We start from the raw sequence: 72089 nt of genomic DNA on the forward strand, positions 1-72089 counted from the left end.
ACAAATTTGCACAGAAAAGATTTCCAGATTCATAAATAACACTGTCCACATCTCTGAATTTTCTCATTCTAACTGGAATAGGAGGTGGCTTTATGAAAATGGATTTGTTTTGCATCAATGCTAGCATAATTGCTCACCCTTTTTAAGAATTGTAGAGGCATGTTGATAGGAACAGGAAAGCAATGTTTTGGAGGATTTGATCATAGAGTTAGGTGGCTGCAAGTGGCAGTGAAAATTAGTTCTGTAAGCCATGGGCATCTTGCACAATTAAGCTTACTTACAAACAGACTAGAAGTAGATGAGGTTTCCCTTTGCTGATTGTCTTAATACGGGCAAGAAATATTAATAGAAATAACAGTAGAATCATCTTGAGTTCCCTATCCCTTTTCTTGTTTTGATTTGTTTTAAAGTTTTTTTTGGTCTCAACTTTTGCTGACAACAGGCATTTGAAGTTGCTTCCGAGTTGAGTTAAAACAGTGCTTGACATCTCTATACAGAATATAGAACCTGACAAGCATAAAATCATTGCCAGAGGTCCTTATTTATGTGAAATGCAGGACCAGCAAACGTGCTGGGATGTAAAGCGGTCTGTTTTTGAAGAAGTGATACAAAACTTTCTAAAGGTTCATGGTCTATATTATCCTCCCTTGGCACAGACCCAGGTATTTCTACTAAGGTCAGTGGAACTATACACAGTCTTCACTTGCTTGAAGATCTGGTCACCCCGAGTACTGCGATTCACCTGCCTGTTTTGTGCTCACTCTGTTGCCACAGAATTGAACAATTTAGAGGTGTAAGCAGTCTTCCCTCCCTGTCCCCCCAGTAAGGGTTGGAAATACTACTGCCTGCTTTTCACTGCTGAGAAATTGAGACTCTTTTCTCCTTGCCCAGCGTGGTGCAGGAGGTTTGTACTGGAGCAGACTGTGGTTCTCCATGTCTTGAGCTGTCACGCCAAGTCCCTGCTCTAGGCACTGTGTGTGGTACTTAGTGCTGGCCTGAAACCCACTGAAGTACACAGAACAAGTCTTGATTATCTTCTGCTCAGCATCGATTTATTCTTTGCCTTTTAAACTTTCCCTTTCAGGGTCCACAAATTGGTTTTCCATTGCTTTATAAATTCACCTTAAAAAGATCTGGATGTGAAAGAGAACAATAGGCAGATTCTTACGTGGTGGTGTTTTTGTGCCATCCATCCTGGAAGTATGTTCATTGTGATTTGCACATAATGAACAAAAAGTGAGGTGATGATTTGTGCAGATGAAAAACATATTAAAAGTTTCTCATTCTATTACCATTGCTGGAGAATAATTTTATCTTCTGGGTATTAAATACCGTGAAGCTAGGTTATAAAATAATCTCCATATATCCTGATGAAATCTCGAGGGGCTTTGTGTCTAGGTAAGCATACAAATAGTAATTGGAGAGCAGGGATAAAAAATAAAGTTGATAATATTTTTTTTGCTGGATTTGAAATTTTTTCGAGTTAGTTATGCAAATATTCTAAAGTTAATGATGCTTTCCGTGACAGCAATAGTAACATTTCTAAATCTGACCATTAAGTCCTTGGTTTTGTTCCATTCACTCGTCCATTCACTGTTAGAATTTCTTCTAACAACCAAGCGTAGACTCAGTCATGACCCTCTGCCCACTGTATGTATATTAATTCTATTTTAAAATGTCATGCAATCTTTGTTTTATCATAGAGATGTAATAGTTACTTGGATGAAAAATCACAACCTCCCAGGGAATTCTCCAGGGAATTAAAATACTGAGGATGCAGTAGATTTATTTTTTTTCCCAAACTCATTTATGTATATGAGTTAGCTTAATTTTTATCACCAAATGCAGGCTGTGCAGAATTCTAACCAGACGAAGCACAATTCTCTATCAATTTCTGCATGGATGCAGTGCTGCATATTCTAATAATAGCAAGCATTTTGAAATGTAAGATAGTAAATTCCTGGATGAAAGAGAGAGTTTGGCTTGTTATTGTCAGCCCGAATTCCAGCCATTCTGCTGAGAAGTTAATAATAAATAAGAGACCAAGGGGCATGTATCACATTATGGTTTTGATCCTACAGTTGCTCCCTGGAGATTTTTGCTTGTCTGAGGATGGCAAGATCAGGATCTTACTTTGAATATAAAGTATTCAAAATAGCAGCAGGTTGAGGAGACAAGGCAGGTTTGAGAATACGTGTGCTTTGATGCTTGATTTCATGTGTAGATTCCATAGATCCTCAGCTACTAAGAAAAAACACCTCTGAAAGGGAATGGAGTGAAGATTGGGATTCAGATGAACACAGAAGCATGTATGTGTTCATATAAATAAATAAACACGTGTGCAAAATGGTAACTCTTAAAGGAACTAATGAGACCCCCCTGTACAGGCTGAGACTTCAGAGGAAGCTATTCTTCCCGTTAAAATTTCATGAGCTAAATAGGTGCAGAATAGCAGAAAGGAAGAACTGAGAAGCCATGGCACCCTAGCAGTGGTATTCCTGCTGCTGCTTTTCCTTCTGAGCCATGCACTGTCCTCTTTTAGTCTCGTTGCCTCTATTTGATACCTGGATTGGGAGCTTTTATGGCAGGAACTGTCTTCTAAACAGCTGTGTACAAAATGCAGCACAATGTAGCCCCTTTCTTTGCTTTCAGAAGATGTCCTGAGGCCACCTGTCTGATAAATTCAGATGCTTCTGCAGAATAAAATGCTATTTATAAATGCTGAAGTTTAAATCAAATCCTAGAACACCTGAATGTGGGTGGCCTGTGTGCGGTGAATGATATACCCCTGCAGCACAGAGTTTGGTGCAGGATGCAGCGTTTTTCTCAGCCCCCCAGTAAAGTGAATGATCAGATACTGGCAGTCCAGCGACATCGCTGTGTTGCTGTCGTTGCTTTAACTTCACTCACTGCAGTCACACCTCTGATTTAATTGTACACACACCCAATCAAAGAGTTTCTAGAGTACTTATAATCTATAAAAAAAAAATAGAAAAAGAATGTGAACAAGGAATTTTTAGTGTGGATTTGGTTTTGTGAGATTTCTGGTGGATAGAACGAAGAGAAAAAGCAAGCTATGCTTCTCTTCCTATTTTAATAATTTTGTGGCGTACACAGTCCATGAGCAGCATCACTTCACAGAACCATTGCACTGTCAGTCTTTTCACTTCTGGGCAATTAACACTGAGAAGACACCGTCTAACACATGCCTCGTCACACAGAACAAAGCTCCAGATATGATTATTTCATCAGAAAAAAATTAATGCTGCCCTGTTTTACAACCTGGATTTTAACATAGCCTGACATCCTGTTCTTGTATTTCTCTGCTAAGTACACATCTAGTTACTGCTGTTCTGTCCCTGCTGCAACAAGCTGACAAGAAAGAGCATATTCGCAGGGAAACTGGGGAAGGAGCTGAGATGCTTCTTTTGAAGTGGATATATTTGGATACATTGTGGTGGTGTGTCAGATCTTTTACCCACAATTTAAATTTGAATAGTTCTTCTGGGTTTTGGGGTTTTCAAGTTTTTAGTTCCTTTTGACACCTCAAGAAGGATAGGAGGGTAGAATGCAGACCAGATCTCACAACAAAATGATGACAAACAATCCCAACCTCCCGAACCCTTCAGATTTCTGCTAAGATAATGGAGGTTTTAAAAAAAAAAATATTTTTTTTCCTTTTTAACTTCTAATTTCCTTTTTTCTTTTTTGAAGCACCACTTCCATCTCTGTTTAGTGTACCTCTGGTATAATTCAGTGTTTGCTGGTTGATAACGATTCTCCACAACCTCGTATTTTAGTGGAGGACCTTCCGCACGAGAGTGTGTGCGCAGGCCAGGAGCAATCCCTCTTAGGTGACAGAAGGAATAATCCCATCTTTCACCACTGCTGCCATCACTGCATTCCCTTTCATACTGATGTTCTTGCAGCCTCTTCTGTGCTTGTGTGGTGACCTTTTAACATCAGTGCTGATATACTTTCGCTACTAATTCCTGGCAAGGACATTTTCAAGAGTAGTGGTATAACAAAACGAAGGGCTGTTGCGATGCCATGTTATGTTTAAGAAGCTGTAAATGCTGAGATAGGATTTAAAGAGTTCTGTGTATGTCATACAGTTGCATACGTGTGCTGTAAAGGAGGAAAGGCCAGTACTACGTACTTTTGCTTTTTAATTTGAGTTCCTATCTGATCAAAATTGGCCAGAGACTCCACTCTGAAACACCGAAGCTGCCTATTTGGACTGCACAGTGGAGTAAGTTTATCTCCACAAACTGCAGCGCACCTGTCAGCACAAGCCTATTTTTCATTTAAGTTAGCCTGTGATTATTGATGCAGCTCTTCTTTCCTGCTGCTGTCATATGTTATCTTCACTCTGAATAACGTCTAATATAGATCGTAATCTTTTAGGACTTGTATAAAAAGCTTCTTTTTCTTCAGTGATGGATGCAGTGTATTTTCTTGCTTGTTAAACGGGCTGAATTTCATATCAGCATTTTCAAAGAGGACCTGGAGTCTTGGGCTGAGAGAGGTTTCCAGTCCATGCTGAAGCTCTAGTCCCTGATGGTGTGTTTACCCTCAGGCCCAGGAGCAAACCCAAGTGCTGGACTGGTTCAATTAGTGCTAAGAGAGAGCTGCCACAGGGCAGGCTGGCCGTGAGGAGCGGGGTGAGAGCCTGCCCATGCCATTTGCCTTAAGCCAGGGGTTGGTCTTTATTTGATGATAGTCTGAGCTCCTGAGAAACATTTGCAAACCCTGCAAAAGTTTGTTAGTGTATAACATTTCCTATGAACTTCTTAATAACTTACCATTTGGTTTTCAGGTGTGTCTTGGATTCCTTTTGTATTTGGTGAGCAGCAGGCCCTGAACCTGCCTCTTGCACCCTTTGAGAACAGCGTTTCCTGGGGAACAATCTGGCTGTAGCCAGCAAATCTGAAAGACCTGTCGAAAATTACACTTTTCCCACACAGGTGAGATGAAACAACATCATCTTAGCAGACCATGTAGGGAAAGAATAGCTGAAGAAAAGCTTCAAATAACTTTAACATGTTTTAAACAAAGGTACTGTTTATGTGCGTCCTCTAAATATTATATACCAGAATTCTTCTGATTGAATTTATTTCTGCACTTTCATTCTGAGTCAGTTAAAATGGATTTATGTGAATCAGGCTCCATTGTATTTACGAGGAGAGAATTGGTTGCTGGGAGTGGATCTATCTTTCTGAACTGATTCTTTGAACTAGTTAAGGGAGAAGAGGATAATGTAGTGAGTAAAAATGGAAAGTGAGAGAGAATTTCCAACTACAAGCGGCTGCTTTGTTTGTATAGCACACAGTCTTTATCACAGTGTAATAAATGATGTTGCACTGTCTGTATTCTCTCTGTGGAATGGACAAGGGTTTTTCATTTCATGCTTCATTCACAGCCAGCTACAATGATTTCACAGAGTCAGCACCTACGCTTAGCACAAAGGGAAGAACAACAATATATTTATGGCCTATAGGAGATGCATCACAAATACTTCCATTTCTACTACACAGCAGAACACAAAGAACAGGATCACATTGCTCTGAAAGAGAAATACAGAGAGGAGAGGCCTTGTGAATGCAGCCATATGTTGGAAATTTTTGCAGAAGCAGCCAAGTTTCGTTCAGGACATGCATTGCCTTTTGCAGACTCACATGGAAATGGCGCTGGTGGCTTTAATAGGGACATTATGATTTTGGAGGAAAAGAAAAAGATGTTCGTTTTAGAGAAGGGAAGCCAGTTCCTCCACAATACAAGAGGATGAATATTCTTGTCATGGAATATTGTTATGATAGACTAAGCATCCACCTTCTTTTTTTGTCTCTAAGGAGATGTTTTCGAAGCTAACCCTTCTCAATCCTCCTGTTTTCTCATTCTTATGACCTGCAATTAGTATCCACCCTCCAGTTTCCAAGAGCAATTGAGTTTCTTTCTAGACAACATCAGTGGTATTCAAAGAATTAAATTAAAAGGTTTCTGAATATTTCAAAGATGAGACGCTTATATTTTTCTCATCATTGCAACCCATCCCACTGAATTAGGAAGTGGAATTCAAGCTCCAACCCCAGGTAACTTTTTCTTCTCTTATCAGAACTGATACCCTTTTGCAGGGTAAGGTGCTTTCTTTTACTTCTCCTGGAATGTGAATAGCTTTTGGTGGAATATGAACAATTATCTGGAAAGATCTGTTAGTGAATTAACCAAGGAAAGGCAAAGAACTGAGTGTCTTCTGTCTCATACAAATAAATGAGCTACATCTGAAGATTTAAGCAATCAGATTTGCATAATGAGCGTGTTTATGCCACAGTATAGTCACCTGGTTTACAAATTCAGTGAGCATTTCACCACTATTATCTGCTGTCATAGTAGAAAAATGAAACATTTGGTCAAAAATAGTTTGTAAGGCAATGTGAATGTACTTTACTTTGTGCTTTTTAACATCTGATCTTCAAGAAGTTTTTCTTATTTGAGGAGTGAACTCACATGGCCAAACTGGTGGCTGAAAATGTAGGATTAGTGCATCTAACTTTTGGTGATTTGGGCAGGGGATTGTTTGTCCGAATTCACCTCCAGATTACTTAAACTGAGCAGCTCGTCGTCTTTTGTATCTTCTAACATTTCTATTTCACTTTCTATTTTCTGTTATAAGCTTTTCTACTTTTTTTTTTTTTCCCCAGCATTGTCTAGTGCAGTAGTGTTTTGATTTCAGCACAGTCCCTTTGGCCTCATTTTAGGCAAGATTTTCAAGAGGACAAAGAAAAGTTTATATGCCTGTGTATCTGAAAATCCTGCAAATACTACTGTGGTATTTGCCAACAGGTCCAAATACAGTGATTTCATTAATTACTGTATAGATGTTTTTCCCTCGTAGGCCTAATTAATTTCTCTCTGACCTCTAGAAAAATCAGTGCACAAAATGTGAACTACATCTCTCATCTTCTTTCTATAATTTTCTCACTTACTGAGTTGGGAGGTTTAGCATTACTTCTTTCTTTCCATTTTGCTCAAAAAATCCGTAGGTACTGCAAAGCTGCATCCTGTTAGCTCTGTGGTGTATTCTATGTTTTTTTCATATACAGTGGTTCATGTTTTTCCCCCCTCAAACTTGACATTGGGGTCTCTGTAGAAACCGAGCTTAAGTGATGAGGCAAAAGTTTTGGCTGTTTGAATTTGCAAATAATGCATTTGCTTTACTTGAGATTTGAGCAAGAAAGGCAAATTCCTGGCAAGGAACGCTTTCATGAAGAGGCGAGTATTTCCAGAAATGACAGTTTACTTAGGGTGCATCCATTTCTTTGCTTGCCCAAATTCACATCTCTTTTTAAAAGAGGTCTGATTGTCTTCCTTCTGTCTGAAACTTACTTAGTCTCTCAGTCTTGACATCCAATGCTATTTGTCACTTTAGAGAAACTGTGGCTGCAGCCTCAGCAGGCGTGAAACTGCAAGCATGGATCTGCCCTGCACAGTATGGTTACCTCATCTGCTCGCACAAGCCGTATGTGTCTTCTCATTTTTAACATTTAGAAGCACTGTGGAATTTTTTTAGAGCACTAGTTTTATATGCTGCACTGTCATACTCCACGGAGTGGGAATTGTGGCGGTTTAGCTACATGTTAGGACCACTTCCGAGATCATCTCCTCCTACGCAGCAGGCCTCGCTTTTTGGGCTGCCTTCCTTTTACCTTCTGCAGAATTGTACATCACAGGCACAACTACTTGTGAGAAACTGCTACTAAGTCTACACCGATAGCAGCACAGGGTGTGAGAACCGTCCTGCGTGGCAGCAAAAAGGAGAACCTGTTACTGCACTGTGTGCTGTTTCTTAGGCTTTGTTCGCCAAGTATCAGGGAGTGGGTTGTTCATAATCTTTCTTGCTTCCCTCTGTGGAAACAGGACTTCGCTTGCAATGCATACAATGGATTTGTTTTTAATTAAGGCAGCTGGATATGACTTACAATTATTCCTCAACGCCTTGAAGATTTTAAGCACCGAGTCTTTTTCAGACTCCCTGGGAAACGGACGGAGCTGCGCGTGCAGAGGTGTTAGCGGCGCACTCTGGTATTTGTGTGGCAGGTACAGCTGGGTAGAGGTTTTTGTGGTTATTCAAAATATTTTCTGAAAAATTTAAAAAGGGTCATGAAGAAACTACTTGCAAATTCAGATCACATTTATTAATTTTGGCTCAGGTACGTGTATTTCTCTACACAGCAAATGAAGAGGAGAATTTTATCCCTTTTACCCAGTAGGTGAGGCATCTGTTACCTCCAAGGCACGAGGCTTGGGTTTGAATCCATCCTCACTGCAGGAGTTTTGAACACAGGAGCTCTTAGAGCAGGCTCTCGTGTCATCTGTACCTCTGCCTGAAGATGTTCCATCATTTTTTAAAAATACATATTTTAGCAGTACGGCTGAAATGCGTCCAGCTGTATCAGAGGACACGATGCCAAGATTTGTCTTGTTAGCCTGTTGTTGACCTCCAGCCATGCGAACAGAGGTTATGCTCTTACAAGAAACAGTAAGGTACAGGATTTGCTAGCCAAATATTTTCTTGCTAAAGGTAGCAGTTTTTCAATTATAAGACTGCACACACATATATTTTTATGACCAGATTCTCAGACAAGTAATGCATCTTTAATTTGTTGGAAATTAATAAAGCTGTAGGAGCAACTGAGAGTAAATAGTGGCTTCTGTTGGTTAGTGCCTGAAATGAAAAGTCAAATAACTTCATTTCTTGTCCAGGTGTTGGATCCCTTTCTGTTTTCAATATTTAACTTCTTATTCCTTTGGTTTTTTTTAGAAAAAGAAACCAAAGCAAACAAAACCCCACAACCTAAAAACCCAGAGAGAGACAGAAAAAGAAAAAAACACATCAAGCAAAAATTAAAGTAACTTAGTTATGCAAGTGGTTGAATTTTTCCGCTAGATACTTGCCCTTGCTTTCGGTCACGTTTGAAACAAATTTTGGCATTCGTCTTTTTCCTCCTCCTTATTCTTTCTTTCTGCACTGCACTGTCCAGAGGATTTGCTAAAAATATTTTTCCAATTCAAGTGCTCAGTACCAGGGGGTCAGGTTACTTGATTTTTTCACATACCTGTTGTTTCTCTGGCTGGAAGTAGAAATGTCAGTGAAAAAGCCAGCCATGCTGCCTTTTACAAGCTCCTTGTCTAACTGTGCAAAATAATGAAGACCGCACAAAGAGCCTGCTCCTAGAGGAATACATCTTAATATTAACATTTAGTATCTAACGTACAATCTATAACACAGAATACGTGTAGTGTAAGGGACCAAAGTTGTCTGATTCATTCCAAATTTAGGAAGTTATAATCTTCAGGCTCTTAATGAAGGACAAATCTAGCATCCACATTCTTAGTATCTCACGTACAATCTATAATACAGAATGCCTGCAGTCTGGTTGACTGATTTATTCCAAATTTATGATGTTATAATTTTCAGACTCTAAATAAAGGGCAAATTTAGCATCCAAATTCCTTTTTCTATCTCCCTTTTGTAGACTCTAGGTGACAGTGTCAGATTTTATGAAGTGCAGCTTTCTTCGAGGCTAGAATAAACATACCTGGTTTTGTAGTGATTTATACAGTGGTTTTATTTTCTTCCACAGATCTTTGGATGGGTCTCCCCCTTTTTTTTTTTTTTCTTAACGTGAAGCCAGTACTTACATTAATGATATATTTTCTTGTACAGTGGCTTATAATAAAATAAAATGTTGCTAAAAAGTAAGAATATAAATAATACTGTAGTGCACAGAGGTATTGTATGATTTGGTTCTTACCAGGTATCAAACACCATGACACAAGTTTTAATTTATTGGAGTCACTTCCTATGATAGACAAGCCCTTGAATTAAAAAACAATCCAAAAAAGAGTCCTTCTTCCATAGAATAATTTTTTCCAGGTCTGAAAGGAGACTGCCTTTTCTGAAGGTAAGGTAGAAGCGTACACATTGTTTCACGACCACCAATACCCAGAAGTCATAAGCTGTTGAAAATGTGCACCCTATATGGGGAAAAATGTCTCTCTGAATTCACACCCCTAAATGTGTACCCATTTTTATAATGTCATACAAAAGAATTGCCTAAACTGGATGAATCATTGCTTGGTGTTTCGTCTGTCTGAAGGCAAAAGGACAGCTAAATCAGTGGAGCAGGCAATCCAGCGGTAGCATTTACCTTTTGTTTGCCCCCCCCCCCTCCCCAAATCACAGATTTGCTGTCTTGAATTTGGACTGGCACTAATCCAGATGAAGAAGGGATTTTTGATTTTGATGAACTCAAACCTGTGTGAAAGTTGCTTGGAAGGTCCGTGGCAGGACTGGAGCGAGAGGCCATATCTCACAGACCTTTATTTGGTGGGTTGTGTTCTGTGCTCTTGATGTGTCGCAGTGAAACTTCTGCCCCACCCTTTTGAATGAGCTGCATCTGCTGCATCTGTTCCTGCTTTTTTAAACCTTGATGTGTGATGTTCTTGTGAAGTGACTGTGCCTCCCTGTGTTTGGATAATGTCTAATGCCGGAGCCTGACCTGCCTTTGGTCATGCCATTATGTTAGAGATACTAAATAATGTGAAAGTGGTACATGTCATGTATTGTTTCCTAAACTGATGTTGACCTTTTGAGGCTACGAAAGATTCTCAAGACGACTTTTTACACCAGCCTTCCGAACTATGTATTGAGTCATCTGTCCCACCCTTTTGACTCTCCAGCTTTTAGGTTGGTAGTTCCTTTTCATACAACTTTTGAGGTTAAATCACCCAGTTGAACTCAAAGAAGCTTAGGCTTGGCCACCAGCCAAAAAGCTCTCAGTGAAGCATCCCAGAAGGATAATGTTTTCAACCTTTCAAATCTCAAATGGTTCACTGTGGTTCTAATTACAGTCTCCCATCAGAATAACCTCCCAGAGTGAGAAGAGAAAAAACCCCACAAAAAGCATGATTTCTCTATACAAAGAAAGACAATTGATTGCAACATATAAAGCTACCAATTATAGAAGATTTGCTTGTTGGGTATTTTAACTGTTACTGTAGAATAAAATTCAGGTTTCCAGGCACTATCACAGTCATCTAGTGTGACTGAACAAATGGGATGCTTTAAAAAACACGCAGTAAGTCACTGAGCCTCCATGAGCCCCAACCGTAAGCATTTAATTGCCATTGACAGTTCTGGCCAATTAAGTCTCTGCAATAATGATCACATCAGCAAAAATTACTGGATCTTTTATGTTCAGATAACCACAGCTCCTAATTGGAATATGGTTTCAATGAAATCTTTTTTTCTCCATTACCAAAACTAACATTAGGGATCAGAGGGATCAGTGTTTTGATCAGTGGGTTGTGAACTTTGCTAGGGGTGAGAGAAGCAATCGGGATTATCGCAAGGCAGTGAAAACGTTAGTATAGCTTGAAGTGAACAAAACATTGCTGCTCCTCTGCTGTTACCCCTCAAGATCAGTCATGTCCTGGGTGTATTTGCACCATATAGTGTGGACATAATGAGGCAGAGTTGAGCCTGAGCTACTGTGCTCCTTCTTTCAAAAGGAATTATTAACCTGATGTTACCCTGGTGTGGTATATGGATTCTGGTCAGAAAAATATTCTCTTTGCAATGTAAACTGCGCTCACTCAGTTACCAGGGCTGTACTACGTAGACAAACCTTCTATTAATATCTTAAGCACGTACATGCTTCAGTGCATTTACATATAGATTCGTGTTTATGTAAACATGACGATTAAATTACAGTATTATTCTTATTTCATGTACTTTAACCTATGTAAGGAAATCATAGCACTATGGTACTCAAAATAAGGCATCTTTTACAAGAAAGTACTAACAAAAACTCTTTACTTCACCAGCCTTAGGGTCTACCTCTATTGTCTTGCCAGTACCTATCAAGTATTTTTCAATCATTAGCTAGAGAAAGGCCTTGTTGAAAGTCTGAGCTCAACCCACCAGTCTGTCCACTCTTCCTCTCGAGTACTGCAATTTGAGAAGTCCTCTGTGCCTCCCTGTATTTCACCTGCCCGCTGAGCGTGGGACTTGAGCGTCTGATCTTCTAAATCATCTAGTGCAAGTAACAAGGCAGCCCAGGGGTAGAAAACAAGCTGGAATATTCCAGTCAATCTGCAAGTTGTGAGGACATGGGGGTCTTTGTTAAGAAAGCAGAGTCCCCAGTTCCACCGGCCAAACGCGTCTCCGTGGGTGAGAGCACCGGCCTGATGACTTGTTCACCCTGCTGGGGACTGCCACGTCCTCTTGTGTTACAGGATTACATGATGCTTGTTGTTATGGGCAATATTGTGTTTTTTCGCTTTTATGCATCCCTGTTAAGTTTTTATTCTTTGAATTTCAATTTTAAGCTCTTTTTCTTTAGAATTCATATCTCATTCTTTTTAAAGTGATATAGGCTAATTTAATCAAGCCGTCTCTAGAATAATAGGAAAGTTATGCTAATTTTTGGAGATTAAATTGTATATCTCTTTTTTGCTCGTGAAATAATGTGCTCTTACTTTATGAGAAACTTACTCTCTTTTTTATGGAGAGTTGGAATTGTTTCTTTAATACATTACAAGCTCATCAGGAAAGATCACACAGAATGAATCCTGCGAGCAAAGGTAATCGACACTGCACCAGCGTTAGCACTGCAGCCTTTTATGCCTTTCAGGAGAAGCCTGTGTGGGAATGTATTTTAATAGGGAGAATTAAGGCAAGCCTAATATTTGGATTCAGAAGAAGGAAATACTGCTATGGCTGTTTAAGAATGCTCATTATTTAAAGGTCCCAAAGTTGTTCCTGGTGACGCTACAGATGCTGTTATTCGTAGGCTCTGGGCTGCAGCACTAGATGGAAACTTGTGTGTCCCATGTTTGCCGTTGTTTTCTGAATAGTCTTCGTCCCTCATTTCACTGCTTTTATCACCAGATAAAAATGGGGATAATGATACTGGTCTGAGTTTAGTGCTTTGAAATCAGTTGTTAACACAAAACCTAGTGGTGTGGTGCTATTGTGGTTTGCCAAGGCCACGGAGTTCCTTGGAGATTCGTGTGTGCAGTTTTTTCCCTCTGTGGGATTTCTCTTTGTGTCAGGAGGTTTTTCATAGCAAGACTTGACACCCTAGCAAGTGCCAGATGCAGAACACTGCTTCATAGCATTAGCTGCAGCATTGTACTCATTCTGCATGGTAAAAATGACTGTGTAAGGGCAAGGCACTGGAGAATAGTACCCACTAACAGCACCTTAATATAACTTGCTGCTCTTTAGGCCCACGGGCACTGTGGTTTCAGCTTTATTTTGCTATACGACATTAAGACCGCATCTCTAATTGCATAGCATAGAAGCCACGGTCTCCTGTCAAACAAGGTGATGTTGATGGTTCTCCTCTGGTCTTGTATTATTTATTCTGTAACTATAAAGAGAGAGCTTGTCACTATGATGCTTGTAGGGCTGTAGTAACACTTGTACCTTTTAATAAACAAACATTCATAGGAGTGCTCAGGAGGACATTAAGTTAGATTCCTGTGATAAACAATATGAAGAAGCCCTTAATAACACTTGACTTGCAGCAGAATTTGTGTAAAGCCAAATGATTTTCTTTGCCTGGGGTGGAACACTGAGAGAAGATTGTGAGACCAAGGACATGCATTTTTATGGTTTCCAGTTAACTTCTTTCTGTGAAGTGCTTTTTAGGTCTTTGGTAAAAATTAAACTGAAGATGAGAGTAGCCTGCAAGGCCAGATTTGCTGAAGAAACATGAAGTTTGAAGTATGCGCACGTGCTTGGAGTCAGAATTTGGACCTAAATGTGGAAGCATCCAGTGGGGTGTGGAGTGCTGAACTGGGGAACGGGCCATAGGAGTCCTGGTCATACCTCTGGTGGAGATCTGGTGTGTTATTGGTTCAAAGACAGTTCTCTCCCAGTAGCCTTTTTTTTTTTATTTTTTTTTTTCTCTTTTACCCTATTTTGTTTGTCTGCAGACTATGAAAATCCACAGGGATGGGAATTCTTTCACTGACTGAGTGTCTATCCTTACCCTGTGTGTTATCTGAAAGCAGTATGAAAATGGAAACAACAGACATTAGTTCAAGTCTTAATTTCATTTCTGATGGAAACTTAAATCTGTTTAGTTTTTTTGCTTCTAGGAGGAGGCCGAGTAGATGATAATAGTTTTCCTTTAGTGATCACTGTCACTTTCTGTAGTTTTCACAACATGGTTTTGACTTACATTTCTTGTTTTGCTCTGCTGCCTACCCGGGGTCAGCTCATGGTGTCTTTTCTCTCATTGCTACCCCCATATTTTTCCAGGAATAGAGCAGTTTCCCTCATGCAAGGGAAGAAAGGCTGATGGTCAGCCAGTGTTACTGCCTCTGTTTTCCCTGACCTCTTTTCCCTGCTGCACAAATCAAATAGAGATCATCCTTTACGTTGCACAATCTCAAATCATACTCAGCAGTGCAGGGGCCAGGTAATGGAATCAGAATTTCTACCTGTGGGTCACGAGATCAAACCGGGCTCACGGTGGTAATGATCAGAGCTTGCTGCGATTGAATGGCCCTTTCACTGTCCTGTGAGAAAAGAAGGTGTTGGTTCAGCCAGCTCCAAGCCTTGTTTTTTTTTTAGGAAGTACCCAGCATTTCAGTCTCGGGTGTCTCTTCTGCTTCAGTTAACTAAATGGGAGCTGAATTAGCTTTAAGGTTCATCAGCTTTGTATCTTCCATGGGAATTGAACTTGCTAATGAAAGAAATAAAAATACAGTGTAAATTCAGAATTCAGATACTTGATTCCTGGAAGTCAAGCACAGTATTACAATGCACATTAGGGCCGTAATTTTGTATATGTGGTAATTTCTATACATGCTCTTGAGTTTATCGTGGGATTTTTTAAAATGGGTGTGCATTTATGCGTGCTTTAAATCCATTTTGCAATGCTAGAGTGTGATATTAAGGAGCATTGGCACAAAGTATAATCTTGCCCATTTTCCTTTTTTAAAATTTTCACCTTTTGCAAATTTGTCCATATATGTTAAATAATTATGGATCAGAAGATGTCTATAATAGATGACACACTTTTGTTAATAAATATCTTAGTCTGTTTTAGCCCTTAATTAGTTGAGTTGGCCTACTCCAGTCAAATCATCTTCGCACATAAGGAAATACGTTAAGAAAGTTTGACAGTCCAAATTGCTGTAGAGTTGCGTTGCTACATGGATACTTTTAAACAACCACTTGTAACAGAGGAGCCTCATACACAAGAGATTCATCAACTCACTACATGCACCTGTGACTACTTTACCTGGCACAGGTTGAAAAATAGGGAGAAAAAAATCAGACTGTTTGTCTGATCATATTTTAGATTAAAAATAGAGCAGGTGCAAAATTAAAAGTATTCTGAGGTTTAGGACTCATTGGAATGCAAACAGATCACTTCAAAGCTTTATACCATGAGTAGGGAGACGTCAACAAACATGAGTAGTTCCAATAACTTGAAATCAGATGTTTCTCGGAAGGGTGGCTCACGTTGCTGTTTACATCTTCTGGCACTGTCACAGCAGTGTAAAAGGGCACTATGCAATGGGAAATCATCCCCCAAGATATTAGGAATTTTTGGCCGTACCAAAGTGATTCCTATAGTATTAAGTCTTCAGTTGGGTCAAGCAAAACACTCAATTTAGAAGGTTGTCAAGATGTTTTTGGGCACTGAGTTTTGTGTTTTGTTTCTGAGAGTAGTGTTAACTAATTTTTGAATGAAAACCAGTAATTTCATGCCATGGAAAGTGGAATCATTGATGGCATTTTGTTGATGACTGTGACTGCTCAGTTTTCTCTTGAAAGCCAGTTTTGTCTGTAAATATTTGCCAGCACAAATCCAAGTTCAGGTTCCTATATGGCTCTTAAAGACAGACTTAGAAGACCAAATATATCAATGCTAAGCTAAGTTTTTTGAATACAGTATGTAATCTCTTACCCTTACATCTACCTTACTGTTTACAGTGGAAGGCCCATCTATTTTTCCATCCAGTTGCTCATGAATAAATAATATGACATGCTGTCTCCTCAACAGCTGCTTTTCTTTCCTTCATTCTGCCAGTGATGCAGAAAGTCACCACACATTTGCATATGAAATACCAACTCCAAATCACATTTGTGTATCCTGGACCAATGCACAGGAGAATAATGAACCACCAAGCAGTGCTCTTAGATCTCTGTGGGCCAGGTAGCTTATGTGAATGTGCCTCAGGTGGTGGCCTATGGGAATTGTTGTTCTCTTATTCAGAGTTAGTGTAAATTTAAGCATCCAGCACGCCTCTGCCTTTTGGAACTATCCATTTGAGCATAAGTAGCATTTTATAGCGTGCCTATCATAATGGAAACAGTTGGGGTCTAAACTGCTGGAAGATCATCACGCTTAAAACTGAGCACGTCTTGTGAATTGGAGGCATTGTACAGAATAAAGAGGGCTGAGCAATAAATTTGTATATCGTAATTGTCTGTCTGTGTTACAGAAAGAATGCCTTTCAAATGTGTCTTTTCCAAATTCCTCTTATTGTTGTTTCTTCAGGGCATAAAGATCTTTCATCAAAGAAAGAGGGGGAAAATAACAACAGCAAAACTATCTCTTTGTAATGGTAGAAAATAGTTACATAAAATATGGGAGTCTGCAAAATGAAAAAAAAAAAAAAAAAAACAACCCACCACGAAACAAACCCCAAAACGCCCAAGAGAAACTCTAGAATAAAAAAAAAAAAAAAAAAAAAAAAAAAAAGAAAAAAGAGAAAAATCTTCAGCCTCCCAGGACATAAGCACCAAGCTTTCAGAGTGCAGAAGGATAGTATGTGCGTCTCTCCTGCACCAGGGTGTCTCAGAGGCCGTCCTGTGTGTGCCACAGCTGTGCGGTGACTCTAGTGCCCATCGCTCCTCTCAGCTGTGTTGGGAAGACCCAAGTCTGTGAGCCAGAAAGGGTCTGAATTTCTCTCCTGGGTCTGGGCAAGAGAAAAAGGGTTTCTGCAGCTTGTGGGACCCAGCGTGAATCACATCTGCCTTGCAGTGTAGAGACTAAATAACTTCTCCAGCAGTGCAACTGCAATACAGATTTGTACAAGTTTTAAAAAATAAAAATTAGGGCTTTAAATATTAGAAGTGTACATAATATGTAACAATCCATTAGAGAAACATAGGAAGCACTGGGATAAATTTTAAGAAACATAAGCAAAACCAAAAGCAGTCCTGTTGGACAGCTGTGATAAATAAGGTAGAATATGGTTATAACGGTGGCAAGAGCTTGCAAGAGAGAAGGCTCTAGCAACCAAATGGTGTGTATATTTAAGTTCTTATACCTCAATATGTGTATTTTTACATGAGAAGACAGTTAAGATTGTTAGTACAGCATAGAGGTTTTACACCTGCAGGAAAAGTTAAGTTTGTAAGACCTATAGTGGGCATAAATGATGAAGGTTAAACCCAGAGCAACGGACTCAAACAGTGAATGAAAACTGTATCTATTTGCTTACGGCATGTTGGTGCATCCGCATGGATCTGGGTCTGTGCCTGGTTCTGAAATTCAAGATGGTAGAGTCACAGCTAAGGCATCCCACACTTACGTACTGTAGAAATTCTTAATTTTGCCATTTTAATTTATAGTTTAATTTAGATGTGAAAATTAGAGTGATTTGTTGTGGTCGTTCTTCTGACTGGATGTAATCCAGCACCCAAAGTCTTCTGAGTGGGGTAGGGTGTTAAGTGGCTTGATAGAATCAATGCATTCTTTTGATTGCCATAATTTGTAAATCGATTAACTAAATCAAAAGATAAAAAGCTCAATTGGCAACAAGGGCAAGTTGGGGTTTTTGCTGGTGGGTTTTTTTCGACCTTCTAGGTAGAGACATACCTTTGCAAATATGTAGGAACCAGGGGCAAATCCTGAAACATCAGCTCTGTCAGTGGAAAGCACAATTAATTGTGGACAAGACAGCAATAACTGGAAAATCAGTTTGCATTAAACAGTATGTTTTGGGAGAGTCCTAAGCAAATAGCTCATTTGAAAAGTACAAATAAAATCCTTAACCAGGTATCTACAAGCAAAAGAAGGCATCTCACTTATGGAAGAACATATTAAAATTTTCTGAAGAAAGTGTGAAACTAAGACTCAAGGCAGGAGATCAGAACTATCCTTACTCTCTGAGGGAACTTTTGTGCAATTCCACCTTGAAATAAATATCAGCATTTTCCAAAGTGCCAGTTGCTTTGGCTGTCTGTAGAGTGCTGTACTCTGCAAAATCCTGGCCATGTATCCCAGTGGCAGCTGCTAAGTGCGAACCACTTAGGAATGTCTAGTCCCCACCAACTGGGAAAAGGTGATCATAAAACTAACAGATGTAGAACATGACAAAAAATGTTTAAAAGAAACAAGCAAGTAGGAATTCTAATGCTGGAGTATTACTGAAGTGACAATATGTGGACAGGATTCCATGATAATGAGGAGTTTATTGAAAATAATCTGTTAATTTACTTCCTGCAGACTGTTGAAATTTTCCATGTTGCATGTGGTCAGTTGTGACGTAGTAGATAATGTAGTCTGGGGAGAAGATTTCTTCCCAATAATAAGTTTTTGAATCAGAAAAGTGAGGTCTGAGCCTGGTTTTTTTTTTTTTTTTTTTTTCCTTCTTTTAGGACCCCTTAAAAATCTCAAGTCTTCTGCTTTAATAATCTCTCTTATTGTATTTCATAGTTAAATGCTGCTTCTGTGTTTGCTTCTGTTTTCCTTCCTTTTTGCCTCTCTTGTTTTGCTTCATCTTCCCCTGTAGAGTTTCTTTTGCTTTGCTTGTGTGGAAGTAGAGTTCCATGAGACCCCAGTGCTTTGTGGAGCTAATTTGGGCAACTTTATAAGCACATCCATGTTGAATGAAGCATTTTACAAGATCAGTTTAAACCCAGACAATAGCAGGCTAAAAAGTGCATATTTTCCTTCAGTTGCTAATTCATCTGTTACTAATTAAAGGGAGGACCAGATCAAATATTTGGTTTCCTTTCAAAGTGTGATTTACACCTGTTGCTAAGAGCAATTAAACTTTTAATTCAATAAAATATACTCCATTTTATTTATGCAGAGATTTGATGCTTATATATTAGTTTAAGTCCATCCAGATGAACGAAGCCCAAATGGTAAGGGGGTATCCAATTACTTTTGTCTCAGCCAACAAACATGCTGCTCTAATTAAAAGTCTGCATGGAATATTTATAACCAAGGAGAAGAAGAAAAACTCTCAACAGTATGTCTGCCAAAACCAATGAGTGCAGAGTGGAAATCCTCCGAGTAAGGGAATCAAACTTTTCTGTACTGTTTGTCTTTGTTTTCCCAGCTCTGAGGGGCCTAAATGACAGTTTGGGTAAAATATATATATATAGTGTTATTATAAAATAAACTGTTGAGTTCACTGCAGAAGTTGCTAGATGAACTTGTGTCGCTGCATTATGAGGGAGGTCAGAAGATGGTTAAAATGTTGCTTACTGGTCTTAAAAAGTGCAGGAAGGCCTAATAGATCCAGGTGTGAGTCCGTGCAGAGGACCTGGTGGTGCTGAGGGCTGACTACAGAGGAGCAGCTGATCCCAGAGCTAGAATAAAGTTTCCTTTTCCTCAGTAATCTCAAAATGCCTCTTAGAGTGCTTTTCATCAGTGGATTTTGAAGGACTTGGCATCATTGCTCCCATGCTACAGATTTGTGGGGACAGGGAAGAATGAACTGCCGTACATAAGGGTCACCTACAGCGAGTGCCAGAGCCAGCAAGAAACACGAGCCTCTGGATCGCTGCTCTCTTGTCATCCCTGCCTTGCATTTCCTGTACTTGGGTTGTTTCTGAGGTTTTATGCACCCTGCTGGCATTCACAAATATCCTTCATAATGGCCCTTTTTTGTGAGGTTTTGAGTTCAGCATGCTAAGCAGCACTGGAGTGAGCAGTTACTCAGCCCTGCGCTGCGCACAGCAGCATATGGATTAATAATACTCCTCAAAGTGGTGTCTGTAAAAGCTGTGGGTGATGAGCAGCTTTTAAGGAGAGTCCCTGTTGTCTCTCTATATGGGAAAATGAAGCACTGTCTGGTTCCAAGAAATGGAAAACAAAAATTTTATATACAGTGACATATTTTTTTTCCACATAATTTTTTTCCACAAGTGTTGTTCCTAATTATATATTATACAAATCTAATTCTTACAGTGATTATTTGATGCTTTTCCTCTCCTACCTTCTTCCTAGAGTACTGACCATAACATTGTACAGCCTCTTGTGGGGAGAAAGAAAAAGCCCAGTTGGGTGGTATGTGCCCTACAAGGCGTCTTTCTGTTGAATGGAAAAGAGCAGTTGGGAGCAGATAGGAATAATCTGCTTCATTTGTATCATCTTTAGCTGAATGAAGTTCACCTCATAATTCCTGTGAGGTCTCTTCATTTTGCCTTTCCATAATTTCATCGCTTGAAAGAGTGGCCCTGAACACTGCTATTTATAGCACAGTGCAGGTTGGGGGAGAGAAGAAAAGAAGGGGTCTCGCCCCCTCTTGCCCTCGTTTAGCATATTGCTTGAATAGGTGGGTTGGGAGCACACTAACAACTTAAAATGAAGTGTTTGCGTTCTCCAGCCAGCGGTACCTTCAGCAGAGCTGCTCCTATAATCCAAAAGAGAACAACAGCAGGAACTCAGGTGCTCACGTGCCATTGGGGCTTTCTTATAAATCCCTGCTATGGAAATGTCGAACCTATCTATAGAAGACTTAGTCTCTCTGTTATCTGTGTAATGCTATTGAAAGGGCTTTTATTTTACTAATCCATGTGTAGCTATTTAAAAACTCATTTTTACAGAATGAATTTTATACAGAACTTTGTTGATTTTTATCTTTGCAAGAAGTTCTTGTCAGTCCGATACAGCTTTTTTTTTTTTTTTTTTTTTCTTTTTTCTTCCCCCGGTCTTTTGGTTTAGAGAGACTTGTTAATTGTAGCAAATTCAAACCTTCTGACCTGAGAGAAGTTTGTTTATTATTAAATACATGTATACATAATACATGATATGTTCAAATACATGTATTTAAGCCAGGGTTTATAGCAGCATCTGCCACACATTGCACAGTTCTCCTGCAGTAAGTACAGCCTTCTGATATTTTTAGCACCTCAGCTAATGCATCCACTCTGCCGTCCACCAGTATAATTACAGCAATCATCATCTTGTATCCCCCTCCCCCCCCAAAAAAGGGGAAATAACCAAACTTTCCTTACTTGCAGGGACTTTTGAATTGCTGCATTTGCTCTTGCTTTGAGTAGGAGGGAGCAGAGTGGCCTGTGGCGAGTGGCCCTCCACCAGTGGAGTGAATCGGGGCTCTTGCAGAGCCAAGCTGGTGTACAGGGGTTCTCTTTTAAAGGTTTAGGATCGTTTGCAACAGATTTGCTACTCTACCTGATATGGAGGAAGGCGAGTTGTAAGCTTAATTCCTTAAAGGTTGGAAGAATAACAACATTGTTAGGTATATCAGTATTTTTTTTCCTGTTGCGTCAGGTTTGCAGAATTTTTTTTTTGATCCTGCATATGATTTTTAGTATGTTGCTCTGGAAAAAAAATATCACCCCAGAACTGAATATTACATGAAATGTCTGACCATCTTTTTCCTTAATAATTCCTAACAATTGGATTTTTCTTTAATTATTGTGGGGACTTAATAACGTGCTGTAATTTTCACTGTGGATGTGCCTGCAGTATGTTTCTCAGAGTAACACTGATGTTGCTGTCAATGCTTCATTTTCTGATTTATTGAGCATTCCTCTCTGAGGTTTCTTTCTGTCCTGCCAGAGACCTATTGCAGCAAAATGCTTTGCCTTTTAACATAGACTTTAAAAAAGAATAAAAAGAAAGAAAAGGACATGAGGGAAACAGTCTTGTTCTTCAGTGTGAAAATTACGGTTTTATTACTGAGGAGAGTAGCTTGGCAGAAGAAATTTCACTTTGGAAAAAACTAAACTAAAAGCTTTAAAACATTTTTTTCATAGTAATTTGAAGAAGCTAAGTTTTCTGAACTGGATACAAATAGTCATTAAGCTGGAATTTGGATCTGCATCATGAAATGCACATAATAGAATCTGTACGTGTGACAGAACTTTCTCCATCGCTAATGAAAGTTCATTATGGATCTTTGCATATTCTCCTCAATGAGGCCAACTCATTCTGCCCCAGTAGATCAATTAACTTCTCTTCGCCATCTGTTCGGCCAGCCATTAGTTCTGTCAACATTGCATCTTCTGGTGGCTTTCAACACCATCAGGGCTTTAGGAAGCTGGAGAGGAGGCAGGTGTCCGTGGTGCGCTGGGCTGCGCTTGCTGTAGATGGTGTTAGCAGATGGAAAGATCTTGAAAAGAGAACTTACTGGTGGTGGACAGTGGTTCTATCTGTAGCTTATTCTTCATTCAATTAAATAAATGTTTGATTTGGTGCTCATCATGGTTTCCAGATTCATGTAAGCGAATCTGTCAGTTCAGTTGTAACCCTAGCAGAAGCCTGGTTCTGGTTTTGTGAAAAAGTGATCGAATCTCTCCCTGACCTTCAGTGAGATTTGATTCAGCCCATAGGAGACCAGGGACTATGGGCCTGCTGAATTCTGGAAGGACTTTGAACAGTGTACTGTGCTCAGAAGCTCCCACTCAGAATGTTGTGTCTTTGTTAGGATGGCACAAAAAGTTGAAGACTGCTGAGAACAAGGACACCTGATAGCTACTGAGTCTTTTTGAAAGTCTGTCTGCTGAGAGCTCTGCCCCGAGACACCCCATGTACTTACATAGCTATGAAGGTATTTCTCACCTCCTGATGTTCCTGTAGAATGGAACATAGAAATACAGCTACAAAGGGTATACTGTAGATTATACGTGCCAGTGTTAAAAGATACTTGCAAATCCTTGGGTAGAAAAAGGGAGTTTCAGTAAATGGGATGTTTTTTGGGTACAGTGCCTCTGTAGAACACCACCTCTTCGGGGCTGTGCAAGGCTCAACATTTCTTTTTCTTTTTGAAGAGTACTAGTGTTTCTTTTTACTTCTGAAATATGTTCTTAGTGGCTATCCTGCATTCAAAACCAGTATTGTTCAGTGCTCAGAACTCCCGGTCATCCATGTAGTAACAAAGTGGTATAAGCACAAAGAGGAGAATACAAAGAAACTTAAAGAAATCTATTTACCATTCAAGAGGATTTTGCCATACAGAAAAGCAAAGAGGAGAGTTTTATTTTTAAATCATGAAAAAACTGTTGGGTGTCTCTTAAAACATGGAATCATACTTGCTACATTATCTGCCATGCCAAGTAGTTGAGCTTCAATTTTACGCACCCTGCAGATATTTTGCCTTCTATCATTATATATGAAATGCAAATGCTGAAGCTGTGGTCTGCAGGGTTTCTTCCTTACTTGTGGCGTTTGTTAGAAGGCAGGTACAGTGGGTGAAGCAGGGGATTGTGCACAGGGACAGGACTACCCTCTGACCAAAGTATCCGAACGCTACCGCGGAAGAGCAGATGATGTCCCTGGCACTGACCTAGGGGTTCCCAGTGAGGTCAACTGAAAGTGCCACAGATAACCTCTGCAAATAAAGATAATGCTGGCATAGCTGTTCATATAGCAGTGAGGTAATTTATGGAACTAATCCAACTAAAAAATATCCTATTTATTCACTTCTTTGAGGTGTTTTTAATCTGGATTCATTACCCAAACCATTTCGCCATGCAAACAAACAAACACGCTGTTGCATGGGAAAGGATGTTGTAAGAGTACGAGGGGAGTAGTCAGGACAGAATTGGAGATATTTTTGAAAATAGTCTTGTCTAATCAGATTGTAATGACTGGTAGTGACCACCTTCTTGCCACACAACCCATGAATTCCCGTAAGATTTTTTTTTAATGAGGAAACTCTGTGTACGTAACACTAGAAGGGGGAGAAAAGAAAGAAAATAGATTGCTTCCTGTTTTCTTTCTCTGTGATGTGAATGACAGGAACCCATATTAGGAAGTAAATGGTCTGGAAAATTATAATTAAGAGAAAACAAGCATTTTGTTATGAAAACACAGAGCTCAAATGCAGCTTTTAAGAAAGGAGGCAAAATATTCATGCCTACCAATGAAACATCAGAAATTGTTTTCTTCAGAAGTATTTGGGTTTTTTAGGACAACTCAGAATTCCAGGAAGAAATCTCACATACTTCACTCCTCAACTATTCTATTGTTGTGTTCTTTTCTTTTGAAAAATCTCGATTTAATCTGGGCCTTTTAGATGTAAGCAAGCATCCAAGTGACTCTGGTAACGATTGGCTGTTACAGTATCTCTTTCTGGAGTTTAGAGGTTTGGGGTCTTTTTTGAAAACTTGCAAGTGTTTCATCCAGTGCAAAATGAGATTGCCTTAGATAACTGATGGAAATTTTCCTTAGATACCTAAAGTTTCCTTTGTTATTTTGGTTTAAGATTCCTTATTCTGTGGATGGAAATTCTGGAGTTGTTTACAGAATCGGGTGCTCTGTACAGGTCTGACAGCGTAGTGAGACACCTACTAAGACAAAGCCATTCCATATATTCCAAACTATTCCATATTTTCTTAAGTGAATACATGGTATGTGTCCCTGGCTTTTGACAGATTTGAAGATAAAATTCTCGTATCTGACAGAAACACTTACAGGTATAGTGCTACTCCCACTCGTCAGTTGTTTTCAGTCCTAAAAGCCACACGCAGTATGAACGGGTCTGAAATGGGCTCTGCACAGTGAACGTGCCAGAAAGTCCCACTGATGTTCTAGTGTCAGAAGTTTGTTTGTGAGGGGGCAACCAGAAATAGGATAGATCCTGTGTTACCTCTAGATGTCATGCGTTTTGAAAAACCTGGGAGATTTGTGGAGTATTTCATGCATCATAAATAATATTCACAGCTTTATACTTTTCAGTTTCTACTATGTTGAATAGTCATAGGAGAAAAATATTACTAGTAAGCTTTTAAGTTACTCAGACTCTTATCTAAAACCCTTCTAAATCTGCACCCCACAGAGTCCAGATCTTGTCCAACTCTCCTTAGTTTGGATAAGGATTAACAGGCACTTAAGCCTGGCCGTAGGTCCCAGCTCAGATGTGGAGATCTCTTGGTACCTTTGTATCTGCTGAAAGAGCCGGGTGCTGAGTTTACTATTACCCAAGGTCTCTCCATGCTTCTGTCGTAATGCCATTAATAAAGAATTATTAATAACAGAAAATCAAAAGAGCCTAGAGCAAATATCTTCCTTGAAGAAGAACTTGAACAAATAAACCAGCAGAATTACATCTTTTTTTTAACACGTGTTAATGGTACCTAACTCATTCCTGCTCAGTGGTATTGCAGTATTACAGACCTCTGGCTTTCAGAGTTTTTCTTTCATCCCTGCAGAAATGAATCAATATTAACAACATTATGGTTTAAAATAATAATAATCTTTACTAAGTTCCCGTTTCCTTTGAGATAGATTACGTTTCTACACAAATGGCTACTCTGGGCCCTTTCTTGCTTGCCATTTCACTCTCCGCACCTGTGTACTCAGTAAATCCTTCGTTATATCAGATTTTACCTTATTTGTCAGTGTTGGAGCCAGCTGTTTGTGTCTCTGTGGTTAATGTCTTGTTGATGCTTCCCTCAGAATTTCCCACTTTCTAAGACTTAGAAATCAGCTTTAAACAAAGAAAAAACAACAGAACACCAAAAACCTCCAACTGAAAATTCAGGCTGTAGTCAGAAACAGAAGTGCTTTAAAGATCTGTTAAGCTCTGTAATAGACTCTCAAGGGAAGAGATGGGAGCTCTTTTTCTTGAAATCTTTAAACGTAGCTCAAGTGCTGTGTTAGGTGCTGCATGGAATAATCCGCCATTGGCAGAGGGATTGCTTTGGGTTTTATTTATATAGTAACAGGAGTGAGCAGCAAGAAAACAAGAAGTGCCACCAAAGAACAAGTTAACAAGCATTTTATGTGAGTGTAAATCAAATGTTTGGTATGTAGAGGTGACGGTGAATTATTAATTAAAAATAGGATGTGGTGACATAGTTAAAGCTTGTCACCTCTGTCTTCTGGGAGGCAACATCTGAAGATAGACACATAACTTAAAAAGCTAGAATATAATATAATGTGTTTGAGGACAAGGAGGTAAGATACACCTGTAGCTTGGGATTCTCTGTCAAGAAAATTTCACAGAGGCTACCTGTGCGTAAATACTGTGCTGTTTTTAATTCCTAAAGTGATCGCTGCTTCTTTCAGAAATAGTTTTTGCGTTCGCTGCTTCGTGTCTGAAAGGCGAGTGCATCTTTAACCTGAAGTGCAAGATCCTGAATTACAGAAATGGTTGGAAACTAATCGGGATGAGAAGTGCCACAGTGGTGGGAGCTCTGCAGCGTCCCAGCACTTCGCTGTCGAGCAGTGGCAGCGTGCAGGCACGATCTGTGGTCCTTGCAGAGGAGGTTTCACTGAGCTTCTCTAACCGGGCCTGCGGGAAGGAGCTGTAGGAGCACTCAGATTTCAGAGCAGCTGCGCAAACACCATCTCCTTGTCCTTCTGCCTGAGAAAGGCGGCTGCTGCTGTAGCTTGCTGTAGGGTAAAGGATTTACATTTAAATGATTTCTGTATTCACCTGCTCTCTGCTTTTCTTCAAACTTTTGTTTTAAATCTGAAAATTTGTGTATTTTTCTGTGAGAAAACATGCCTGGCCTTTCAAAAGTGCAATGAAGCAAACTCTGTTGGGAAAAAAAAAAACAAGGCATGTGCTGCTACTTGATAAGAAATCAATGTTAAGATTAGGGGAAAGGACGTTATTTATTTTGCTTAATACAAAATGAGGAGTTGGGTTTTCAATGTCTTAAACATCTGACTTTAAATTTGTGGCAGTAGCTAATGCCACTGGAGCCCTTGAGGATGCTGTTCCCCAGAAGATAAATAGCTGGAGTGGGCTGCGAGAGGGGCCTCTACTCCTCATTCTCTCTCACACATTTCTTCAGTGATTGTAGGCAAGTCACTTCTCTCGTGTGCTCCTGGACCCCTTCCTCAGCATCACGTCATGAGGGGAATGATGTGTAGACTCTCTCACAAAATCATTTGAAGTGTGTGGATGAAAAGAATTAGATACAGGCTTTTGGTGTTAGGATAAATGTTTAATAGTTGAGTAAATGCCAATCTGATAAGTTGTTTAGTGAATTTAAATTTGATTGTTGACATTAATCCTTGAAGGAGGATTAGACTGCAGTGAACAGAAGATACTTCACTTCTGAATGACAATGCTCCCTTCCTTTTATGTTCATTAACTTGACTGTTTTAATTAATAAATCTTAAATTGCCTGAATGTCCATCTATAGATGAGTGCAAGATCTCTGTGGAGGGATGTCTGGGTACTTCTTCAGACTGGCCCTTTGTTTTCCAGAGCTTACTTAAATGAGTGCAAAAACAATGCACAACAGAAAAACAGGCTCTTGTAAAACCAAAATTAACATCAAAAAGATACTTCTGATTCTAGTTCCCTCAGTTTGATCAGGGGAATGAATAGGTTATTAAGACTCAATATCCTTATATCATCTCCTGCCATCAGTACAGAGAGGAAATAAGTATCCAAATCACTAAATTGCTTCAAAGCTGCTTGGCAACTGCAAATTACAAAATTGATCATCTGACTCATTTATTATTATTGCTTTCAAAGAAGAGAAGAAGGAAGAAAACCGGTTCAGGATTATCACAAGGAGTAAATCCTGTTGCAGGCTGTACTGCAGTATCGTCAGAGCTTCGTCAGAAAAATGACAGAGTGCAAAACTTGCAATAGTTATATTAATAATAATAAAAACCAGCTGTACTTCCTGTTGGCTTTGTCCTTTTCACTCCCTTTCATCCCCAAAGCAAGCCTAAATATGAATAAAGCTTGGTTGGTTTTATCCATGAGTATGCAAACTATATGCAAACAGATTATGTTGACTGTATATTTTTGTCTATTTCCTTCTTTCTTACTGGTTTTTGTAAACTGGGACTGTAATAGAGGAAAACAAGTTGCATGTAGGGAGAGTTTGTGGGTCATGCATATAAAACACTCTCTAAAGGACTGCAGGGAGAGAACCTTCTGTGGATAATTAAAAGTGGCTTCAAAAAACCCCTTTTTGTTCTATATCCATTAGCATATCTTATCCTGGGCAGAGACAATCTGCTAAATTTTAACAATCTATTTTTCCATTTAATATTCAGTGACTCGTAGCAGGTTAACGAGAGCGAAGTGAGGTTACGGTTTTTTCAAGCAGCAGTCACGGTAGGCTTTTCTGCATCTCTGTAGTACGGAATAATATACACTCAACTTTTTCTGTGGCCTGTATCCCTGCTCTACATGCCCGTAGCCAGCACCGCTGTTGTATAAATCGGGGAACCCGTGCATGGGGTTGTGTATTGTGGTTTTAAGTGTTGGGGGGCTGTGGCTGTGCAGCTTCGCTTCGTCTGCACGTGTAGCTGCCTGCACGCACGGGAGGCACAGTGTGCTGCTCGGAGTATCAGTTCTCCAGTTGGAGCTAACATGCATCTCTCCATCTCTTTTTCTGCAGTGTTTTCCCTGTCATTTTCCCCTTTGCTATTTCCTTCTGGTTATAGTGTTTGCTCTTTATTATCCTAAATTAATGATAGTCTCCACACTTCCATTTTGTGACTTGTGTATACTTGCTGCTAGATGAAGTTCTTCTATTAAAGACTGAATTTGGCAACTGCAGCACTTAAAACAGTATGTCCTTAATCTGTGTTTCAGGAAGCAGATTAAAAAGAGTTAAACCCTGAAATCTATTTTCTTTCACAATCATTTGTTTTTGTAGAAAAGAGGTGGCTTTCTGGAAATGCTATTACATGCTTCAAGAAAGGTCACAAGAAAATTTTGACCTGATTTTAGTATATAACAAATCTTAAATAAAAAAGGCAGTTTTGAGTCAGCTCATGCAAGTCTTTGTAGTTTCATAGGACTGTCTTAGGGTACATTTTTATTTGCCTAAAGGAGTAGTTGGGTGTCATGGCTTCTCTTGAGTAGTTGTACTGGTAAGAAATGTTGCTTGGAATGGCTCTCTATTGCTAAACAAATTCTTGGCATAATCTCAGTGTCTTTCGTTGCCATGTTTTATTTTATTTTTGCAAAAATATGTTTTCTTTTCAAGTGAAGATTTTTTTTCCCCCTTATGCTGGAACAAAAAGAAAAGGGAATTGGTAACAAACTTTTCTAAACCTGGAGTGTTTCTGTTTGGAGACTCTGGCAGTCAGCTTATGCCGGTTTCACTTTGTCCCAAGGTGGGGAAGGCTCCCTGGCTGCAGTGCCTCTGGTGGTGCAGTTCTTCCCACTGTGGAAAAGATGAGATTAACTGCCTTGGGGGTTTATAGCTCAGCCTGGGACTGTGGCCTTACATAGAAGGCGGTAGGAACAGAAATCCCTTGACTACAGCTGCCAGCAGGCTTCGTGTCAGGAGTTCCAAACAGAGTAATATATTTGTCTTCCCCTTGAAAAGTGAAACAGTTTTCCATTGTCTGACCAACTTCTATCACTGCCCGTGTTACTTCTGAATGTATTTTCTTTCCAGATCAGTTTGGCTTTTATGAGTACCACAGTTGTCTCTGTTCAGCTACTTATCCATCTTGGTATCTGTGTCTCTTGGATTTGAAAATGGTTTTCATTAAGCATTCTTTTCCTATTAGTATTAGCTCTAATTTAACTTGTTTTTCATTTTAGATCCAATCTGTTTTCTGCCCTGACTATTAAAATCAAGGCAATGATCTGTTGTTAGACTCCTGTGGGTGCTGCAGTGAAGAGACAGGGTGAAGGTCCATGCAGTGGTATGGATGACCCAACCGATGTGGAGACAATTAGATTTTTTAATTAATCTAATTGTCCCGTAAAAGTCCCATAAGAATAGACTTATGGCGCCCAGAAAAGAAGTTGTGTCTTTCTTTGTTGTAAAGTTAGTCCTTTCTGTTTATAAGGGGATCAAGAGACTTTTGACTTAAACACAGGCAACTCAAAAGTGCATTTTAAAGTTCCTCAGATGAGAAACTAAAAAAGGGTGAGAGCAGAGATAGCTTTTTTAAGAGTGATTATCTTCCAGTGTATTGACAAATTCTGATTAATGGTTACACTGCCTAAACTGCCAGTGTAACACGGTGATACAGATAATATTTCTCAAGTCATTTATTATATTTGCAGTTACTGTTAGCAACAGCAGCTTTTTCTGTACATGTTTTATTACTTGTAAGAGTATCGTAGCGCTGCATTGTTGTAAAAGGTTATTGTGGTTGTGGATGTTAGAATGCTAAATTCCCTAAATTATGGTGTTTTAAGAACATCAAGTAGTAAATTAGCTCTACATAGACTACTTTGCTTAAATTTCCTCATTTAGATGTGTGAAATTTCTTCTCGGTGCTCCAGAGAATGTTATATGTGGTTCAGAGAGGAAGCTGCTCTTGCCAATAAGGGACTAGGCTGAGATGTAGGAGTACCACATACGTGTCCTCTCTCTGCCACAGACTTTGTGAGGGTCCTTAGGTGAATCATTTATCTTCAGATTATTCCCATTCTCCAAATTCTACTTGAAAGGATGGAAAAAGGAAGGAAAATCTCAAAATGTCACTCTTTGTTTTCTACAGATTGCAAAGTGGGACATGGAGAGACAGGCTTTATCAAGACAGCACAAAATGGGAGATAAACTTTTGCTTCTTACATCTCCTTTCCGTAACCAGAGGATCAGCTGTCCTTTCTGAATTGCGCCAAATGTTTTATTCATTATGCAGGTGTCTCAAATCTTAGTATGGTGCTAGCTTTCCATTTTTAAGAGCTCTTGAAATCACTTGTTAGAGGTATGAAATTACTCAGGGTATCTTGTCCTTTCTGTATTAAACACTGCAGCACAAAGGAGGAGCACTGCATCCCAGCTCCGTCTGCCACCTCATCATCTGCCTTGCTGCTGCTTGTCCCAGACAGCTGTTTCTCTGGTGAAGTCAACGTTAAATACTCTGTGCTTATAGACACATCTTTTGGTGCAGCAGGTAGGCACCATCTACAGGCTATTAAACATTTTTCAAAAGAAACTATTTGTCCAGGCAGAGCTTTTTTGTTTCTGATTGTGTGGGGTTTTTTTTTCCCCCGTTTCTTTCCCACTTTCTTCTTCTTTACTGAGAAACTTTTTGCTTCTTAGTCATGAACAAGAGATAATGGGACAACCAGTATTTTCTGTAATCAGTAAATAATGTAGAGCTCGAAGGGAGGAAATAGGAAAGCTACTGAGAGAAGTAAATGAAAATAGAATTACATTGCTTTACAAATGCAGATACACCGAAAGCAGTTTTAGACATAAGAGGCAATACTTTCTGTCATTTGTATTTAGGTCTTAGGATGGGTTGATGCTTTTTGCTTTGCTTCAGTATTTACTCTTTATTAAGATCTCTCTCTGTCATGGATTTCACTGTTTTATATGTTTGCTAAACATATCTGTACAATGCAAAGAGCTTTTTATTAGAGTTTTTAAAATGAGCCATCCTTTCCCAGCGATGAGAAGAGGCAGAATACAGAATGGATGAGAAACACAATTAAAATGCACAGATTGTGCATCCTTGAAACTACGTTAAGCTGACATACCCTGCCTGTGCAGTATACTTTGCGTGAGGAGCAGAATGTAAAGATTTTCTGCAGTTTTTTTTCAGGTGCTTATCTAGACTCCTTCACTGGTGGCGTATGCTGCCTCCTTATGGGCTTTGGTTATCAACAAACCACTTAAGGAAAATTGTGTCATCTCCCATTTTGCAGAGGTGTAAAAATGAGGGACAAAGCAGTGATGCAGCTTGCCTGGAAATGACCGACAGAGGTGGTATCCCGAGCTGCCAACTAAAGATGTCGGTGCAGCATGCAGGTTAAATGATTGCTTGATATGGAGCATAGAAGTGGGAAACAGCCACCCAAAAGACCTGTTCCTTTACCTCAAAACCTGCGTGTTCCTGTTTTAAGACACAAAGCTCACCTTGCGTCTTGGGAGAAGAGATTTAGCCTTCAGAGAAGTGTCGGCAAAGGAAAGCTTCTACAACCTTGGCTGTACTTACCCCTCTGCTATTGCTTCCAAGAGGAACACAACAAAGAGCCAGAATTTGCCACTTGTGGAGAGGGGTTTAAATAGTCAACTCCCATTTATGTTTTCTCAGAAATAGCTCTGAACAGAAACACTACCAGGGAAATGGAATTTGCTCTAGGCTTATCTTTTTATTGTGACTTATAGGGATTCTGCCAGGTAAATGTTTGTGGACTCACACAGGTCTGAAGATTGCTGCTATCATCTTGATGACAAAAATATGGGACTTTTATTCGTGCCTTCTGGGAGGCACAAGGTTAAGAAAATGACTTAAATTTTTTCTTCATTTCCCAGAGTGTCTTTCGAAGTGAGAAATACACACATCAGTCCTAGAAACACTGATCAGAGCCCTGCCCTATCTCACCCCTCCACATGTAACGACTAGAAAACCTGACAGCCAAGCTAAAAGGGGAGGGAAGAAAAACTAGTGGGGTGAGCGAAGGACACTTTTAGCTCCTCAGAATTCAACCCGTGCTACAGGAATGGTTAGGGAACTCAGTTAACCTCTATTTTATACCCAGTTCTGTTCCTTGTCTGCCGGATCACCACCTCTTGGATGTTTTTGACCATCACTTCTATTATTCTACATTTTGAAGTATGTGGAGATTGAGGACCCATCCATTTGTAGCAGTCCAGCTCTGAGTTTGTTATAAGGAGTTAGATTTCTTTCTGATGGATACATTATTAATAATTCAGGGCTAGGGAAGATGATTCCTCTTTGGTCCCCAACTGGGAAAACATAGGTCATGTAGGAGAGCAACAGTCCTGGCAAATTCTATAACAGTCATGGCAAAAGTCACCATTCTCTGTTGGTAAAAGTGTAATACGGATCACCCCTCCTAAATATCTGCTAAATTTTGTATTTTTTCTTGTATGTGAATCTCAGACTGCTTCTTGGGATTTTAAAGGTCATGTAATAACGTCAGAGCATCTATAGAATAGTTGCAACCTAGCTAGATTTCGTAACAATTTTTATTTGTGTAGCTGGGCTTTTCATCTTTTAATCTTGCTCAAGAATAAGTGACAAAATCAGTCAGAATAATTCTCCATGTACTATTAATACTTGTCACTAGTTGGCAGTGACAATTCACTTTGAGCTGCCAGTGAATGGGAGAAAGGACACTGTTCTGACACATAACAAATAATCGTTTTGAGGGGGAAAAAAAAAAAAGAAAAAAGGCAAACCTGCTTTTCTTTTGCCTCTGTGTTTAAAGCTAAAAGAACTAAAGAGCAATTAAGGGATTTTTAGGTCCAGAAAGACGTAATGCAGTACATTGGCAATGAAGGGATAAGACTTCATTCCTTAGCAGATGTACGCTGAAGATATGCTCTTCCTCAGCATGCAATTAGAAAAAAGATGACCTACCCCGCATGGATCATAGCACAGGTCACGTCTATTCAGAAAGCTTTTTTCCCTTTCGGAGTCTCTTATTGTACACAGTACTTCAATGTAAAAGAACAGCTTAATTTACTTAGGTTTTTCCATATCTCAAAAGTAACAAACAGCAACAGGCAATCCTGGGCCCAGAGCTGAGAATGCAGCCAGTGGTCCACCAGCTCTCGGATGAGGAATTCTAATGAGATCTGCAGATGGTTCTTGGGTAGCAGCTGACAGCATCGATAAAGCATTTTGTTAAGTAGAAGGCATCATCAGTTTGTGTTCTGCTCATGTCTGGGTGGGTCTAGGTTTAACTGAGGCTAGCAATAGGAACATGGGGGCATTTAGTCTTTTTAGAGGACTTCTTAAAAAAAAATGCATTTTATGTACCTTATGAAGACTTACGTTGTTCCGTAAATTGCGGAGTTTAATCGTTGGGAATTTTTAAACCTTTTTAATGGAATATAACATTGAAAAATCTTGGAACAATGGAAGTACACGTTGGCTATTGCCTATCAAATTGTTTAGTATTCTGGATGCAATAAAGACCAAAAAGTGGTAATTTTAATGAAATTACAGAGAGTGGGAAGTGTTTTTGGTTTTTTTGGTCTTCATTATGTTGAAGTTTATCTTGGAGCTGGAGGCAGAGGAGTTGCATAATGAAAAAATAAAAAACACTTGGGAAGAGGGTAATTACAGTTGTTAAGCAGTTGGCTAGTCTCTGCGCTTCTACTGTGAAGCTTTTGTCTTTGCAGTGTCTACCTGTCTCACTGGTAATTAGCTGTTTAAGGTCTGAACCCAGGTCTCCCATTTGAAATCAGTGGAAATACTTTCCTTGAATCTTGCTATAAATGTGTTTGATCCTGTAAAGGCCTTTGATTTATGGGGCTGCTGTTGGTTTCAGTGAGCATTCTGCGACCTCAGAACTTCCAAGACAAGTCTCAAACTGTGGCAGATAGCTTGCATGTTAATTCAGTCGTGTGTTTTGATTTGTTAATTTTTTTTTTTTTAGTGAATAATTGGAGTGTTACTGTGCTTATGTTAAAAGTAAGTACTGGAGCTCAAAAACGTAAAACAAGTTACTATCTCAAGAGTGACTAACCACTCCTGTGTGACCAATTTTACAATATATTTAAAAAACATGGTTTTCAAAAGAATAACACATTGCAACAGTATAAGAAGCATTAGATTCCCATCTTGGGTGCTTACAGAACACTTCAGGTTCATGAACTGGGTATTCTGGTTGACTCATCTCTCTAAGAATGACAACTAGAGTTGTGTTCTTCATATGAATATTATGAGAAATTTCCCTTCGAAACATTAGGAAAAATGATTTGCAAGCTCATGAAGTTCTTCAAGAGCCCTTACTGGTATAGCAGCAAATGCCCAGCCCCTGGACTGTTCAGAAAACAATCCTATGAATATAAAAATTACAGGAGGTCAGAAACAAGGCTCTCAAATAGGTTAAATAGGAATTTCACTGAAGGCAGTGAAGCCCTATTTGCCGAGGCAGGTTCCTGTTGAGTCATTGAAAAATAGTTTCATTTAGGGTTTTTAGTTTTTCAGCTAATGTCGGTTTCGGAAATCTATAGTTCACTGCTGCAACTTTCCCAGATTTGTCTCTTAATTAACTGGCCCACGTGATCTCTCACATTATAGACATCAGAGATTTTTCCTGGAATAAGGAAGTATTAAAAAGTTATTTGCAGTCATTCGGTGTTTCCTCCCCTAATGGATTCTATGGCACTTAGCATGCACTTACCTCCGTTTTTATCTTACTGCCCATCACCCTAGTATCTGAGTTCTTCCCATCAAAAGTGAAATCTCTTTCCCTGAAATACTGATGATGAGAATGGACAGGTTGTTTGCTTTAGACAAGCAATAAAAAGAAATCCAGAAAAGCAAAGCTTAATGAAGAGAAGCAGTTGCATTTAGGAGAATTAGTGCTCACAAACCAAGTCAAAAAGATGGAGTTTGTGCTTTAGATCTGAAAGAGATATGGACTTTTTCATTAATTCTTTTTCTAGTGTCATAGATTTTAAAGGGGAGAGTGTGTTTTTCCATTTGGTGATGTAATGTAGCTGGTAGGGTTTCTTCCTGGCAAATTGATTATGGTGATGTCTTTGAGAACTGCTGTTGGAGTGGTACAGGTCCCACAGAAGTTCCTCTCTCTTCCTAAGACAACTTTCTTTACATTTACTTTTCTGTAAGAAGCCAGGCTTCTGGGAAGGGCTCCAAGTGCAGCAGAAAATGGCCATTCTCTAGGTTACTGGAAGCAATAGAGCACTTGGAATATCTGTGTGAAGACTTTGATTGAGGTTTTAAAGACCTCTCTTTTCTTTGCCTTTGGATCATGTTCTCTTAAACCTGAGGAACTATAGGCTCCTGTGGAATTTATGGAGCACTTCAAGCCCACAGTTTAAAAGAGAAGTGCCAGAGACTGCTTCGAAGACACCTATCGATCTTTTTGCTTGTGAGTCCAATGTTTCCAGTATCTGCATATTTCTTCTGATAATTTGTGAGCTTGTCCTTCCGGCGGGTCCTGTAAACTAACCCTGTCCTATAATCCATCCTGTTCAGCTGGAAGACTGAGGCACAGCAGTACCGAGCTGCTTCTCTGAGAAGAGCATCTGTGATAAAAGTGGCACTTGAACTCATGTCTCCTGTTCCTTAGTCCTTTGAATTTAACCAAAGATGCTGCTTTAAACTGAGCCCTCTCTGACCTTTTCAGGAGATCTCAAAAGTTTACTTACCCCTAGGGGTGTTGTGAAGCTTAATTAATGTTTGTAAAGTGCCTTGAGTTCTTTGGATGAAAGTGCTTTGCATTATTAATATTAATAATAACAGATGAGCCCCTGAAACATTCTAGTACAGTAGAATGAATTAACATGAAGCAGGCAATCAACAACAACAAATCAAACCAGTAATGCCGTCGTAGCCTTGGGCAATGCGTACAGCTGGTGGTCTGATAGATGTGACAGATGAATCCGTTGATATTCTCTTCAGTCATTTCCATTGTAAATTAAACTGTCTCCCATGTCCTCGTAACAACAGCGTTTTAGCCAAAAGTCACCTGCAGCATTAAGTTGCTTTTTCCAGTTGAAGGTTTTTTTTGAAAAATCATCTTCTGCAGGTCATATTCAGACATGACATGAGTGCGTACGTAACTTTTTGGGGTATTTTTCAGGGACTGACATAAGCTGCAGCAAGTTGGGCCCCATTCCCATAGTCACCCTGGCCCATATACTCCAAGAGAGACTCGTTCCTTCTGCAGCACTTTCACCCCCATTACCTGGTGCGTAGACTCAAGGCGGGGCATTGCTCCTTCTACAGATGTGTCAACAGCCAAAATGGACAAGAAAAATAACAAGAGGACTGTGAAGGCACAGGGACTGGATAACTCTGCCAATCCTTTCAGTATATCAGAGGAAAGGTAGGATATAGGGTCCCTGGTCCGTGTCGAGTACTCTAGGTACTGAACTGTGGTATTTCAGCTGTCGTGACCTTCATTCCTTGCACAGCGGTGTAAAAGAGTCCAAACATAACTGAGTGTGAAATCCCCAGTGCCCTTTTCATATGAGTAGATAACACACTAGTAGAAAACAGCTGCTCCATACTTGCACAGTGGTGTTTGTCTTTCAGTTCTCTCTTCCTTCTATCATCAAATGCGACGAGACAATATAAATTTTTGTATATAAATTACAAACTGAAAAGCTGCCATAACCTCAGTAGATCATAATAAAAATCTGTTACGTAGAAAAATAAATGAGAAAGCCTTAGGGCAATTTCCCTCAGAAAAAGTATGGTAAGGAACATATATTTTCTTGGACTATTGAACAAAGAGTTGGACTATTAAGGCAAGCGTATTAGGTTTTTGGAAGAGAGTTCTGCTGCTAAGATGCACATTTTGCGTAGTTCCTGTGTTAAAGAGCAGTCAGTGCTGCTATAATTGCTCATAATGGAGAGATTCACTCCATGGAAAATGCTGGAATTTCAGGAGAAACTTCATGTGTTGTTGGAACAAGTTTGAAATTTCTAACTGAATATGAACACCAAAATGTTCTCACATTGGATTTTCATGGGTGTGTGAAAGAAGAAGGGAACAGGGAGTGTATGTATTCAATTTTTCCAAGTAAATACCAGTATTCTTCCTGAATTTCCCTTGAGACCTATTCACTGAATTAATATGTACAGCTAGGAATCCAGCAACCTCATTTGAGAACTATTTTATTTTTTCATCCTGGCAACTTTTGCTTCACTATGTGCAAATCTTTGGTTTAGCATGCTTGGCATTTGCAGGAGCTGACCCTGGATTGTACTGTTTAATTAAGATAACATGTATATAGAGGGAAGATCTAACAATAGGAACAATTATTTTTAACCTTCATGCCTCTTCTCTTCCCAACAGTATCTATATCTGCCCTGAATATATAGTTATGAACATGCCTTATTTTCTTTTTAAGGGCTGATTGCTTATCCCATTGGCCCATTTTTCATGTGTTTTTCCAGTGTGATTATGCAAAATCAAACATTCACCTGAGTGTATTCACCTGTCCATATTTCATTAAGCTCCATCTGTGTGTCCTGGCCTTGATTCTGTGCTGAATGAGCTCAGTGAGCTGCTTATAACATGATAGAGCAAAACTGAGAAACGTGTCCTGATGGGGAATATCTGGAGGAGGCCAAAGGGAAGGGGCACTTTCTGCTTTGGGACAATTATTGCTAATTCTAGTCAATGAGAGGTAAACACTGTGGTGTGGCATAAACAACTGAAAAAGCTCTGCTTTTGTCTATGTGGGAAGGATTGATTACTTATTTTGAAGTGGACATGTTTATATCTTTGCTATTCTTGTTGTCCAGCAATTATTCTTGCCCATCTTGACTGCAGCTGGCACCTCGTTCTGGGGCGTGCGGAACGCAGTCCCCCTCGCCTTTCCTGGCCAGCACTCAAGTTGTCAGATACTCTGGAAATTGGGGTAAAGTGTCCTACAACTTAACACCTGTTTCCGTGCTTTGAAAATTCCTTGTTTCGGCTCTTCTGCGCAGCTCTTAAGGGCAGGACTTCACAAAGCGTAAATCCTTCCTTACAGTGTTTTCCATTGTGAAATAATTTGCTTGTTGACATGTTAGGTCATTTATTTAATGAGACAGGGCAAGCCCTCTGCTGCTGCATTTCACCACATACTGATTGGAAATAAAGTCTCTAAAGTGGTGTGGCAAGATATTAAACCTGTAATTATGGTAGTGGCCAGCTTTTCACACAAGGCACTGCTGGCAAGCTTGTGGATTTCTTCACTCAATATAATTTCCAGTTTTTTGCCTGAAGTCCAGCTTTGATATAATGCACTATTGTGGATGTTATCTGTTTCCACTGCCTGATTTCATCTCATCTTTACATACGCAGCAAGATATATGGTGTTTATTTTCATTTTATTTATTCCTTTTATGCTATATTAAGGTTTGGCAGCAAGTAGTCCAGTTACTTGGTTAGGTTCTTGTTTTTATTGCTTCTAATTCCCACTGATAACATTAAATCTTGAGATCTTGGATATTTCCTTTTTTTTTTTCGTTCAAGTAAAAAATGACACTAGCTAGAGAATTTTTCTTTTCATTTAGCTGTTCTGTTAGAAATATGCCCCATTCTTCCTGCCTTTTAATACCTAAAAATAATAAATTTAATAAGGAAATTAAAAATCAATGCTGATTAGTTCTGATAATGTTAATTCACACTGCAGATTTCTTCACTATTTAGTTGACTTTGGCATGTGTGTCTTTGAATTTTAATTTAGTCAAACATATGCCTGTTGATTAAATTGCAAATATGTGGCACCTCTTCTTTGAAGATAGCAATGCCACTTTTTGCTCAGATTTGCAATACCCTTTTATGTCTGGTTTGATTCCAGTGTAAAGACTGCAGCATGGAGAGCCTGAGTGGACTGCCTCAAGTCAAATATTGTGTCTAGAGGGGAAAACGATGGACAGTGGGAAGGGCTCAAGAGAATCACGGTCTTGTAGGCACAAACACGGTGGTTCATCTGTATTTGGTCCAAATGTCTCTCATCTCTCTCCTCCTCCTCTGACTCCTCCCGCTTGTCTCTGACCAGCTCTCTGTGCTTCCTGCGACCGCAGCTGGCCGTGGACAGCCCTTTCCTTATGCCCACTTACCCTTCCATAGAGGCACTCAAAGACTTCTCAGTTTGCTACTGCTTTGCTCAATCATTGTTTCTCTTACATTAGCTAACATGTCAGCTGTTTTTTTTTTTTTCTTTGTCGAGTTTGTGATTCAAGGAACTTTTTTCCAAATGTATCTTAAATAAAGCCTATCAATGGTTAGCTTTTTCTCCTCTTCTACTGCGGAATGAGTGGCTGCGTTAGAGGGACTTAAGATCCCCTACAGTTTGATTTTATTCTGTCACAGTATGCAAATCAGTTTTTCCTTTTGAGGTCATGCCAGTCTGTCCTTTCTGGATTTCTTTTTTTAATAGAAAACAGTAAATAAATTCAACATAGGCTAGAACAAATGTTGGAAGCCACTTCAGTTATTAGCCAGAATATAAACAAACTGTGGCAACGGATGTATCCAAGGATGCTTAAGATACAGGTTTATTTTCTACTGATTTGTAAGAAGTATTTCACGTATATTTATTGAGTTTCCAGCTGGGAAGTTTAATAAAAAGCTGGTCCTGGAGTTCAGCATTTTCTGAAGATCAAGTAGAGCCATTTTTGGTATTTCAAACAGTTCTGAAGTCAAACCACTCCCCCTCCGCCAATAAACCCAAAGCTCAGGCTCCTTTTAAATCACCTTCTGACAGCAGTCCTAACTTCAGGCACTCAAATGTTTACTAGTTAAAAAAAATAATTGTGGTTTGGAAAGACATTGTTGTTGCTTTAAACAATTCTGGGCAACACAGCTTAGCTTTTAGCAACATCATATTCAGGATAATCAGGATGATTACATGAATATCCAGAGCTTTGTGTTTGAATATTAAATAGCCTCAAATTCAGCACGGGATCTTCCATTGCATTATTGGTAAACTGTTTTTTTCTTTATTTCTTACTATTTGAAGTGCAGTAGAAAAAATGAAGTGGGCTAGGAAGTGTCTGAAGTCAGAAACTTATCCCTGTCCTTCAATTTTGTGGCAAATAATTGGGCCCTGAAGGAATTGGCTGTTGGGTTGTTCTCTCGGCTGTTGTATGTGTGTGTTGGCTCTGTTTCGTACAGCTGCCTCACAGCAATACATTTTGGCAGGAGCCCTAAGGACTGACACCTCAAAGGAGGGGGGGAAGAATGCTCTAAGTTGAGGGATCAAGTTAGTATGATCCAGAGCCCCATTCAGTGGGGATATCCACAAGGGAAAAAACTCCAAACATTTTAGTAAATTCCATTTTACTCTTAAGAGAGTAAATTCACTGACAGGTTTTTGTTGTTCCCCCTCTCCAGCGTTGGCTACATGTCACTCTTCTTAGCTCTTAAACCTTTTAGACAAGCTATTTCGCTCTACTAGTGTGTGTATAACACTGTGTCCGTGTAAGCAGTATGCATTTGGTTTGCTGGGGTTTTTTTGGGTTTCCTAAGGCATCGCTGATTAAAATTTAGCTGGAGTGCAGGGAAATCTTTCACAAGTAGTTACTAATTTAGGAGTGTGTGTCTCGTTTATGAATGTGACGTTGATGCTCAGGAGACCAGGGCGGTTGGATAGTCCATATGGAGGTCAAAGTGGTTGTGAACAACTGAAGAGACAACTCACTGCTGTCAGGGACAATGTACTTGAGTACTTTGGGCTCAATGATTTAGGTGTGGTAATATTTGCATTCTGTTCCTTGTACTCGAACTCTGCTAACTCTGGAGATCAGTTTTGCCATTTGTAAAATGATAGTCATCATTTTGTTAATGATAGATCATAGCAATCGTGTCCCTCCCCTGCACAGCTGGTGTTGATCCTGCTGAAGGGGCGTGCAGATACTCTGTCCAAATGGATCACAGTTTCCTGGAACCTCAGGAGAATTCAGTTTTCTTACTGCTCAGGTTTGAAAATTGAATTATGACTCCAGACAACCATCTATATGTAGTCAGAAGCAGAAAATCCTTGATCCTATATAGTCATCCATTTTCTTCAGTGACTCTTAGCTCAGCATGAGGACCCACTAGATAGATTCAAAATGTAGGCCTGTTTTAATGCTGAGCATTATAATAAATGGTGAATGCTATTATACATTCAGGTACTTTTACAAACCTCTTTTCATGCAGTTCTTCCATATTTTCAAATAACAACACCCAATTAAGCACTTGAATCAGTGCTGCCCTCAGCAGAGATGTAATTAAGCAGGTGTTTAAATCCCTTGTTAAATTAGTCTCTTATATTTTTCTTTCCTAATCTACCATTACTATTCCTGTCCAGAAAAATAATGGGAAAACAAATGAATCCTGAACCCCTAGCTTCGGGCTTTTAAGGGTCAAACTATATCAGCCATGCAAAGTAGATCTATGGAATCTAATCAAATTGAAGTGGAACAAAGCAGATTTAAATAGAAGTTGCTGGATAACAGCACTGAATGACAAAACATCACTTCTCCAGGAAGGAAAAAAGTTAAATGGAATAAAAATCCACTTCCAAAAGGGCATTATGTGGCACTTTTCCCAACTAATGGCTTGACTGCTGTAATTCAGAATGCTCACAAAATGCATACATGGCCTGGCCATAAAGAGAATAGGGAAACAAAGAGGTTGCTAATTCAATTACAAATGTTATAGATCAAGCTCTTTACTATTCATCCAAATGGAAATTTACACTAAATAACATTATCATGAATTGGCTCAGCAACTTAATGGACTAAGACTCTCACATTTAACAGATTGCCTGGTCTCTACTAGGTCTTGAAAATTGTCTCTCTTGTGGATACCTTTAACCAAGCCTCAATATACTCTTGTTATGGAATAAATGAAATAAAGTCACATCATCATTTTCATTACGTTCACTTAGCTGATAGATGTGTTAAATAGTTTCTTTGTGAAGTTTGATCCTATCATGGTTATGGCCAGGACAAAAGATACAAGGTCTTTCAGAGATCTGTACTTTTGGACAAGCCAAACATGCAGATTGGAGCCCAGTATTTATTATTTTGTGTATATGTGGGGTTTTTTTTAAATTTTTTTTTTTTTTTAGGATACAAAGCATCCTATCTGGGACCCTAGAAAAATTTTCTGGACCCTTCTGGTCTTATGAGTTGGTTCCTTTGGATTTCAGTACCATGTATATTAATTGAAGTACTTTGGTTTTCATGTTCCGTGGTCCCAAGGGTATTTCAGACCATTGCATTAATATTTGTTAACAGGGGGTGCATGTGTTCAGTATCCTGCAATCCAGTTACCAGAATTTGCTAATACTGTTTTCACCAGAATGGTGACGAACGAACAGCAAGATTGGCCTTAAGACTATTCAGGACTTGGTAAGGAGAATCTTATAGCCTTAAGTACACCCTGTGTTGTGAAGGTTTATTTAAAGTAAAAACAGATAGGAGGAAAGGAGCGTGTATGTATGGTGTATGCAGAGGGATATGTAGATGGGCCCTGCCAGTAGTGGCTGACGCTGTAGCAGCTCTGCTGGGGCTGTGGAAAAGTAACCTAAAGTTGAGCAAACAAGGCATTTTCATGTTTTAAATATTCTGCTTCTCTTGTGCTGGTTAACCATATTTGTTCAGCTTGAATTGGTGGAGCAAAAGGAAGGGTTTGGTAGCAAAGGGGCTCCGATTTCAAACTAGTATAAAAATCATATCCTGCATGATGTTGGTTCACCCAAAAAATGAGGCTTGTCCATCATTAGTGCACCTACACTGAACTTCACAGTATTTCTGGGATAATTTGGATGGAATCAGTTTGTCGGTGGGTTTCTCTGTTCCCATGATGTATGATGCCCGTGGCCAGCTAAACTTCTTTCCGAAATCTGGTTTTGGATTTTGGTCTTCTGCTTTGGGAAGTAACTAGGACAAGCTCTCTGAAGGCAGCTGGGACTCTTTAGCCTTGAGAAGAGAAAGCTTAGAGGGCTCTTATCAGCATGTCACCTGAGGGGAGGGAGTAAAAATGATGGCACCAGCCTCTTCTGAGTGGTATCCAGTCAGAGGACAAGAAGTACTGGGTAAAAACTGAAATGCAAGTAATTCCATTTAAACATAAGAAGAGCCTCTTTATTGTGACAGTGGCCAAACACTGGCACCTGTTTCCCAGAGAGGCTGTGGAGTCTCTGTCCTTGGAGCTGTTCAGAACCTCACTGGAGATGGTCACTGACAGCCTGCTCTAGCTCATCCTGCTTCGGGCAGGGGTTTGGACTGGCTGGTTTCCAGAGGTCACTTCCAAACCACAACTGTTCTGTGGCTCCGATATTTAAGAACTTAATCTATATTGGAAGGCAATGAAGAAGAGTGTCCTAGACTTTTAAATGGTTTTTGAAAATGAAAGTCAACCTCCTCAATCAGTTACAACGCTGAGTGGAGGAGTAATGTAATACCCTGAAAAAATTGTGTTCAAGTTCTGCGCACCCTTCAGAAAGCTTACACGTAAAGGTATGGTTCTGGTGCTTGGTGTGAAACACCTCAAAACTTTTTTAGTATGCTTTTAAATCCCCAAAGTACTTCCATCTGTACAAATATTACTTAACACTTGAAATAGCCTTAATTCTTGTTAAATTTTGAATCCTAGGTGAAGTAGCAAAATAACACATTTTTGCTTAGCTCTGTGATTATTAAATATAGACTGTGCGATACTATTGATGAAGAGTTCATTGTTTAAAAGGTTACTTTCCTAAAAATAAAAAGGAACCAAGCAGTGTTTGCTGTGCCAAGGCTCATTTCTCCTGCCTACGAGGGACAATAAGCATGCGATTTGAAAGGTCATTGGTTCTGTTGTATGCTAATAAACAATTAGTATGGCTGGGGGGAAAGATGTGGCATCAACTTCTTTAGAATGTATTTCTAAGCAAATTAGCCATTCATGACAAGTTAAGAATACTGAGGCTAACATCTCCTGGATGATTTCTCAGCCATCATTTCAGTCTCTGTGAAAATATTGCTGTTTAATCAGCTCTGGCTAACAATTATTTTTCTCCTTGACAAGCACCTTCTGGGACTTCGGTTCACCCCTGAGATTTTTATTTTTTTATTGTAACATTTTACAGCTGATAAGGAAAAAGGATTTAGAAAAAGAAAATAACTGACTTTTCCTTCCAGGCAGTTATGATGTTGTATGCATATGAAATATATGTGCATAGAATCTAAATTTGATGTTACTCCAGTCATTTTATTGCAGTGGTAGTGGTGGAGTTTCACACATTCTTGTAATGACAGTCCTCCCCCCTTACCCCCCCCCACCCTCACACACACACACTCTGCTGCCACACAAAAACTGACCATCTGGTCAACATTCAGAAAGCAAAATAACTCTTGATTGTGGATGGAAGCACCTAACTTGCTGAATGCCAGATACCGCAGTTTAAATAGTACCCACAAAAGACTTGCTCTTCCTATTTCTGAATTGCTCAGGAACATCTGCAGGCTAGCAATCACCTTTTTTTTTCCCCCCTAATCATTGGAAAACACATTTTAGACTTCCTGGAATGACTTTCACCTGTCCTATTTCTTTACTTGGCTTTCGTATTAGTTCTGCCTGCCATTTTTTGGATGCCAAGGGATATTCTCTTACTAAATTTCCAGAATACAGGAACATTGAGTCAGGATTTTTTTTTTTTTTTTTTTTCAAACAACAGAAAAGCCACTACTGCATGAGTAAGTGCAACCAAGTTGGGTGGCTGGGAAAGCAGTGTGTGGTGAGCAGGGAGGCTCCAAGCTTGTTTTCTGCCTACAGCCAGGTTTCTTGTTAGAGTTGTGTTGGGGCAGGGCGGAAGCTGGAGACCCATGTAAATCTGCAACTCCTCGTGCTCCCGAGAGCATCTAGCCGTCGTGGTCCTTCTTGCTCTGCCCCCAGGCTCTCTCCAGCGTGCTGTGGAGTCCATCCTTTTCAGCTCAGCAGTCTCGGGAGGGTCACCCAGCACAACGGTTCTCCCAGGTTTAGGAAAGGGGCAGCTCTGAACATGGGGGGAAGCAGGGTATGTACGCGGTGCATTTTGGTCCTGGATGTGAGGTGAGCTTTGTGTATTCTGATCCCAAATGGAGGAACAAGCTGTGCATGTTCTAGAGCTGGACAGAGTGGAGTGACTTCTTCTGTGCCTGAGAAATCTCAGACAAATGATGAAAAATTAGCAAACCTGCCCAGTGAAGTGATAGGGCAGAAGACTTGCATGTACTCAGATGAACGTGCACGTAGGCATCTTCCAGCTGCATCATGGTAGAAGTAGAAAGTCCTCAGTTAGCAATAGCTTTGTCAAAAGTACAAGTTTGCTGGAGTCAAGGAGAGGACTACTGCCAGTCTAGCACATTATCCTCTGCAATTACTACAACTATGCACACTGCTCAAGACAAACACTGGAAATAATGATCATTATCTGTTAAATAGTTCTGTATCTCCTCCTTTATGCGGCTCCTTTAGTCAACAAAAATATTTAGGTGCTTGAGTTAAGTACACTGCGCCTTTTGTTGTGGGAGATGCTTTTATATCATCAAAACAGCATGTAAAATATCTTCAGCTGCTTCTGATACACTGAAGCCTTTAGTTTACAATTCTATGTTGATGGTACAGGGGTCTAACTTTTGCTTTTCTTTGTTTATTTTTAATTAACTTTTTTATCGTTTTCAGCACACAAAGCAATCAAATCATAGCAGTTAGCATTAGTGAATAGAGATACAATCCTCCATAAACAGTAAACAAGGGAACATTTCATAGGCAAGTTTTGCACCACTCACTACCATACATGAAAGCATTACATTGCACGTAGGGCGAGACTGATGGCATATAAGACACCAAGAATGATAAATGACTGAGGGAAGACTGGAAGATTTCCTCATTTAACAGCATTTTGTCCATGAATTAACTTGGCAAACATGATATGGAAGAAGTAGAAAGAAATTGTCCTAAATGCCAAAAGAACGTTCCCAAATCCTCAGATTAAAATTTGAATTTAGATTTCATTTATAAATAGATTTTAAAAGATTAATACAAAAGTGAACAGGTTATTGATTTTTCCCTCCTAGGAATCTTCTTGAGATGGCTAAATTTGCACGTGAAGACAAAGCGAATTTTCAAACTTCTCTGAAAGCTTGAAGGGTGTGGGAGGGCAGGGGCAAACACACAGAGGCCTGACCGGTTTCCACCCCCTAAACAGCGTGTTGATCCAGGCACTTCTGCGGCAGTGGAAGACTGAACTTCAAGTCCTTGTTCAACTTGATTCAGACTGCTTGGCTTCTACGTTCAGTCTAGCTAATACATGCTTAGTAGCTACCTTAATAAATTGTTATTTATACAATTGAAGACTAGAAGAGACCATTCAATCATTTTGTCTGACCCCTTTACAAGGTAGGTTGCAGAATAGCTGTATTAATGCCAATTGATTGCTGTAATTAAAGGATCGAATCAGCGAAGGCATTGCTTCGAACCATGGGTTATACTTGCAACTTTTCTAGATGGACTATTAGTGATGCTGCCACTATGCTAATAAAATCTTTTTATCATTGATAAACTAGTCCTAGAACCTCTTTTTCATGGTTAATAATTCTTAAAGCTAATATACAGATGGTCAAATGTGGACTCTCATTCTGAATACTGTATGTGCAGTTTAAGATAATCTAGACCTTATTTCAAATGTATTTCTCCCAAATCTAACTCAAATCAGTAAGTGCTCACTACCTGCACAGGCTTCAAAGACTAGGCACAAGGGACTTTGAGGTGTACAACCATTAAAGAGTGAACTGAAAATCTAGAAATAGAGCAGGAAAATAGAGGGAATTTTCATCCTGAGAGTTTGAAATTTTATTTCTCCCCAAAACAAGGTGGCCAAAGAAGATACTTTAGAATTTTCTATGACACAAAACAGTATGTTGACTTGTCCTTTCCTGTGTTTTAGAATTTAATCTTGAAACATAATGCCTAGCATGAAGGTTTTGAATTAGCCAGAAACAACCTGTATCTTGGAGAGTTCTTTCTAGTGGAAAGTCAGGTTAAAAGCTTTTCTTTGTGCTCTGCCTAGAGGCAGCCTGTGAAAACGAATTTACGCTGTTCTCTTACATATTTCTTCAGCATTTATGATACGGGCAAGGGCCAAGAATGCATATGAATGCAGAGCGGGACAACGCGTCTTAACTTGGACAGTTGTGGTGTTGAGAGGTCAGTTCTGGCTCAGTGCTTGCTTTAATTCTGGGTTCCTTTGCTGAGAGTGACAAGAGTTGCCTGAATTGGTGAGATGTTCTGGTGCTTCTTCTATATATGAGTATGTCAACTGGGAAATTGCCTGAAACCAATGTTATCTGATACAGGACATCTAAGAGCTTTCTTCTTTTTAACTTTCTGCCTGACTCAGATTTGTGCTGATGAGCTAGTATTTAAAACACTCAGTAATGACGGCCAAACTCCACATTATCCAGGAATTATAATTGAAAGACAACTACTTTGGGTGCTTACTCACAAGCCCTCTTTAATGGGGTTTTGTCTCCTGGTCATGTGTGTGCAGAATTTAGTTGAAAACCAAATGCTGTGGAAAATTTACATTACACCCCTGAGTTTCATTGAGCAGAGAGCACTTTTCAGTTCAAGAGTGAGCTGCAAAGCCTAAACCGGGCAAAGAATTCATTATTTTAATGATAATAATTTACACTTGCATGGGAGCTTTCATCCAAGAAATATCATGTTAGAATTTTCCATTCATAATCTCTCCAAGATGGGGTAATTTCACCTTGATAAGTATGTGCATTATATTTGCCTTTGCTGTTTGGGAAAGAAAAAAAGGAGATTATTGTAGTTTGTACAGTTGAGTGTTTATTATAGAAATATTTTGCATTTATATTGTAGTTTTCTTAAAATATGAATGTGGTTTTAAAACACTAGTTTAAATCTGTCAATATCCATATTTTGTAAAATTAGTCCACTGCTGTATACTTGGAAACTGAGGTAATAACCTCCGGAGTCTATTCTGTTTCTTGGTTGTGGTGTTTTGGTTTTTTTTCTATTCAGAGTAAATCGAAGTAGTAAGTGGTTTGCATCTCTGGAAATCGAGTCCCGTTACCGAGATCAAATCTTAGTGGTCCAACGCAGTTGTGTCTTCAAATATAAAATCTTTTCTCTTAAAAGGGACTTCTCATTTGCTTAAAAGGAAGCATTTGCACAAGTGATTTGTTGAATGCCGAGGGTATGCCTAGGGTTTTGTTGAACTGGAGGGCAAGTCTGGCAGAAACAAGGATGGATGGAACTGTGCAGCTCCTGCTCTTAGGGCCTGATCCAACACACCTTGTAGTCAGTGGAGATTTTTTTCCATTATTTCAGTCAAGCTCTTAGTATCTTCGACTATATGCAACACAGCATATCTTTCTTCTCTTCCCATATACATGGTAAATAGAGCAAATTTTCTCTCTTTTGATGTGTAATAAACTCCCCATACAGAAGCTCTGTTTTCTTTCAGCTATTGTCTTTTTGGATGCTCTGCATAAATATACAAAAGCTTAGTTCTAATTTTAGCTTTTTTTTTTTTGGTATGCAATTCTCTATGCACTATTTACTTGTTTAAAAAAATGAAATTGCCTTTTTTTTCCTTTCCCAAAAAGCTGTGGGGAACTTTTCATTTAAACATGTGCAAGCAGCATAAGGCAGACCAATAACACAAAGTCAAAGCCATTTCATAGAAAGTGTTTCAGAAATGCTAATTGATCTAAATGAGCTTAGAAAGCATTTTACAGAGAAAGTATCCAAAATACAGGATGGATTGCAAGATACATTCCCTTAGTAATGCATTACTGCAGTGTTTCGTTGCTGGATTTATATATTAGTTTTAACTGCTAGTCTTGATTATGTCATAAAGATTTCATAGATTATTATTGGGGATTTTTTTTTTGCTCTGCCAGTCATCTACTTTATTAACTGGTGGTTGGGAGTGACAAATTTTGATCAAACTTAAACTTTTAATGTATTCCAATTAGTGGATGGATATGACATTATTATGTCTTTGTTCATTATTATTGCAAGTGTTCTACTGCTTTAAAAAAACCCACCACTTTGGCTCTGCAAAACTTAGAAAAAAAATGTCACCATTAAAGACAAAACCGTTAAAGCAATTATTTAATTTTACTTGGCAAAAAAAGAAATATGTTGTCATTATTTGTTTTTACATGCACATTGAGTAAATATATTAAAAAAAACCCCAGAAGGTAAATGTTGGACTAGCTACAGGAATTCGTTCAGCACAGTAATATTTAATGGCTTGGGTTGATGGGTTATCGTTACATTTGGAAAAACGGGGAGTAGTTTTTGTTCATAGTTTCATGAGAGCGACTGAGGTACAGTAGTGATTAAAGGTAGTATTTATTTATTAACAAAGGTGGTTACCATTCACCAGGGAAGCAGCTCTGGGGTAGACATCTTTGGATTGTCTCATGCTGTGAGGTGCTGTTCCTTAGCCAGGGTTACAGATATTCCACAGATTGTCCAGAGATATTCCAAAACGCATTTCACCCAGGAAATCCCACTTTTGTACACTCAGGCAGATTTTCAGAAGGACATTTGGCCCTCTTTGGAAGAACCATTTTTACATCTGAATATTTAAACCACTGTCGCAGGAAGATGGCTGATTGCCACCTTCGAATTCTTCTGCCAGCTAAGTTGGGAGGAGAGCCTTAACAGTTCAAGGATTATATTGTATGTCTTTGTCAGCAAGCAGCATCTGTCAGAGAAGCCAGTCTGTTGAATTCCAGCAAATATCCCCAGTAATGTTAATCCAGAGACTAAAGTTCAAGAGGGACTTAAAACAAATATGTGGACATAACATTAACTAAAGCTCTTCATTACTTGCCAGATAAGTTTATTTCTCCCTATCCCCACTTCTTTCCTTGCTTTCTTTCCACCAGTGCCCTTATTAATGAACTGTGAAAGCTGACATTTCCAATAAGGAACAATTAAATCTGAAACTAAATTAAATGAAGTAATTCATTTACAAAATAATAGCTAACTAGCATGAGGGTGGTGAAAAATGATTGCAAGTCATGGGGAAAAAAAAAAAGAGTAAATTAAGTCTGACTACATTAATGTTCTTTAAATACTTCTGCTGCTTGGAAAATTAAATGGGAAACATCTGATGAGCTATCTTACCTATAAGGTAGCAGTGTGTATGCAGGATGACGAGGGTTACAGGACAGAAAACCTTCATAGATGTCAGTGTGAGGTACTTAAATTCCTAACTTTCTGCACCCTTTTCTTGCAAAGGTACTACAGCAGGCCTGGTGCATTTGTCCTTATAATGCCTGTCAAGGCAGTAATGATGCCTTCAAAATGTTTCGGCAACGTTCTAAGACTTTTTAATCCAGGGTAATAGGCATCGTCTTTGGATGTTCGAGTTGAAGGTAGTTAACCACATTGCAGCATTTTCCCAGCCCCAAGGAAGGGTCCGTCTCTGTTTCAGTAGTGTGGGAAGTGCTCGCAGAAGGAGGATAGAAACCAGAACTCGTCCTAGGGGAGTTGGTTCGGCAAATACTGCGGACAGTCCTGCAGACAGTCAACTTGTTCAGCCTTTTTTCTGTTATACTCTGTAAGGATAGAATTCGCTTGAAACATCAGTGGCTCAAGGCTTAAGTATCTCTGCCTCATTTTTGGTGTTCTGATGGCTTTACGTGGATGTAGAATTTTTTTCCTATATGAGAAACTTCAGCCAAAGAGCTAAATTTTTGAGAGCTAGTAATCCACAGCTGATACTAGGTTATTTCACATAAAATCCAGCCACTCACACTTGTTGCTCTTGGAGTTGGATTTTTCAGGCTGTCCATCCAACATATACCCACCATGCTGATCCCTTTAAAACCAAACCCAAACAAGAAATGCAAACACTGTAGGAACATAAGGGAAAAAAACCCACACAGTGCTTGATTTTAAGGGAATGCTAATTTGCTGTGACCAATGCCAGCTTAAGGTTTGCCATGCTACTTACTGCATTTTTATTTAAAAATGCTTTTATCTGGGAATCTCTGAAGGCTCAAGTTAATTTTGCAATCAGTTATTCTGAGGGGGATTTGTAGAATTCACAGCTCTTCCGTGCAAATTTGAGTTTTACTTGAATTAATCTAAAATACTCTAACCTTCTTGCATGCATTCTCCAAAATCCTGTGTGCATTTTTTTTTTTCCCTAGGCTGAGGAATATTTGAAAAGGAGAATTAGAAAGAGATTTGGACCCAGGTTGAAAAAAGCATTGATTTCCTCAGTTATACTTAAGGCTCTTTCCTTTTGTAAAACAAATAACCTGAATAAACATGTCAGGGAAGATTAAAACCTCATTAATAAGTGTAAACAGAGTGCAAAGAAGGAGGGGGGGAAAAAAAAAGCTTGGCTGAATTGAATAATGGTGGTAATAAAATCACTAAACAATATTGCTAGTTAAAAGTCCTGTTAAAGTGAATGTACTGTTGAGATGGGAAGCAGAACTGCTGTTATCTAACACTCAGGATGGAGATTTCTTTTCAATAATTTGATAACATTTTAATGAATAAATTAATAACATTATCCAGGAAATGGAGTTCATAGATAAAGTCAATTCCTCACCAGTTCCCAAATCTAATCAGAGAAGTTCTATTTGGGGATGGTCAGCAATGATGCATGTGTTCAGCAATATTTTTCCCTGCCCACCTAGAAGGAGACACAACTGCTGAGGCTGCCATTATGGCACTGCATGCATAAGAGGTTTACTTCACAATATTAATGCAAATTATGGCATTAAGGCTGGCAATTATGCATTTTTATTTTACTGAGGTGAGCAGGATTATTGCATATATGCTTTAAAAATGCTAAAGAAAACAACTCTATCTTCTTTTTAGGTGACGTACTTTTAAAGACAAATTTACAGAAAAAGAGAAATATTACTTGTTATAGAGGAAGCACTTTAGCAGATTCTGAGAACAGGATGAAGTTGTGTTAATGTATTGCCAGTGTATAAGATATATTCTCAAGATTTTTATTTTAAATGGGTAAGGGAGGGGAAAAGGAGTAAAGCAAAGATGATAATGAAGGACAGGGCAAAACGAGTGTAGAGAAGTAACATTTCCATAGCAAATGACAGGATCAGGAGAAGAAATTGTATTTTTGAATTTAAGGTAAAATTTCATACAAGAGGAGGACTAGAATCTGACTTAGCACAAGGACCTTGTGATTATCACCTTTGTTTCACTTTGACAGAAGACTGCAACAGTAAATACAGTAATTGTCTGCGTGGCCTTTCAGTCAAGATTAAGCACTGGAAATTTAATAATAAAACCTTTATTCAAGGCTCCAGAGATACCTGAGATAGTGATGAATGAGCTTGTATGCCTTCACGGCAGAGTTTTGTGTATGCAAGGGTGCTAGCTTGAGTGACAGAAAGAGTATCGCAGTTAATAGTCCACTTGAGCTAGTTAGCCCTGGTTCATTCTTTTAGCTCATGAAGGCATTGTGTGATGTAGACAATCTCTTGATGCCACAACATAACACAGTGCTCCAACAGCGCTCATCATTCTAACAGCCCACCTGACATCTGGAGAAAACCCCTCTGTATCCTTTTGTAGTAACAGGATCCTCATCCTCTCCAAAATATTTGTCAGATAGCAGCTCTTTGTCTAATAAAATCCACGTGCTGTCAGGCTGCTTTCTATTTTTTCCTTTCACCAGGTCTCCCTAATAATACTTTACAAACCAAACCCAGGCAGTTCCTCCAAGGGTGTGAGTGAAATAGCAGCACAGAAAAGACTAGTCTTGATGTGAGACAACTGCAGCAAGGAAGCTGCTGCGGTGCAGGAACAAACCGTCGCTGTAGATACAGTCTGAGTGACTGCAGCTCTTACACTGACAGATCTTACGTGGTTTACTCGTTGGGAATGCTTTTCCTCATGCAGTTCTCTCAGGTACTTCATACACATTGTGATTCTTAAGCTGTAATGCTAAACACAGAACACTACTTCAGCCAATGTTGAAATTTAGGTAATGTTTCTGCCCTGATTGAGGAAGGTGCTTTGCGCTTACTTTCAATGCTTGAGAAAGCTACCTGGAGCCTGTCTGTTTAAAACACCTCACAAAGATGGGGAGCTGCAGTTCATACAAAACCCAGGGAGGTTTCCTGCAGAACTTGCCCAGGCTTACAGAGATAACATGCTTGAAAAGAAATCAAACCCATGTTTAGGCATTCATCTTCCAGACCTTCAGCTACTCAGTCGTGTTTCCCAAACCTTTTACATACGATGCCCACAATCCTTCTGACAAAGCTGTCCCCTTCAAAATGCAATCATCTTGTATAACATGATGTATAGCTCTTCACTAGGAATATCGTATTCTTATTCCAGAGCTTATAGTTTGCTTTTTGCTCCTTCAGATGTGTCTGGTATGAAAGGATGTGAGAGGTCTCTCTTTCCAAGCTCAGAAAACTGTATTTGCCCAGTCATATTGTCAAGTATAGCAAGTTCCCTGCCTCGGGGTGAGGGTGCTGTTTATAAATAAGATATTTATTTTCCAGCCCCAGTTAAGTATGTTAATGTAAATGCTGTTGTTATACTGTGTGCCCTGTAGACATGACCAGTTCTCTAGGGAGAGCGAGAGAAAGACGCATATAATGATTTGTTTTTTACTAATGACAGCAATAGATTCATCTTGATCTGCTTAACAATATTCATTTCCTGCTAATAAGTCACTATATTTAAGTTTATTCCAGGAGTTCATATAGACTGCAAGCTGCTTAGATTTGATTAGCAAGATGTCTTACATGTGATCCTGCAAGTGAATCAGTCTGTATTTGAATGGTTTTCAGTGTCCTCTAGGTTAAATTTTATTAAAATGATTACTCTCTGGTAAGTGCATTTAAGCAAAAGCTTAAAGTCTTGCCTGCATTTGAAAAAAGGTATTGCAAAACAGGAAGTTAGTTCACGTTTTTCTTTCTGGGGCTGACTGGGAAGCTAAATTTTTAGACCAGCGCAGCCTGGTCTGATTTACTTCACCTGCCAGCGGCTGCAAGGGGATTTTATAATTGCCAGGGAACACCAGGACAACAGGGGCCTGTGCGAGTGCACAGAAGTCCTCTTCCCTTCACCGCTTTCAGCCTGCCCGTTTGTGCTGAAGAATATTTTTTATTCCATTTCTCTGCATTTGCAACCTTGCTGAAAGCAAACAAAGCGGGGCTGGGCCCAGAGTGGCACAGCTGGGGCGGGTGAAGGCGGTTCCAGTCCGAACCCTGACAGACGGGGTGTTTGGAGCCTGCCCCACCGGCCCGGGGGCTGGCACTCGTGTTTGCGCCGGGGCGGTTCTGGAAGAGGCGAGTGGTGCTCAGGGTGTGGGGAGTGAGATGGCGGCCTCGGTCCTGAAGAGGAGGCACCAGGCAGGAGCCTGTGGGCGGGAAGCGTGCTTGTATGTGCGGCATCTCCGAAGGTACTTATCCCTGAGAGAAAGGAAAACTTCCGTGTGTTACTGAAAAAACTGCCGCAGAGAGGGAGGAGAAGTTCTCTTTGAGAGGAAAGTACTAGGCTGAATGTGGAGATTTGGGTGGGGAAAGGTTTTGTGTGGTAACTTTCTCCATACAGTGGAGGAAATTGTGTTTTGGAAATGCTGGACAAAATGGCTGCTTGGAGGAAAGGCCAAAGGCTTCTTTGCTGCCTGATTTTCTCCCTCCCTTTGGAGACTGTTATGTTCATACCAACCAAGAGCTCAACCAGCGCGCTCAGTTTGGGCAAAGCGTGATGAATATTGCATTGTCATCTAATGAGAAGCAGGGTTGGCCTGCTTCATCACGGGCTTGGCTGAAAACAGTAAATATCAGCACTGTGAGAGGTACTGAAAGCAGCTGTTTTTCATAGAGGCCCTCTGCAGCAAAACAATAGTAGCTCTTCTCTGTCCTGTTGCTGTTTATTGCCTTACCTTGGACTTCTGTTGTCTTTCTGTTAAATGTTTCTGTTTGTGTAACTGTGAAAATCCTGGTCAGCGTTACTAGTTTCTTATGACTCTTGCCATAAACTTACATGCTTTTTATGTTAAAGATTTTATAGTTGTGTGATCGTGAGGAAGTTTTATTTTCATTTTAAAATGTCCTTAGTCCTGGGGCTGCCAAGGAAGGCTCAAATACTGAGTGGAAGTTGTTTCCTGGAACAGAAGGCAAAGCAATACCTAACACTTCATGATAGTAATAGGGTGGAAACTAGCGTGAAAATCATGGGAAAGTTCAGGATATAATGCTGATGGATGAGATGGATAGAGGAGGTGTTATCAGCACAATTTTGGAGGAAGTCATTCCATGTCTTGCTCTCGCGACGTATACAGTGGCAGTGTAACACTGGCTGGGGAGAATCATCCCCCTTACTAAAAACTAGTGAAATACTTAAAAGAGGAACAAAAAACCTGTTCTGATCTTTCATAAGGAGATACCAAGGCTAATTAGGAAAGAAAGGGAATGCACAAATTAGAGATGGTTGCACAAACTGAGTAATTCATGTTACTTAAGTCATGGCAATGTTCCAGTTTATACTGGGGATATGTGATGATTATAGTAAAAACCCTACATAAAGTAGCAATTCACTGATGAAATCTTTTTTCAGCTCATCTTTGCAATGCGGAGAGGAAAGATGGTTTTGAGCCAGAAAGGATGTAGCATGGTGCTACTTGATAAGGTAAGACTCTCTTCATGCAGAAGAAAACAACTGAGTTTATGCCTTCCAGAGTCTAGAAATTAGATGGCATTTCATATTGCTTTTTAAAAATAGATGTGGTCTGCAATACCCAAGGAGAAATACTTTATTTGGCTTCAATTAAGAGAGCTCATTCTGTTTTATGAAGGAAGGAGATATCAGATTTTGTAGTTATGAGGTTTATTTATGCACACTTAAAATCATTTTTGCAAGTTAATGCTATTTTGAGATTCTTGTGAACATGTCCTCAGCCAGAAAGTGCTGCGTGATGTCTGAAGAATGGATCTGCTGATAATTATAGTGAAGTGTATCTAAAGTAGTTCAAACTTGAGAATGGTCTGCTAGAAAGGCTCTGTATTTTCATGGGTTTTGGCAAGATTTGGCTTTCAGACTTTGTCTGGATTGATAAGAATAGCAAGTCTTCAGTGCTATCTTTTACTTATCTTCTTGCTTCAACTTAACAGAGATTTATTTTATCATTGCAAGGCTGGAAGTTGTGGCTAGAATTGAGATGGTACAGAGTGGACCATGTAATGACTGCAGATTATTCTGCTTGTCTTTTCCTTAGAAAGAATACAAAGTACAAACCAATGCATTTACTAATTTAACCCAATTGTGTGTTACACAAGAAAAGAAAAAGAAAAGTTAAATCTTCCCAAAAGATCGTCTTTGTTATTGTTCTTTTTAATATTGGAAATTGGCTTACTTTTCAATTGTTCCTTTTTTTTTTATCAAATACTGCAGAGTTCTGCTAGAAAGAGCAGTACTGCAGTAATCTGTATGAGTCTGAAAGTCAATCTTACCTAATACTGAAGCTGCATTCTGTCTAGTAGCTTGTGGTAGGGAATCCTTTGGGCTGAAAATTGTTTTTTGGAGTTTGCATCTCGTAGACTGGCTTGGACAAGTCAGTTGTGGACAGTGAAAGCCTAAGTACTGGCTTAGAAAAGAGGTTGATAATGATGCAAAAATGGTAGTGATGCAGCATCCAAATGGAAATAATTAGCATATTTGCTTTGCTACTTATGTAATTTATTCCCTAATCAGCTGTCCCAGAACCTCCTTTTCCCATAGATGTAGAAATTTACCCAAGGATTTCAGGTATTAGTATTAGCAGCATTAATATTGTTGGTGATTAAGCTTGAACAGGACTCATGAACTAGAGACTGGAAGTAGGGCAGAAAAAGATGGAAAAATCCTGAAAAAAATGCAATACAAAGGAATGTTGCTGGCTGTTTGGATCCATTTGTAAACTTACGTGCATGTCAACTTTTTGTTTGCTTTGTATTCTCTTAGAAAAAAAATGCAATGTTGCAATAATTATTTAAATGTTGGTTATTTTAAAAAGTGCCTACTAACCCAAGTTTAATTCAAAACACAGAACCAGAAGCCTGGAGTTAATCTTTGCTTCTCTGGTCTTTAGGAGTGGAGTAATTGTGGTCAGGACGAGACATGAAATGCCAAGGAATCCACATTTGGAAGCAGATTTTAATGAGCAGCTAGTACTCAGTGTTGTTGGGATAACTGTGGGTAGAGATGCTGACGTGAGAGTCTAGTGACATGGGTCTTAGTTTTGGTCCTGTTAGTGTTAATTTTGAAACATCAGTAGAGGAGGACAATCCCTTTCCTTAGCTACCTCTGTGGGAGCTTGAAACCTTAAGTTTGATGTTTGTATTAATTTCTGTATATTAACATTAGGCTCTGTTGCCAGCACAAATATTTCTTACATAAAAAATTCAGCATTCTCTCTTAAATATTTCAGAACTACCATAAACTTGTATCAGTCACTTTAATTGACAGGCTCCTTTAGTTCTTTTTTGCTTTGAATAATTAAATCTTTCCATCTTCATAAAAAAACCCCAAACCGCTCAAAACCTGTGAATGTTCTTACTGTGTTCTCTCCCTTGGCAGTTGCCTGTTCTCAGAGTTTCTCTTTGCCTTATGGCCTCAAGAAAAATTTTCACTGACTACTTTCCTGAAGTTTTTAGGTCTTGCAAGAACTCATATCCCCCAGTGGTCGTTCTCCTGTAGGGATTTCACACTTCAAACCAGTGAGACAGGAGTGCTCCTGCCTTAGCGTTAGGCTTTAGTCTTTGCGTAGCACCTACTGTTCTGTGAGAAGAATAATTAGCACTAACACTGGAAGTCCTGTGGATCCCGCATGCTCTCCAGGGGATTGGCAAAGGATCAAACCTGTCTGCTTGGTGTAATGATTTGGGTTTTAGAAAATCTAAATAAAACTCTGGTCTTGCAAGCAGATCTGTGAGAGTTGTTCCCTGTGCCTCTGGAGGATTCCTGCTGATTTCGCTGAGGGTCCCAGGTCTGCTCGAAGGACCAATGCCTTGATGTGCTGTGTCCTGGTTGGGATGCAGACAAGGGACATTTTGGTCCAGTGTGGCGGTTACCTCATCCTTTGCATCAGATACTTTCGCTTTTGGTTTTGTGGTACACCTGTCGAACAACGGAGTTGTGTTTCTGGTCCTTTCAGAATAAAAATTCTATGCTTAAGAGAGAATGGCTAACTAACCATATATAAGTTCCCAAGGTACATTGATATGTTGACCAACGTAGTAAGCTCAGTTCAGTAGCTTATTTCTACTTCCAGATGCTGAAGAAAAAATGATGTATTGCTGTCTTACTACTTGTTGAAGGATTCTACTCCTTGTCAGGGAGCTGGGTGTTGGTGAAGTTGTGAGACTTGGTTGAGGGAAATGACCAGCACTGATCTATTGCTATGGTTCTCCTTGAAGAGGAGGTTTTAGAAGGTGACCCTGCTTTGAGGTAGGAAGTAATTCTTGATTATCTTATCAGAAGTGTAGCTCTGTAAATAATTGCAGAATAATTTGTAGAATACTACAAAACAGTGCTTATTTTCTAAGTACCATGAAGTTTAAGGAACGCATAATGGGAATGTGGGCTGCAATGAGTAAAAATGCAGCAGCCGTGGTGACACTGGTGAGAGGAATCTCAGAGGAGAATCTAGGATTTTGGCAATGGCAGCAGTAGATCTGGAGAAAGACTGCAGCCTCCTGCACGCGGACACTCCAGGTTGTTGTTACTGTGGAAGTAATGCTGAATGGCTCATGCAGGTTTGCTATGGCTTTGGCTGCTGTTTGAGACACACTGGCATACAGTTAACACCAGATACATCACTCTGGCTTGTCTAAACATGTAAATTTGCTTTCCTTCATCTAATTAATGACCTGTCTTGCTTTCTCAGAGAGATAGTGTTTAAAAAAAAAAAAATCAAATAAATAGACAACTTGTGGACACTTCAATAAAATTTAAAATTATTTAATAGTATTTGTAGTAACTTATCTCATTTGGGTCTACCTCCAAGTGAAGCATGGTAAGCCTTGGGCTGGCCAAGAGGTACAATTTTGAATCATCGGTTTTGTGGATGACAAACTAAGGGCTTTTTTTTTTTTTTTTTTTTTACCTCCCCCCCACCCCAATTCCAAAGACATCTGAGGAAAGCCCAGGGTTCCCGAGTTAGATTTTAGCGCTTATTCCCCAGTCTGTGCTTGCCTTGTATAATATAGGTGAAAAAAGCATCTGTTGATATAATATAAAATAAATCTTGGGTTTGGTGTAAATAGATAATAGCAGCATAGTATTTAGTTCAGCGACTGAATTCCTCAGCACATAAACCTCTAGTCTCAATTCTGTGCCTGGGAGCTATGAGAGATTCTGGCTGCAAAAACATCCACTTGCACGTTACTCTCAACAGGTCATGACACTAAATCAGCCTTTCAAAAGTAATTAGGGATTTTCTCATTTTTATATGCATGTGATGACTTGGAACTGTTTGACTCCATTTGTCCCTGTCTGTTTATACCACAGTGGGCTGCTAAACATTTTGTCATGTGTTCTGTAAACATAGATAATCTGTGTCTGTAGTATTTAGCATTCTCTGTATGAAATTACATCAAATGTTCAGTTGCGGGGAATTTCCTTGTTTCTATTTTGTGGTTGTTTGGGGAGACAGAAATTCTTCAGGGTGTTTTCTGTTTGAGAGTTTACCTTGGGGAGATCCTGCCCTTTTTCCCTGCTGCTGTTTTTCCGGACTTAAAACAACCAACCAAAATGACAAAAAGCAAACCATATTTATGATCAGTAAATGGGATCCTGGGAAGTACCAGGGAATGAAGGAAAGCTATTAAATGAAAGGGGACAGATGCAAATATAATTTAATGCGTGTCAACTACATAGCAAATACTGTGTTACTGAGTCTTAGTTCAGATGCCATCCAAGATCAGAAATACCCGAAGAGGTGAATAGACACTGCATAATGACATACTTCTGGAGCAACAATAATTAAATTACTTCAGTTATTCTTGTTTCATTATGCAAACAATGTTATGCATCTTATTTTTTCAGATGTATTGGGTAACTTGGATCCTCTTCACATACAGTTGTTTGCTGTAGATTCAGGAAAGAGTTTCACTTAAGCACTGTTTCTTTAAGACTTGGGATATCTTTCTTCCCCTTCCTTCCTGCTCTAGTTCTTGCATTGACTTTATTCTTGTGCTGTCTAAGTGGCTGCAAGCTTGGAGTAAAATCTTGACCCTGTTCAAGTCGATGAGTTTTGTCATTGGCTGAAAAAAAGATAGGATTTAATGTATGCTGATTATTAGAGCATCAGTCTCAATTCCTGTTGAGAAAAACGCTTCTTATCCCTGCTGGTTCCAGTGTCAGTGACCTTCCTTCCTGTCCTCAAAATCCCATCATCCACAAAAATAAGTATATAAACACATTAGTTGAGGGAAGTTGGGAAATAAACGCATCCTCTAGTGGATCTCAATGTTTGTCTTTCCTTATCAGCCCCATAATGATAGTGCAGCGATGGCAGCTTAATGATAGCAGCCCCAATGACGCCACTCAGTGCCAAAGAGGTGAAGATTGCACATTTTATTTTGGAAAATAATTATGAAGCTAATTAGAGCGCTTGACTTTCGTCCTTCCCTTCCCTGTGTTCTTAGGGAGGCTGGTTTGCTCAGCTTGCAAAAGACTGCATCAGTTATTCTAAAGGTCAAAAGACTCTTGTATTATGATTTGTAATTGCTAGTAATAATGAATAAAATAAATACAGCATTATTTTGGATGATTTAACTCATTGCTTAACTTCTATGTTACTAATTCTATTCTATTGTGTGACTATTAGTACACACTTATCCAGGTGGTTGAAAAAGGAGAAATAAACCAGAAGTTGAGATCTGCACTCTTCGGACATTCTTCTGAAAAATTTTGAATCTGAGTTCCAAATGTAGTGATCAGACCTAACGGTGCTGAATAATCTGGCTTAGGACCATTTTTCAAAAAGTATACAACTGTCACAAGTGGAGTCCCCCAGAGATCGATATTGGGCCCAACGCTGTTTAATAGCTTCATAAATGATCTGGGTGATGGGATCCAGTGTACCCTGATGAAGTTTGCTGATGATACCAGACCGAGTGGGGAAGTGGATGCTTCAGGAGGGAGACCCACCCTGCAGGAAGACCTGGACAGGTTGGAAGAGTGGGCTAACAGTACCTTATGAAGTTCAACAAGGACAAGTGTAAGGTCTGGCGCCTGGGAAAACATAATCCAGGGGTGCAGCACAGGCTGGGATCTACCTGCCTGGGGAGCAGCTCTGTGGAAAGGGACTGGGGGGTCCAGGGGACAGTGAGCTCAGTAGGAGTGAACAGTGTGCTGCAGCAGCAAGGAAACCCAGTGGGGTGCTGGACTTCATCAGCAAGGGCATCACCAGCAGAGATAAAGTCGTTATTGCACTCAGCACTTGTCAGGCCACATCTGGAATACTCTGCTTGGTTTTGGTCCCCACTGTACAAAAAAGCTGTGGCCAGGCTGGAGAGCACCTAGAGAAGGGCCACAAAGATGCACAAGGGAAGCCTGTCCTGAGAGGAAAGGCCGAGAGTTTGTTCGGCCTTGGGAAGAGAAGGCTGAGGGGAGACCTTATCACCCTGTTCAGTATTTAAAGGGTGGCTACAGAGAAGATGGAGACTGCCTTTTTACAGGGAGTCACACGGAAAAAACGAGGGGTAACGGGTACAAGTTCCTCCTGCGGAGATTCCGACTGGACACAAGAGGGAAGTTTTTCACAATGAGAACGATCAGCCGCTGGGATGATCTCCTCAGGGAAGTGGTGGATTCCCCAACATTGGGCACTTTTAAGATACAGCTGGGCAGGGGGCTGGGGGCCAGCTTGTCTAGACCGGGCTCTTGCCAGAAAGGTTGGCCCTGCGGATCCTTGAGGTCCCTTCCAACCCTGTGATTCTACTAATGACACAAGTGAATTCCAGAGCACAGCAACTGCAATGCCATTTCAAAAGTACCGTAGCTGAAGAATCTTAGTAGATTTAGAGTCTGTATGGCTTTGAGATCTGAACTGGCCTGCTAAGAATTAAGAGTATGCTTGTATTTAAGCAAGCAAGCCATAATACATGTTTTGTACAGCTTTTTTTTTTCTTTTGCTGCCTGTCCTCCCAAAACCCTGCATGGCAGCTCTGGAGATGGATGTCCTCCTCCCCCTTTACTTACACTGTTGTTCTTGGCGAACTCTGGAGGCCAAATACAATTTCCATCCTTTATCCTCTGGTCAGCTATTCAGTCCCAGGTTGTATAACTGCTCTGGCTTCAGAATGCAGCATGTTCCCTCACACTTCAGGTCAGCTGTAAGTCTTGATTCAGTCTGATTCATTTCAATTTGCATAATCTCCTCAGCCCTCTATATTTCATTTAGACACCAAAGATTTAGTTTAGTTACAGTCTTTGTCATTTATCATTTACTTGTCTTCTTTCAGAGTTTGATTTAATCCCTTTGGTTTACTTTAAAAGACTGATTTCTTATCCGCACAGTGTTTTATTCCATTGTGATTTTCAAGTCTTTGTACTTTCTATCTGGATCTTCCTTATTGTGATATTTATTTTATACCCAGAGATAAACAGCCTTCATCTATGATCTTAAAGAAAGTCATAAATTTAACAAGCAGTGTCTAGGCCAGAAACACTATACAGGGACATTCGTGTACTGATGATGTTTTTGCCGGTGCTTTTTCTGGTAATTGCCATGCTAATGTTTCATTGTAGGTAGTCAGTATGAACTTGTTTGGAAGCCAGGATTTATGTCTGACCCTGGCACTGAGTAACTACATGATCAGAAGTATGTCAGTTCACTTTTTTGTCTCTTTCTCTAATTTTTTTTGAAAACGGTTGCTTTTTGTGTGCAGCACACTGCAGCTGTATGTTTAGTTCACAGCATACAGCAAAGATACACCCAACAATCTGATAATGCCAAAATGCTTGAACAAGTGGTGGCTTCGTGGTACTTGCACAAGATTTTTATTTCTAGGTGAATTTTCTGGATCTGGTTTTCTTTATTGCTGCCTGACAAATATGACAAACTATCTTACTGATACTTTTTAATGGGAATATGTACATATGGTACTGATTTGTAGAAGTTTTTTACTAATAATATGAACCTTCCACTGAAGTACTTTACCTTGGCTGAGAATGGTTTTCTTTGTACTTTTTTGCTGTAAAAAAAATATTCCAGGGCAAGAAGAGCTATATTAGAGAAACAACGGTCCCAATTAATTCCTCCCTAACTAATGGATTTTTCTGTTCAATTTCTGATCTGAAATAAAAATCTTAACTTCTGCACTGTACCTTGCATCTACAACTTTAAGAACCTGACTGATGAGATGAGATGAGATCATAAATAAAGGTCTATGTCAGCATTCCCACTTTTGACAGTACTTGATGCTAAGGAAGAATAATATGAGACTAGGGCAAATACAGAATAGCGAGTGATCCTTTTCCTGAAACTTCTCCCCAGTTTCTTTGAAATAGCAATTCAGAAACTTCAGGAGGTGAAGGTGGCATCTAGACAATTGTGTTTTTATTATCTTGCAGTTGATGCTGTGAGTGAATCTGTCCTTTAGGAATTTGTCCAATCTCTTTCTAAATCCCATACTGTCTTCTAGTTATTTTAAAATTGCTGTTTGGTAATTTCTCTGCATGGCTCAAATATTGGCAAGGCTACATTAAAAATAATGGAAATTATCTGCTTTATGGTCTTTGGAGGTTTGTGGTTTAAATCCTTTTTTTTCAGTTATGAGGACTGAAATTGCCCTCTTTTCTACCTCCTATTCAAAGAACTCTGGGGCTTGAGCTTTAATAATATATTAAGTCACATGGCAATGGAATCACAAGAGATTCAGTAACACTAAAGAAGAAAGAAAAAAAAAAAAGAGTACCTTTATAGAATTCCTATATAATTCTATTGTAAATCACAGTGCCAAAAATGCCTACCATATTCTTCAAAGAGACAGTAGAATGCCTCTTCTACTTGTGACAGCTCAATCTCATGCTTTCTCTTATGTATCCATGGTAAATATTTGTATTATAAAACAGAACTTTATTGGAGGAGAAGAAGCCTAGCTGCCTTGGCATGGAAAATCGAGGGTAGCTTTTTTAAGTCTTCAAAAATGTAAAAGGCTTCTGCAGTGAGGGAGAGAATAGTCATTTTCCATGCCTGTAAGAAATCAGACCAGGAGTGTTGGGTCTGAACTACCTCACGGGGTGCTCAGTGCAGCAGTTGGGAGAGGCTCTGTATCTGTAAGACTAGCGAGATATCAAACTGGCCTGGAGCATACTGCCACTGGACACACACGTGATGCACATACGCTTTTTTCATATGATTTTAAGTGGCAAACAGTCTGTAGCCTGTAAAGGGGAAGGGGGGAAGGTGTTGTTTCTTTAAGATCAGTAGTTAAGCAGGCAAGTTGATAAAATTTATTGCTAATAATTCAGCATTTCATAGTCTGTGGAAGGCCTGGGTGCTTTCCATTTTGAACTGACAAAGCAACTTGGTTTTGCAGAATGTCTTAGGCTGGTGAGCATTTATAGGTGTGAACGTTTCAAAAGCAGATTCCTGCTTTGTCTTTGTTGGCATATACAAGTGCCCTGTAAGAAGCTGACAGTGTAGTTACAATTTCTTTGGGATAATTGGTATAGCATGCTTAGATTGTCAGATACGAGCCTGCTTTATCTTTGACAGTGCTTTTTAGTTTCTGCTGTCAACAAATCAGTTGTGTTCCTTGATATGGATGGATTGGGCAATTTTGTAGGCATAGAATGCTGTTGCCTCTAGTGCATTTTGACACTGTGTTTTTTCAGGCTACCTCATCGTTTTTTGGGTTGGGATGGAGGTACAGAGCTGCTGGTAACAGTTCATCCATTTCACAGTGCTAATATGTATCTAGATAATTGCACTGGTGTGGGCATCCCCAAATGTAACGAGCTGGGGGAAAGTGTTCTTGTTCAGTCACAGAGGCGATGGTATTGTATTTGTGACTGTATGGGAGTTATTCATATGTTAGAATCACTACATTGACAAGGTATCATAGAATCCCAGAATGGTTTGGGTTGGAAGGGACCTTAAAGCCCATCCAGTCCCACCCCCCTGCCACAGGCAGGGACACCTTCCACTAGCCCAAGTTGCCCAAAGCCCCCTCCAACCTGGCCTTGAACCCTTCCAGGGAGGGGGCAGCCACAGCTTCTCTGGGCAACCTGTGCCAGGGCCTCCCCACCCTCACAGGGAAGAATTTCTTCCTTAGATCTCATCTAAATCTCCCCTCTTTCAGTTTAAACCCGTTACCCCTCGTCCTATCCCTACCCCCCTGATCCAGAGTCCCTCCCCCCTTTCCTGTAGCCCCTTTCCGGATCCTTCTCTTCTCCATCTGAACCCCCCCAACTCTCTCAGCCTGTCCTCACAGGGGAGGTGCTCCAGCCCCCCGAGCATCTTCGTGGCCTCCTCTGGACTTCTTTAAAAAAGGCACTCCACGTAGGCACAAAGCTGGTGATGCATAGTCCACCCACGGGCAGTACACCGAGGTGGGATGCTGTTAGTATTGCTGTGATAGCTCTGGGGGCCTCTCTTACTGCAAGTGATGACAGCTCTTCATAATCCCGACCACAGGAACTAGCCTAGTCCTTGTGAAAACGCGATGAAACTGAAATCCTCCTCTTTGTGGTAGAAGAGTACAAAGCTTATTTGTTTCCAAATACTATTTTTTTATCAAAAGCCTAGTTCCTTTATTACCAGGGTAGTGTGCAGCTGTTGTGCTGGTCCTTTGCTAAGAATGAATTCCAGAACGAGTAACAGCAAAGCAAATATGTGTGTCAGAACACTCTGAAATCCAAACCTTTTTCATTATTATTTTGGATAGCCGCACTGGGAATTTTTTCTGAAGCCTGTTCTTTAGTTTATCTCATTCCACTAGGAGGAAGGTGAATACTGGGTAGTGTTGAAAAGATCATTTCATTCTTCCCAGTGAACCTGCGCTAAAGCATCTTGCTTAAGAGAATAAATGAGGTGTCATAACCTGAACCCATACAGAATGTGGACAGAATGTTAATGGTCCTGCGTTGTTTTTCACTTGTGTTGTATGAACACGAAGTACTTATTAGCTCTCAGCCTCCATGGCCTCTATGATAAAAATGAAATCTGACACTCTTAAGCCTCACTCCCAGTGCTGAGCTTAACTGACCTGCGGCTCTACCTACCACTGAGTCACGGATGTGGATAAAGTGGGTGAACTCATCCATTTCGTGTCGGTCACTGAGAGGTGTCTGAGCTCACCGCTGCCCAGGAAAGGGCCTGTCCCTCTGAGCTGTGCCTGGAGAAGGCACCCGTGGAAATCATTCGGAACACACCACTGCCTTTTGTCAGTTGGTCTGAGAAAAGGCAAAAGTGTTCTGTGCGCTTCTGTACATCGTTTAGAAACATTTCTTTGGTGCAGTTAAAGAAATTAAAGAGTTTAAGTGGCAGAAGTTGTAGGTCATTCCTGAAACTCCTGCAAATAAAGTAAACAAAGTTTTCAGTATTGCTCAAATGCACCAGATTTAATGGGTTAAAAGTGCTATTAACAGCTTCATCTGAGCTCTTTTGCGTGGCAAATTTTGTCCGGCTCAGACTTTATTTTTTTATTTAATTTACAATCATTTGGTGAAAGTCTGCACTAGCATTCTATCTAGACTCTATTTAATATGCACCAGAATTATTGTATTTGATATATATCAATTTTAAATCTGTTTCAACACAACCTTGAATGCCTTTCTGGCAGTATATCACTTCATCAGTCTAGCTTAACTAGAGCTGCTTTTTCATTTTTTATTGCCCCCATAAAATCTAGGAATGGAACACTTCGATTTTTCTAGCAGTAATTTTTATTACTTTTAGCCTTTTTTTTTAAGTACTTGTCAGTGAGATACAGTACTTTGTGCAGAGTATATTTTTCAGCTATGCATTATATTTTTATTTCAATTTATTTTAGACAGAATGTATAGCATACATCTAAATAATACCTACGGTAGTTCAAATGAGTGTATTATGAATGTAATTAGAATGGATATAAACTCGGTTCATCCACCAGGATTGGTGTATTTCAGTTGCCTGCCTCTAGTCATAGTCACTTTGAAGTAAGGCTTGAAAGGATAACTCATGTTGTAGTTTTAATGTTGCACATAAAATCATATTGCAACACAGGAGGGGAAAATGAATTTACTGCAATTTTTATGTTTTTATTTTAATTCTTAGGTTTTTCTAGATTTTTCCCTGGAGTGTGTTATTGCACTACTTTTTATTTTTTCCCTTAAGAAAATAGAAATTGCCATATTAGATCAGACTAGTGATCTGTCTAGCCAGATAGTCTCTCTTAACAGGAATGTGTGCCAAGTGCATTAAAGAGAAATGTAAAGGCCTACAATAGGCCTCTGTAGAAACAATTGTTACAGAAAAATCTCCCCGATGGAAGAGCCTGTTCCAATCACCATTAATTCAACATTACTCTGAGCTCCAAAGTATTCAAGTTCATATCCTTTTGTCTAAAACGTATGGTTTTGTTTGTTGTTCCCCTCTGCACCATGTCTGATCATAGTAGCTGCTGGAGCATAGTCTGCCTTCTGTTCTGTCACTGTTCTAGACATTTTGTGGCCAAATTATTTCATCCTTCTAAGCCTTGGTTGTTCCTTTTATAAAATTAGGTAAATGGTATGGATTATCTTTCTGTTAAAATGTCTTGAGATTTATACATGCAAAATGTCATGGAAGTTCTAGTAATGCTATTAAATTTAAGATACAGTTAAACTTTTCGCACAATTCAGATATTATATGCGTTTGTGTGTTTCTGTGAAGTTCTTTGCCTTAGTCTGATGCTGTCCTGGTGTGCTCCACAGCCAACTGGTGTACACTCTGAGGAAATTTTTTTCAGTGGTGAAATTTCTTATTTCCTGAAAGTTTAGGAGGGAAGAGTACGAAGGAAAGGAGAAAAAGTTTTTGCTCTTCAGTTGGTTGAAATTACATACGTAGCAGTTAGAGTTCATTTTAGAACATGCTTTTGTGTTGGTTCCATTAGTAATGCTAAACAAGAACCTGTGTAACCTGAGTTTAATGTTTCTGTAAGTAAAGAAAACTGTGACCAGGTATGTCTAAACAGTGTTCCTCAACTATATGGTAAGTGTCCCCTCATTATTCTCATTCCGCTTAATGAATATGAATAATACATTTTAAATAATACCTATAATAATAGAATGTGAGGGGAGAACAGGAACACTTTTCTAATGAGGGCTTTTGAATGACATTGGAAAAGGGTTCTGGGTTAAATCATCTTCCTTGCTCTGGGTTGAATTAGCATAGATTTAATGCCAGTGATAATTCGATGCTATTGTGAGATCGGTAGTTTAATGCATCTGGCAGTGAGACAGGGATTTTCTTTCTCTGACAGCACTGAATAAACCCCTGTAATTCTTTTCCTTCAGCTCTCGCACCTATCCAGACTTCAACTTAATGAAAGGCCAAAGAAATCAGGAGTCTGCTGAGCATCTATGACTCAAGCACAGGCAGAACGAGCAGAATGAGATGCTATCTTAGCATATTTTGTGGTTCAGAATCATTAAGTAGACTAATGGCTGCATTGGAGGGCTAAGTTTACATTTCCACCTGCTGTGGAAGGCAGAAGGCTCCCGTCATAGTAAAGTGTGTATATTGACGTAGTACTCCAACAGCCTGCTACAGTAAAGTTGTTTTAATTTCGTAAAGCAAGATAATCTGAACCAGTTGAGGTTTTGGCATTTTACCCTAAATATATTCACATCACTACGTTATAGCTGGCCCACAGCCGATGACCCCCAACACCAATGCTGTGTAAGGGGAATGGCATAAACGTGTTAAAACTGTCTTTGAAGGGAAGCCATTTACAGTGTAAGTCCATAGGTTTTAGTGATTGTACAAAACCTAAGAACTGTGGAGTATAATTTTTGAGTACAGTTTTACTGGCACGATATTTGTTAGCTCTTTATATGCCTATAAAACTAGGGGTACCTCTGTTGAACATCATAGGATCTGTATGTATCAGTCAGCTTGTGGGACAGTCCAGATAAGGTATTACTGCTGGTTCAGGTCATGATCTGATTTAATGACAATAGAGGAGAACCCACTATCTCTGGTCAAGTCTAAATTTGACTTTGAACCTAATGAGTGTTGGACTAGATTCTAAATAAAGGGATGACACAAAAGGACTCGCAGTCTTGTGGAGTTCAGGACTCTGCATGTGTGCCACAGACTTTGGTTTAAAACCAGAGTCTGTTCAGTTCTGCTGTTGTTCCCAGCCCAAATGAATTCAGCGTTGTCTTCACCTTGCAAAGGCGAGCATGGATGTATGGTGACCTTTCCACTTAGTTTTTCCTGAAATTAGGAGAAATTGGGAAGGTGGGATCAGATTTTTACTTGTGTTTAGAAAGGTGACTGTTCCTTCAAGAGCCTAGTGTTTTGACTGTTGTAAAAAGGTAACGGTGTGTCCCCATAAGGACTCCTCAAGCCAAGTAGTAATATATACTCGACTTTGATTTTAGACCCCTTTGAGGAAGATTTGCTCTGAAGGTCCAGTCTCAGCTGAGTTATTAATCTAATGAAAAATTGCCCGTAAGTGCCATTTTTACATGGTTGTCCAATATTTTCCCCAAATTATTCTCATTGTTAATTGTATCAGTTTCTTTTCTGACCTTAAATTCTTGTCCTTAGAAGAGTCTCATGATAGCCTGTTTCATAGCTCGCTTCTGTTTTATGAAAATGTATTACTCTTTATCTGAAAAGTTTAATTGAGATTTAATCTCATCCGTGTCTTCTTAGAGCCTAAACGGTTATCTTTTTCCTCCAAATTTAACACTTGAATAACACCGAAACACTGCCTGTGTGGCGAGCCTTAGGGCAGCCTTATACCTGAAGAGTAGTACGTGGGCTTTTTTAGTCACAGCAAGGACTGTGAGTATGTTTCTACAGAAAACTTCAGGCCTTTAATGTCTGTGTTTTTATGTTGGGACTTCCGATATTGTATTTATCTTGACCATATATAGACAAGTTTAATGCTACTGTCTTCATCTTTTAACAGGTAGTCAGGCAATGTAATTTTACTGTATTCCTCATAAGTTATAACCTAATGGCAATGCTGACCAAAACCAGGAAAAGGTATGCCAGAAATTATTCGGGTTAATTGAAGTTAATTCTAGAACTGGTTTTTTTAATAAACGATGAATTTGAATCAGAGTGATGGGGGAATATGGAGTTCTGGGTAGGGATAGCTATGAAGATTTGTATGCAAAGAGCTGAAAAGTTTATTTTCTGTTCATTCTCTCGAAAATGTGCTATGGTGCATGTCAGGAATAAACAGCTGCTGCTGCAAGTTCACATAACGAAAATACGGTGAACAGCAGGCGTTAAGGCTTGTAAAGCATAGTAAGCATGTAAATAATCCACGAGATCAGAGTGCCAGGGTCCCAATCTTTAGATAGTGACAGCTCAGCTGTCAGTGATACGCTGTGAAGAAATAGTTAAACCTCAGTAGATTGATTCTAGTACTTTTAATCTGAGGAAAAAGCGGGAGCTCTCCAAAACTCAGAGGAAAGTTGTGAATGTATTCCTTTGTGAAGAGGGCTAGATAGAGACTTCAGATACGCACAATAAAGCTTGATCCCCCCAAGTTTAAATAAAATACTGTATTTTAATAAAGCATTCAAGAATAAAGGCAGTTGTTAGCGAAGAAGCAGAGAAGACATGCTTTGATTAATACATCAGACTTCACATTTCTCATTGCTTGCTTAGCCTAAAACTTAAGTATCAAAAGAGCTTGTTTACACAAGGGTTTGTTTATTTACAAGGATTATACTTGTTAACTGACAGTTTAAAAGGAATTAAGTAGGCCTCCAACACTGATAGTGTAGCATTAGAGAGAGTATTAAATGCTGACCTTGGTTTCAGTTAAAGGCTGCCTTCTCCCTTTCCTCCCATCCACTAGTCTGGAGAAGGGATGGAAGTTTAAATATGCCAGAGTTGATAATCGTTATGCAGTTAGATGGATGATTGAAATAAAATTTTCGCTGAAAATGTCTGTAGATGTTTTAAGGGATGATTGTAGACCATGGCGATCCCAGGGAGGTTTGCCACCGATGCTCACAGCAGAGCAGCAGGATGAAAGCTTGTGTACACAAGGAGTTTGCACGGATGAATCTCTTCTGAACTCTGTATTCAGCACCCAGAAATGTTGACAGAAACTCTTCCAATCACCTAAAAAGAAGTGGAATGAGGGATAACTTTCGCAGGAAGGGTCTTGAAAATAGTCCTGGTAGAAAAACTTCCATGTGAAAAGAAGAAAAAAAAGTCTTATAAGGGATATGATTGAGGTCACAGCATAACAGAAAATACCCCACTGAGCAGGGCAAGCCTGTGGAAGAAC

Source organism: Strix uralensis, chromosome 28, assembly GCF_047716275.1.
Source record: "Strix uralensis isolate ZFMK-TIS-50842 chromosome 28, bStrUra1, whole genome shotgun sequence".
In the NCBI taxonomy this organism is placed as follows: domain Eukaryota; kingdom Metazoa; phylum Chordata; class Aves; order Strigiformes; family Strigidae; genus Strix; species Strix uralensis.